We start from the raw sequence: 72089 nt of genomic DNA on the forward strand, positions 1-72089 counted from the left end.
CTTCTTAAAACGACTACACCACCGTATACTAACAAAATTCTACAGTAATGGCATTAATTCTGGACACTTTATTGAAATATTGTTCATTTTATCGTCAAGAGATGTACTGTACGTAAGTTGTGGTGTACTAAATCAGTAAACTATACTTTTATTTTTTGTTTATGATTTGTATACTAAATTATTATCATTATTATTATTATTATTATTATTATTATTATTATTATCATTATTATTATTATTATTATTATTTCTTTTACAATTTTCTTTACGTCACACCGACACAGATAAATCTTATGGTGACGATAGGATGGGAAAGGCCTAGGAGTGGGAAGGAAGCGGCCGTGGCCTTAATTAAGGTCCAGCCCCAGCATTTGCCTGGTGTGAAAGTGGGAAACCAAAGAAAACCATCTTCAGGGCTGCCGACAACGGGGTTCGAACCCATTATCTCTCGGATGCAAGCTCACAGCTGAACACCCCTAACCGCACGCCCAACTCGCCCTGTTCTATAATTTTTAGAAAATGGGACAAGTTATATTTTTATTAAAAATAAACAAATAGACTTAACTGATAAAGATTCAAAAGCTTCATTAGTTTACATGCTAGTGCAGCTGTAAAGCATGTTGGTCATTTGTTCTGTTCCGACAAATCAAACAATGAATGCGTATTATTGCTTTATCCAGTGAGAAAAAGAGTTCTCCTCATTGTCGTAACCATGACGAGTATGTCGTAACAGTAGTAGTCGGCAAAACATTGTTGTTGTTGTTGTTGTTGTTGTTGTTGTTGTTGTTGTTTAAAGTGAGCTGAGTTGAGAGGGAAGACGGTTAGCGCTATCAGCTACCGTCGTCGGAGGATCGGGTTCGATTCCCGGTACTGCGAGGAAAGAATAGCAGGAGGGCTAATATGTGGTTAAAAAGGTACATGCAGCTCACCTTCATACGAGGTGTGCTTGAAAGGAGCTGCACCACTTCGGGATGAGGACATGAATTTACGTAATAATAATAATAATAATAATAATAATAATAATAATAATAATAATAGCTACCTCTGTGGGTCAGTGGTAGCGTATCGGTCTCCGGGTCCCAAGATAGCGGGTTCAAATCCGGCAGAGGTGGACACTCCATGTTCTACGTCGGCATGCAATATATCTTTGCTAGCTAGTTGCTTTACGTCGCACCGACACAGATAGGTCTTATGGCGACGATGGGACAGGAAAGGGCTGGGAGTGGGAAGGAAGCGGCCGTGGCCTTAATTAAGGTACAGCCCCAGCATTTGCCTGGTGTGAAAATGGGAAACCACGGAAAACCATTTTCAGGGCTGCCGATAGTAGGATTCGAACCTACTATCTCCCGGATGCAAGCTCACAGCCGCGCGCCTCTACACGCACGGCCAACTCGCCCGGTATATATCTTTGGAGACACATTTGTTGTTTACCTGACAAAATTCATTAAAACTCACCCATAGACCCCCAAGAGAGATTAGGTTTACACTGTCGTTTAGTAGACCTACAATAAAATGGAACGTCGAAATTGATGAGCTGGCAGCCAGATGGCGTCAAATTAAATTTCCTGCACATGGTAGCTGAGATAACAGGACGTACGATTATTTATTTATTATGATTAATACTTATCCTTTATAATTTGTTCTCATGTTTCCAGCTTGATACGTGGTATACGCGTTTCCCTGAAAAAATATATGTGATATTTCTTTGGAAACCCGTTCATACAGGAAGTTGTTGACTTTGTCAATAAATTATTCTTTTAACACCCAAAGAGTCTTACTACATGCAAGACGAGGCAGTGATGGTCGACTATGTATATACTGTGGCATCATAAGTACTGGTTCCAGCACAGTATTATTCTAAAGTTTTCATTTAAATTGTCCACTATAAAGGAAGATGCTATGGAAATTAAAGAAGAACACGAATACTCTGAGAAGTATTAACTAATGAATTCTTTGCAATTATTAGAAAAGACTAGGTAAACAACAGATAGGGAATCTGCCACCTGGATGACTGCAGATCAGTGGTGATATGGTTGATTTATTTATTTATTTATTTTATTTATTTATTTATTTATTTATTTATTTATTTATTTATTTATTTATTTATTTATTTATTATGATTGATTGTGCCTGTACCAAGCGGACGCCTTCCCCGGCTACTTACATTGCGTGCCTTCCCTATGGCCATCCACGTCAGTGAATACGAACTTTAAAAACTTTAAAAAACTTTCTTCTTCGATAGTGAGACGGCTCTGCCGTCTAGTTTCTAATAATATCTGGTGGACTAAAACTAAATAATAGCTGAGGAAATTTTGTTTTTGTTATTGGTAAACTTATTTCGGAGAATTGTTTTTTTATGTAACGAAGTTGTCAATACTTCAGCTGGTTCCTCCTCTATTGTAACCTACATGTCTCATGCTTGTAACTATGTTCTCTAGCGAATCAAACCCGAGGGTATGTATGGAAATTCAGCCGATCAGCGTATTGTATTTTAATTTAGTCTAGAACTTTCCCGTACGGAAATATTTAATGAGAGCACTTTAGGGTCGTCTTGTCTGAACTGCTTCAGTTCTTGAGAGTGCGACTTGACGGAGCCCAGAGAGGGCTAGGGGGCAGGAACGCGGCCGGCTTGAAGAAGATCCAGCGCTACAAGGTAATGGCAGAATTTACCTAAACATGTGATCATGCCTGCGGATAGTTCGAGGGGAAGGTTCAGCCGTTTTCTTAATATCTAACATGTCATCTTGTCTTTTTGGTGATTGAAATGCAGTATTCTTCTGTGCAGTCTTCTGACTCTATTTCCTACTGGGAAAATATTTAATGTAAGGGAGGACGAGTGGTGACCCTCAGTTTTCTCCCCTTCAACTTTGAATTGGATGGCTTAAGTTTTCAACATCTAAATTTTGGAGATCTTATCTTGGCTTTTAAACGTTCCACCTTTAGTCATCCTTTTTAGTATGGGATTAGCCTCTGTGTTATTAGGCCTTAAGCCCCCGTAGACTCTCTTCTTTTCCAGAATGCTTATGCCCCCGTTTATTCTTTATATTCTTAGGGTAACTGTGTCTACGTTTTGGTTCCCTTTGGGAACAGTTTTTAAACAAATTGTGGAACCTTATGATATATCTCAACCAGCGTGTATGAACACTTTGAAGTGGGATCACCCTAGTGATTGCCGTGTGTATCTAATTGTGTCAAATGCAACTGACTGCCTGTTCGAGGCTAGACTCTTGTGTCTTGGAGCTGAGACTCCTATAAATTGTACCTGTTCGGAGCAACTATGCTCTTTCATAATATTGTACCTGTCAGGAGCCTTTTGCTGTTTTTCGTAAGTAATTTAACGATTGGGGAGTTTCTCCCAAGTTATTTTGTACCTGATTGAGGACTTCTAAGTCCAACGCATTGTTGGAGCTGGCGAGCTCGTTGTTAATATTTTTCAACTGTTCTTTGTTCTACCAATCCATTTCTATCTCTGAATTTTAAGAAAGGAAAGAAATAAAATTTCAAAATTTGTTAAAGTAAGAGTTGCTCTGGGTAATCCCCTGTCCAGACATTCAACCCAGGCGCTACCTATTCTTCTGTGAGCCACGGAATCTCCGTAACAGCACCAATTAAAATGCTTGAATACGGTAGCTGAGTTAAATAAGACCCTACTATTAATTGGTTATTATTAGTAATATAATTAATTTCGTGAGGCCATTTCTAGCTGGGTGCAGCCCTTGTAAGGCAGACCCTCCGATGAGGGTGGGCGGCAGACACCCAGTCCCCGAACCAAAGGACAGGGTTGGTTTTTCCTCGGACTCAGCGAAGGATCTCACCTCTACCGCCTCAAAGGCAGTGTCTTGGGGCAAGAGACTTTTGGTCGGCGGAGAAGGACTAGTACCTCGCCCAGGTGGCCTCACTTGCTATGCTGAACACGGGCCTTGTAGGGGGATGGGAATATTGGAAGGGACAGGCAAGGAAGAGGGAAGGAAGCATCCGTGGCCTTAAGTTAGGTACTACCCCGGCATTTGCGTTGAGGAGAAGTGGGAAACCACGGAAAGCAACTTCCAGGATGGCTGAGGTGGCAATCGAACCCACCTCTACTCAGCTGACCTCCCGAGGCTGAGTGGACCCTGTTCCTATCCTCGTACCACATTTCAAATTTGGAGGCAGAGTCGGGAATCGAGCCCGGGCCTCTGGGGGTGGCAGCTAATCACATTAAACACTACACCACAGAGGCGGACAAAAAAGACAGTTTTAATTATTTTAATCGTTTAAATGGTTTATAAATAACAGGTAAAATTATAAATCAAATACTTGCGTTTCACTTTACAGATGTACTTACAATTCTAAACGTTACTGTAAAAATGTGAAATGGTAGTGTATATCACATAACAAAAATACTGGTGTCTAGCATTTGAAATTATTTGATATTGAACTATATTCTGAAATATCAAAACATCAAATGCAAAATATTTCCTTCAAAAATAATAATTCTGGGCTTGAAATTCTATGATTGAATTAATTCATAAACTATTTGGAAACTAGACACCGCTAGCATGAAAATTCAGCATGACTTAAGACATAAAAACCTTTTACAAAATTTGCAATAGTCTTACACTCTATTCTGTACATGAATCGCATTATCTTTCTTTTCCTTGTCTGATCCGTCAGGGTTTGATTCTAAATTGCTTTAACAGTCTTCTTCTAGTAACATTCTTACACGCTCACTTTCTTGTTCACTGAACATGTTCACTAAATAACAATTCATTAATATAAAAGTTGACACTAAACCCACCAAGAAGTAAGTAATCAACATTTGAAACATTATTTTTATGACTCTAATGCGAGTAGACGTAATTTTATACAAATGTGCGTCCACTTAGATGTGTAACACAAATCCTGGCGCCAAGCCTGACAGACCCAAACGGCGATTATTTTCGGTTCTGTAATTGATCACGCAACCCGAGAGTCCGAAGTCAGACTAGATAAGCGGAGAGGAAGGTACACAGAGAAACAGGTTCGCAGCCCCCATCATTCGCCCATCACACGTGGTATTGTTCTGAGTGTAAGCGCCACTGATGAAGGGTTACAAGAGAATAAACCATAAAACACATACTTTCAAAGTTCTTATCAGTAACGACTTATACTCTGAATATGTGGTGCCTTAGGAGCCTAATGCAAACTCGGAGAGCTATTGTGACTATTTCGCATAGGCCCTTCATGGGTAGCATCTTACTGTGCTTTCTTAACTGAATGTACAGGTTACACAACAGTATTATTTAAATTTTATCATTAAAATTGTCCACTAGAAAAGAAGGAAATTCAAAAAGAACACGAATACTCTGAGATATAGTAACTGATGAGCGATCTCCGTGAGACAAGAATGGCGTGAAGAGCAGGTGGCAAGGAACGTATGTTCCCCGAGAGAATAGTAGCGTGTAGTGTGGGACACAGCACGTTAATTGCTGTGGGCATTGACCAACTCCAGGAGGCATTGGCCGCTAACATTTCTCCTAGAGCATCGCCAGTCCCATGATGCAAGCAGAGCTCACCTCAAGGAGCAACACATTGGTATATTTCTTTCTACACAATTATTTAAAACTGCCCGTCTTCGAAGTTGGTTCCCTGGTCCAGTGGTTGCAAGCCTGCACTTAACTGGCCGCTCTAGGCTCGATTCTCGACCAAGTTAGGGATTTTTACCTGGATCTAAGGGCTAGTTAGAGATCCACTTGACCTATATGAGAAGAATTGAGGTCAGAAGGCGATATAGCGGCCTTGCTCTACAAAGCCACGGATATCGGCCGACAGGATTCGTTCCGCTGACCACGCATTACCTCGTAATCTATAGGTCTTTGGATTGAGCAGCAGTCACTTTGTAGGCCAAAGACCGAAAGGGCTGGAGCGTCTGTGGAAGGGAGAAGGGGCTTCGAGACTATGTTGTTGTTATTATTATTAGTATTATTATTATTAGAGGGCTAGGAGTGGGGAGAAATCGACCGTGGCCTTGATTAAGATACAACCCCTACATTTGCTTGGTGTGAAAATGGGAAACCACGGAAAACCATCTTCAGAGCTGCCGAGAGTGGGATTCGAACCCACTACCTCCCGAATGCAAGCTGGTAGCTATGCGACCGACCGCGCAGCCACTTGCTCGGTCCAGACTATGTATTGACACTCGAGTACCAACGGTTCCGCGTTCGATACTTCGGCCCTGTCAAAAATGTAAAATCTGGTGTTTTCTCAGCCTCGTGGGGACGCTGATTAGTGATGTATTTTATTCCCAATCCTCAGCCATCTTCAGAGTGGTTTTCCCTGATTTCCTCACTTCACTTCTTCGTCGTGCGTAATAAGCTAACTCCCAGGGAACAGAGTTCAGCACTTGGTGTCACGATGGAAGAAATTATTATTATTATCGTTATTAGTATTAGTAGTAATAGTAGTAGTACCTATGCCTTTATTTACATGGCGTGACTCAGGCTATGGAGCCTGCTATTTTGCCAGACCATGTTTTATATTGTACATACAGATCAACAATATATAGGCTGTATTAAAAAAATTATGAAAACTAAAGTCAGTCAGCCTGGCCATTCTATCCGGTCGATTTCCTTCTTATTTTTAAACTGAAAGGTATTCATGCACAGATGTGTCATCAAGTACTATAAATCACTTAACTTCCGCCTTCCTCAAATTATTTGATTTTTTCAATTTCTTGTATCTTTGAAGCAATCATATCGTTCGTTCTAATTGAAGTACGGAGTTCGTTTTGGCCTAAGAACACTCAGTGGATCAATCTCTTTCATTTCAGCTCTTAACTATTCAAATTGGTTGATTTTGAGGAAAGTTATGAGTGCACATTCAATTTGACGTCTCATTTCTTCAACATTTTTTCTCATTGAAGCAATCATATCTTTCGTTCTAATTGAGGTACACAGTTCGTTTTGGTCTAAAACACTCAGTGGATCAAGCGCTTTCTTTTGAGGTAATAACTACTTAAATTGGCAGATTCTGAGAAAAGTTATGAGCACATTTGTTTCCATGACGAAGATCTTTTGAAGGACTTTTTAACAGTTCGGCGCGTAGTGTTGTTCCAAGGAACGTTTAATTCAGTTTCTTTGTGTGATGTGTTTTCAAGTGTTTTTTTGACATAATATTACATTCTATTACCGCAGCAGATCATGTGCTTTATTTCATTAACTCGAAACTTTGCAAATACATCCGTAAGGATAGTAACGAACAACACCATACTTTGTACATTGCGGGCGGAGCCAGCGGGAAACTGCTAGTAGGTATTACACATATTATACACACAAACACACAATAACACTAAACTGTACACGTAGTTATAAGAACATTAAAGTAAAGAAAAGGAACGTATTTAAAATAATCCAGAATAAAGAAAGTTATCCTAATGCATTGATAGAAACAAATTCAGTAAAACCTAATGACACACGGAAGGAAGTAACAAAACACGAAAGCATAATAAATTCATGTATTTACACTCAGCTTGATCCGTTCAAGTACCGCTGTCAACATTTATTTTTCAATACCGGTTCAGATACCGTGTTCGAATTATACTGACAACAAAACATTTACTGCAGAGGGTGGACCTGTGGTTTGGTATTTTGAGGGTTGCGTTAGCTGCAGCTCTGGTCGGGATGTTACGAATGGATGAGAGCAACTGGAAAGAATCTGTTAGATAAGAGGGTATCTGGTTGTATATTATTTCGTGGAGTAGAAGAAACGAATGATACCCACGACGCCGGTTTAGTTTAAGCCAATTTAACTTATGGAATGCAAGAGTTATTTCATGACATTTTCGAATATTCATCACAAAGCGGACAAAAGCATTATGAGCTCTCTGCTTCATACGTTGAAAATGGGATAAAACTCTTAGTCCTTTGTGCATTTTTTTTCTGCCTCATGTAATGAAAATGGAAGTCCACAGCCTGTTTTCAATTATCGACCGGGTCAGAAGTGAATGAAGACCCATCTAGTGGCGAAGATAGGAACTGTGCCGACTGCAGAAGCCTGGCGCACGCCCGTGGGGCAGTGATTAATGACTGACAGATGAAATAAGAAGAAGAAGAAGAAGAAGAAGAATGACGTGTGGCCTCCGAAGAGGCCTGATGAAGGTCTTTCGAGTTGACACCGTAGAGGCGACTTGCGCGGCTGTGAGGATGAGACCCTACCTATGATGAATTCTTGTGTTGAAGACTGCAAATACACCCAGCCCCCGAGCCATCGGAATTAACCAATGAAGGTTAAAATCCCCGACCCGTCCAGGAATTGAACCCGGGCCCACTTAACCAAATGCCAGCACGCTAACCATTTAGCCATAGAGCCGGACACAGATGGAATGAAATAATATTGGAGAGTGTTGCTGGAATGAATGATGACAGGGAAAACCGGAGTTCCAGGAGAAAAACCTGTCCCGCCTCCACTTTGTCCAGCCCTAATCTCACATGGAGTGACCGGGATTTGAACCTCGGATCCCAGCGGTGAGAGGTTGGCGGGCTGCCGCCTGAGCAACGGAGGCTCTGCTCATGTACATTTCGTCAAAAATATTGCGCGTTACTTTTTTATTTATCCTCGTATATGTATCAATGGTATAACTCATTCCGAAAATGTGGCTAAATTTTCCCCATGTCATTCCGTGTTCGTGCACACAGCAGAGTAGTACTGACACTACAGCAGGAGGTAAGTTGCAGGTGGTATAAGTTATTCAGACGACAGAGCACACATGGCACCAGGCTGTACGTGCTTCCTTTAACACAGTCGTTCAGGATTCAAGTAGCAGGCAGCAGCAACGCATGAAGAAGCACGCGTCCACATCTTACATGACGTTGCAATGTCTGATGCATTGTGTCCGCTCTATCAACTGAGCTATACCACCTGCTATCTAAACCTGTACACATCCGTTACTTTTTATTCTTTGAGGCACTTTAGTGGTCAGTATATCGTCTGACAAAATAGAATTTGACCAAAGAACATTCGAGTGGAATGTAATGCTTGTCAATCAAACAAATTGACTTTTGTATCTTTTTATAAATGTCTTTATTGTCATAGGTAAATTTCAGTATCTGGACATTACCTTTATATCCAACTACCTTTTCATATCACTGACTGAATACTTCTGCCTTCTGTAAGTCCTCGCATATACACTCCCCTTGTTCATTTATGATCCCAGGAATGTCCTTCCGGGACCCTGTTTCTGCCTTAAAGATTCTATACATGTCCTTCCATTGCTCCCTAAAATTTATGTGGCTCCCAATTATGCTTGCCATTATGTTATCCTTAACTGAGTTTTTCGCCAAATTCAGTTTCCTAGTGAGCTCCTTCAATCTATCCTTACTCCCGCAACCATTCCCAACTCTATTTCTTTCTAATCTGCACTTCCTTCTTAATCTCTTTATTTCCCTGTTATAATATAATAGGTCCTCACGTCCTCACTGTTACTTATGACTTTTAAAGGAGATATATAATTTCATACTCCTCAACAATTGCTTTAAACCCATCCCATGCACTGTTTAAATGTTTATATACCATTTTCCATTGATCATAATTGCTTTTATTTTTAAATGTCCCCATTCCCCTCTTTCCTACTTTTACAACATTCCTTTCTAACCCATTTATTTTTAACTTTGACAAAGACAGCTTCTTGATCACTTATACCATGTCCGGTTCCATGGCTAATTGGTTAGCGTGCTGGTCTTTGGTCACAGGGCTCCCGGGTTCGATTCCCGGCAGGGTCGGGAATTTTAACCATCATTGGTTAATTTCGTTGGCACGGGGCGGGGTGTATGTCGTCTTCATCATCATTTCATCCTTATCATGACGCGCAGGTCACCTACGGGAGTCAAATCAAAAGACCTGCACCTGGCGAGCCGAACATGTCCTCGGGCTCGGACCCTCCCGGCACTAAAAGCCATACGCCATTTCATTTTTTTACTTATACTATCCATCACTTCATTTTCCCTATAGAGCTCATCTGGTTTTATCAGCACCATGTCTAGAATATTTTTCCCTCTAGTTGGTTCCATCACTTTCTGATTCAGCTGTCCTTCCCATAATAACTTATTCACCGTTTGTTGGTCATGCTTTCTGTCATGCATACCCTTCCCAGTTAATATTTGGCAAGTTCATTTCATCTGGCTTCATTTTATAGAGTACCCTTCGAAGGGAGAGCAAGCTATTGTTGCTATTTGCTTTACGTCGCACCGACACAGCTAGGAAGTGGAAGGAAGCGGCCGTGGCCTTAATTAAGGTACAGCCCCGGCATTTGCCTGGTGTGAAAATGGAAAACCATCTTCAGAGCTGCCGACAGTGGGGCTCGAACCCACTATCTCCCGATTACTGGATAGTGGCCGCATTTAAGCGACTGTAGCTATCGAGCTCGGTGGGGAGAGCAAGCGAGGCAATATGAGCAGTCAAGATTACGTGGCAATACATTTAAGAAATGCATTATATCACATTATGTTTTCATGAATATGTACAGTATTTGAAAAGTTTTTGGACTGAATTGAAAAATAGGAATTAATTACAGTTTATGTACTTTTGTAGCATAATTATTGAACATATGTACTTGAAGCAGAAATCTTTAAACGTATTTATTCACATACAAATCCATTCCCTACTGATTGGAGTTCAAACGAAGCAGGCCTGAGTGGCTCGGACGGTTAAGGCGCTGGCCTTCTGACCCCAACATGGCAGGTTCGATCCTGGCTCAATGCAGTGGTATTTGAAGGTGCTCAAATACGTCAGCCTTGTGTCTGTAGATTTACTGGCACGTGAAAGGACCCCTCCGGGACAAAATTCCGGCACCTCGGCGTCTCCGAAGACCGTCAAAAAGTAGGTCGTGGGACATAGAAAACAATAACATTATTATACACCGCAAAATATGATGGTGCCGGTATATCAACGATGCACTGCAGTAATAAAGTTACAGATTGTTGTTTATTGTATCACAGAGACACACAATCTGGAAATACAAACTTTACAAACGCATGTGCATTTCTTCCAATATGTAACGCAAATACTGTAAACATTAACGATGGAAAGGTTGCAATTTGTGTTGGTTTTCACTTTTTTAAAGTAAAGTTTGTCCCTTCTTCACTCTGCTTTAGTACGATACCATGTGTGGCCTCCTATATTGAGGAAGAAGGCCCCACTCCATCTGGGCAATCTAGTGCGGCCTGGAAGTGTCTGTGGAGGTTGTGGACGATAAGAAAACATCCGTTTTCAACCAGTCCTCAATGCAATTCATGTCCGGTGAATTAGTTGGCCAAAGCATATGGTTGATACCCGCCTCTCTCATGAAGTTCCTCACTGATGCACCTAAATCAAGGTAAACATTGTCTTCGACGAAAATGAATTCAGTACAATTTTCATCCCTAAAGAGTTTAGTCTTTTTTGAATTGTTGCCGTAAGAAATAAGCTCTCCCCACAACATCTACGAATTAAGGTTAGGTAACAATAATATTCTTCGGAATATTTAGTTATTTGTTTAATTATTTAGGGCCAGGAGTGTCGGAGGACAAGTTCAGCTCGCCTTGTGCAAGTATTTCTATTTGACGCGCGTAGGCGACCTGCTCGCTTGGGTGTGAGATGATGATAATGATATAGGAAAAGGGTGAAACCCGATATCAGCACGTAGCCTACTCCTGACGAATAATACGACGGGTCTGGTTAAGGCTTAACGTCCCTACCCGACGGACGGATCACCTTCAACAGCGTCATGTGCCCTCAATCCATGCCATACTGCGGAGAGATTTGGAAGTGAATCAACGTTTTTGGCAAGCAATCTATTGGCTAGAAATTGTATGCCAACAACCCTCTACCTACCGGCCAGGGAACCAACGTGACTCGAACTTGCTAATCACAGTGTCAGACCATAGAGACTTAAAGCCTTAACGAATCATGGCTATCAGGTCGGCTCTACAGGGTGGTCGGAGGCAACGTGAACCGGGAATATGAGCGTTAGAGGGTTGATCATACTGATAATTTTTTTTTTAAAGTTCGATATCTTGAGCTACTTTCACTTTATCAGGTGATGAAGATGGCCAATCAGATCGCTTCGCGGGCGAATTTAAATGGGCTTTCCGAGGCGGTGTTGCTAAATCTGCAAGAGGCTTAAGACGGGCATGAGGGCACCAGTCGAAAAATAAAACTTAGCCAGGGGAGAGATTTGAATGCAGACCTCCAAGCTGACAGGATCGCGCCATTAAATACGCTACGGTAAAACTGGCTGAAAGAAACTGTGTGTTTGAGTTTGATGCTGATTTTTCGGCATGACTCTGAAGCTGGTCTGAAGTCACGTGCAGGTTTAGCAATACCGCCTCGCAGAGCCCATTTGAATTCACCCGCGAAATGATGTGACTGGCTAACATTAGCAGCTGATAAAATTACAACGGTGCGAGATATCGCAATATATTTTCAAATTATTTATCAGTATAACCAACCCTCTAGCTCTCATATACCCGGTTCACATTGCTTCCTACCACCCTATGTATTTGGTAAAGCTAGGAGATGTCGTGATGTAATAAAATAGGAAATATTCGTTGAACAGTGCCTCAGAGCCTGCTGCCAATCAGAATACGACATTGTCATGTACTTCAGCTTCTAATAAACAGACAATAAGGCATTCATTGCACAAGTTGAGGGTGGATCGAAAAGTAACGATTTTTATTTTTACGATGAACTATTGGAGACCGGATGTCCAAAGGTGGCGGATAAGTTTGTATATTGTTCTACATGCAGCAATTACTTGATGAGGTGCTGCTCTAATGGAGGGAGCGGTAACTAGCGAACAAAGATGGTGAATGTGCACATGTGAGGAGCGGCGAGGTATACTGCGCTTTTTGTGGGGGGGGGGCGGGGGGGGGGGAAGGAAAAAACATCAAGTGAAATTCATGGAGAAATGTTTCAATGACAATGCTAGCCCCACCATGGAATTTGGAATTGAATCCAGGTTTTTGGCACGCAATCTATTGGCTAGAAACTGTATACCACCACCCCTCCTACCTTGCTGGCCAGGGAACCAATGGAACCTGTAGAGCAGTTTGGATAACTTGTGGGGAAGGGGGATGTAGATCACGTAGGAGTTGGTTAAGGGAGGGGTGGTCTCGGTTGAGGGTTTGAAGGAAGGGACGTTCAAAGTGGATTAGGACATAGGAGTTGAGTTTGGGGAAAGGAAAGATATCATACAAGTCAGAGGTGTGAAAACGGAATGGGAGCCGGAGGGCATGGCGGACGGTACGGAGTTCAGTGTAGAGTGGTAGATGTTGGGGTTGGAGTGGCGTATGGCTGCCCAGATGGTGAGGCCATTGGTAATAGGAGGTCTGACGAAGGTCTTGTAGACGAGAAGGAAGAGGCAAGAGTTAAAATCCCATCACGTGCCGGCTACGCGACGAATCAGTCGGGCACAGGTTGCAGCCTTGATTTTCAGGTTAAGGTAGGTGTTGGTCGAAGAGGATGCCAAGGCATTTTAGGGTGGGTTGAGCGCGATCCGGGTGTTTCGGATCTGGAGTATGAGCTGGTCGGTATTGCGGATTTTCACTGATTTTTCGTCGTTTATAACCGAAGAGGACAGATTGGGCCTTGGAGGGGTTGAGTTTGAGGTACCAGCGGTCACACCAGGAGCGGATTGAATTGAGGTAAGGTTGGAAGCTACGGTTGATGGACTGAACGGAATAAAGGAGAGCTAGGCTGGCGGTGATATCAGCAGATTGAAAGAGTTGGATGGGTTTAAGGGTTGTGGGAGTTGTGGGATGTCAGCTTAAACGTTCCTACTGCCCGACTCTTTTCCCGTCTGATCATATAATGTGTATTATCGTTATTGTTGTTGTTGTTTTCAGTCCTCAGTCTGCGTGACCATAGTGGAGTAGTGTTGGCTACAGAGTGTATTAGAGGTGTGACAAACGGTTATTTTGTGTAAGTGCTACATCTGTCGCTGCTACAATAAAGTAACTGTGAAAAGTAACAGTTAAAAATAACGTACAAGGTTACTCACCTGTTATTGGTCACAGCCTGACCACGGCTTCAAACTTGTCTCGTTACAGCTGTGTTGCGAAGTCCCATTCAGTCACTCGCACATGCGCGCACGCATCACTACACTGTTGAAAGTCGGTGCAGCAAAACACACATTCCTATTTGCTCTAAAGTTAAGGAGATGGCAGACAACGGATGAAATGAAAAGACAACATGGCGTCTTTTCTGAAATCTAAAGGAGTGACTTTGACAATGCCCCGATTAAGGATAGAAGACAAGAAAACAGGATGATCTGTCTGGCAAACCTCGACACAAACCGGTACAAGAGGATCGATTAAGTAAAATGAAGTTATGTTATGTTATCTATAATATCAACATGGAAAGTTAGCTTACTAATTTATTTATGGTACAAGAAAAATTATACGGGTGAAACTTACAATAATATTATAATGTAGGTAGCCCTGCGCGATGTCTGAGTCAACGAATACCCCGGAGCAGTTGAATATGTCATAACAGTTTACACTTTCGTTACCAGATGGCAACAGCGACTTAAACAAATACACTATGGCTATAGTGTATTTGACATAAAGCAATCTCCTATGAAAGCGCTCTCCCTGAAGACATGCTTACTATCTGAACTCTGAAGGTCACATTCTGTGTCTGTAACCTGCTACTAGCGACAGTTACCACGTTTTCACTAGTACGTTATTCTGTTGTAGTTTTACTCAGTAATCTGTCATCTTGGTCCTCATTACATTTGTACCTGTGGCAAAGTTACTGCTACGTTATCTTTCAGCCATCTCAAGAGTGTATGGTTGAAGCAGTGTATCGATTCATTCAACTGTCCGAGTGAATCGAATCACAGCAACGACGAGCTCGAGGCACACGAGACAGCTGACTCGCAGTGGACAGTACTGAGTCCCACATTTGCGGATCAGTGAGACACGACACACATACGGTTCAGTATCGGAATACTGGACATTGGCGGGGAACCGAACTTCCGCTGCGAGCCAGACATACAGAACCATGGCTCACTTGCGGAAATCGTACGCAATGACGGACTCTCGCTCTCAGCTCATATACTGTAGTTGGATTCATTTGCAGCGTTATAAAAGCAGGTAAATAATTATAATTCCAAAGTAGATTGACTAATTACAGAACCTTCTCTCTATTAGTTTAATCTTCTTCTTCTTCTTCTTTTCCTACCGCTTTTCCCACACCTGTGGGGTCGCGGGTGCGATCTGTGTCGCACATGTGGATTTGGCCCTGTTTTACGGCCGGATGCCCTTCCTGACGCCAACCCTATATGGAGGGATGTAATCACTATTGCGTGTTTCTGTGGTGGTTGGTAGTGTAGTGTGTTGTGTGAATATGAGGAGGAGAGTGTTGGGACGGACACAAACACCCTGTCCCCAAGCCAGAAGAATTAATCAGAAGCGATTAAAATCCCCGACCCGGCCGGGAATCGAACCCGGGACCCTCTGAACCGAAGGTCAGTACGCTGACCATTCAGCCAACGAGTCGGACTCTCTCTATTAGTTTAATAAATCCTGATATTATAACTTAGTTGACATTCGACAATAGCCCACACTACGACTATGAGTCATGGTCATGACCACTCATAAATATCTATTTTATATTGGGAAAAACTGCTCAGCATTCTCTCAGTTCGTGTCGCATCATTGCACAAGACTTCAATCTTCGAATCACAAGATCACCGGTTGCACGTGGACAGATATTGTTACATCTGTTTCTGTATACTTATTTAACGGCGTCGTCACTGTGGGGGAAAGGCTTTTTAACATCAAAACTTGATGCGAAGAGGTGGCTACAGAAGAAACCCGAATGCATACGAAAGCAGTTCATATGATGAAGACCAGATGGGAGAAGTGAACATTGTATGTTGTTGCTGCTATCTACCAGTAAACACTAATCGTTGCCTACGTGATGTACAGGCCTGGAAATGCTGCACAGCTGATGGGATCGCGGAGAGTTTCAGAATACGCCGCTAGATGCCATCTTTATAGGCTGACCTACACAACCCTCTTAAATGGGGAAAAATCACAAATATGTTGATATTCACCTGGTAAACTCATAAAAATGCTATAAGGAAGGGAAAAGTTTACAAAAATTAATCAGTTTGAAGCACATAATACTTATTCTGTACCTGTCAGTCTATAATATTTTGTTGAATCGTTTACATTTTCAAGATGTTCCAGTCTCTCCATTAGTGTAGCTAAGGTCATTTTTAATGTAGGCTTGTTCTTGAGTGGAAGTTTTAGACAATCCACTGATATAATTAAATCGTAACCATTAGGCGCTTTTCTATGCCACAAAACAGATATTTTCAAAGTTGTCTCACAATTATTTTTTTTTCGTAGGAGTCTAGCTACTCTACAAGAAATAGTTAATTTAAATCACCCTTAATGGCATTTTTTACGATTTAATGTACTTTCTTCTGTAATTTTATTGTTTTCGCCTTCTTCTCAGATGTTATTTCTTTCAGTTCCTGTCGAAGGATATAAATTATTTTCTGATATCTAACAATTGACTTCCTCAACAAGAGAGATTTCATTCTTTTTCTATTGTATTTAGCTTTTTGGGTTGCTTTTGGAGTTGAGGTAGATTTTAGAATTGTTACTTTTGTCATAAGAGGTTGAGGAGTTTCTCCGTAGGGGAAGCTGAACATTTTCTGGTTTAGATAAATCTAATCTGGCGTAGAATCACTTCGGCGTTTGGCTCTTATTGGTTCATGAAAGAGGTAACCACTAAACACGGATGGTATTTTATTTGGAAGAAGCCTCGTCTTTGTGCGGCTGACAATTAGATTCAACGAAATGCTTACTACATCCTTTCGACGGTCTTGTGAGTAACCATAAAAAACCTAATTTTTTGCCTTACCTCGAAACGGTAATTCTCCACATATTTAGTAAGGTTGGATCATTAAGAAACGGATGGAAGGCCACATGTTCTTCTTTCTTTACACTATTTTAAGTACATGTTGGAACAAAGCAATGCACCATTTTTAACGCATTTCCATATTGTGTACGAAATGTACATTACATGACTTGGCCCTACAAGAATTATCACAGTATTGACAGTAACCCCGCAGTATTAGATAGATAGATATGTCAAAAATAAGATTCCTAGAAGGAAACCACAATTGAATTTCGTCGACTACAAACTGTAGTGCCGTCTCAACCGCGCACTAGCCACCAGCGTCTTGAAAGGTGTAGCAATCCAACTGATGAGCCCACTGTGCACCGGGGCGAAACGCCGGTAATTTCACGATTGAAAAAGCCTAAAGAGCTAAAATATTTTTAGATAGATATGGTTTATTGTAACTGGAAAAGTTAGGGACACGTGTCCCTGTTTTACACTTAACCAGTGAAATATATAAATAACATCAAATAAAAACATTAAAATATTGAATAAATGAAAAAACGAGACAAATAAATTACTATGGTACTATGTTATCATACTGTACATAAAATACCTATTATAATATAAATGAACATTTTGCTTCCTAAGTAAAATAATATAATATCTGCGAAGAAATTAAAATACAATGAATTACAACTATAACAACAACAACAATAATAATAACAATAATAATAACCTTCTAATATTTACAATTAATTTATCCAATTCCAAAACTTTCTTACACTGATGAATGTTACAGTCTTCATGTAATTACTGTGGGCGAAAAACATTACAAAATGGGGATCGGGATAAGGATAACTATGCAGGGAACCACAACTGAGTACTCTCTAACACTACTGGTGAATAATAATAATAAGAAGAAGAAAGAGCAGGAGGATAATAAAAAGAATAAAACTGTCGCATTATGAGCTCGTCTCATGGAGATATTTTGAGCACCTACTTTTAAATTTCCCATGGTTTGATATCCCTCTGACCTGCAAAAGGAAGTTCCATTCACGGCTGGCCACAACAGTAAAGGAATTCTTGTAGGTTGAGGATTTATATTTAGGAATAGCGAGCAATGTCGAGTTCAGCGCTCTGGCGTTTTTATCACGGTGTTGAGAGAGGCTATGAAATCGTTCATATATGCTATTAAAAAAACTATGGTAACGATAGTCTTGGTGTTTTGGTACAGAAGTAGACGAAGAAACGTTTTCATTCTGTACCCTCATGGAGTAAGGCGGGCCTCCCTGAGAGTTACGCACTCTCTCAGGCCAAGAAGATTTGAAACCGTGATTTGAGGTGTGGAGAAGATGAGGGGTTGGCGTCCGTGGCCTACGAAAAGGTATATCTCGGCATTTGCTTTAGTGAAGGAGAATGGAAAACCTCGGACAATCATTTTCAGGACACCGGCGGTGGGAACCACACCCTCCGCCCCCGAATACAGAGCTGCAAGGATACAATACCTAGCCGCTGTTGAGCCGAAGGACAATCTGCTCAGTCAGTATAAATTATATGCATAAAGTACAAAATAACCAAGCTTATCGAAACCAATTTATAGACGGAATAAGATGAAAAATATTTAAATTGTAATTAAAGAACGAAAAACTATATCAGGATGCATCTATAGCGTTCTATAATTCGTAGAGATGTAGCACGCCAAAAGATAGCACAAAATCCATTAATAAATTGCAAACATGTCACACATGTAGCGCGAATCTTATTCAAAGTTACGGCTCTAATACACTGATAACAACCCATAACCTTGGCATCTACCGGTGAGATTACAAACCTCAAGTGTTCTGGTCCTGCTATTCTGGCGGAAAATCGCCCGTTCTTCCAGGCCTTGTATCTCAGGTAGGCAACGCTCTAATGTGCCTTGTATCGGATTACTGTATCAGTTCAGCAACGTGAACGGAATCCAATGAATCGATTCAGTAAAAATGGATCGAATATCCCATCACTATAGTAGAGATCAATAGTTGACGAGTGTTTTGTGCGAACGCATCATGTCTTAACCGATTGATAATAATGAAATAGACATCTACATCTCCACGCAAGGTCCCCCTTTTTGTTCAGCCGGGTGATTCCACACCTCTACTATTTCACCTCGCCGATTCCAAAAACGCATATCGGCAGGACACCTCGTTGGAAGTCGACCTCCAACCATGTATACCTGTATCATTCGAAGAAGTCAACCTTGCGCTCTCCGAAGACGGCATCCAGACCGCCCTCCGGGGGACCGGCGCCCATAGTGCCATACGGCTCTATGACGGCCCCGATCCATCTACTGCTATCCTTCTGTATTTCGCCATTGAAGACGACCGCAATCGCCTCGCAGCAACCGGAGCGCTCATCCAACGCCGCCGACACCGAGTGACCTCTACTCCATCATATATATTAGACCAGCTGACAGAAGATGAACCTGCTACGCCTCTTACAACTGCTTCGCCCATCGTAACCACACCCTCTCCTCCGTCCCCACCGCCACCGTTGTTCCCTAGTCATACTAACCCTGTTACCACCACAACTACTACTACCACCACCTCTGCATCCACCTCCCCAACCATCCCTATTACCTTTACAACTCTATCCCATCCTTTACCCCTTATGATGTCTACACTCCCCATCCCTCCCACAATTGATCAACCAAGACCTCAGTGTACAACCCCCCAGCCACTTGCCGAGGGAACAAACACCGGCACTTCAACAAACATGGCCAATCCACCGTCGCCCACCCGCACCAATAACTACAGCTGTGTTGCTTGCGGTGTGGACCCAAGCATTCTCACTGACGTCATCGCTACCCACCTCCGCCAGACAGGACTACCCGTACAACGAGCGTTTCGGATGCACGACGCTGATGGTCCAACGTTTTTAGTTCGCCTCCACCTGCCGACGCCCGAAGACGTGAACCGACTCATCACTCATGGGTTCCAGCTATATGGCCGTCACCATCGTGTGGAACCTTCCCGTTCACCTCCCCAACCTACGGCCCGATTTACCTCTCCTTGTCGCCGAACCCGGCCGGACCCTCCTCCTGTTCACCCATCTCCACCAGTTTGTCCTCCCCTTCCTTCAACTGGTTTCATCCCCCCAACCCTCCCAACGTTTGATCTCCTTCGTCTTCTCATCGCTTCTCTCAATCATATGACAGCCACCCTCCATCTCCTTACCTTGCACCTTTACCCCGGCACTTCCTTCTAAACTTCATCTCTCCCCCTTGCACACCACCTTTTCCCTCACACCCTTCCGTAAATCATCTATGTAATTATTATGTACTTATAAATGAAATAAACCAATTGTGTAATAACTAGGCATAGACACAATTCCTCTCCCATCTCCTACTTCTTCACGTCCTTTACCCACCTCCTTCTTCCATCACATCTCCCCAACCCGTCCGCATCTCTTGGCCAGAGAGAGAGCGACACCCTTCAGGGTAGGGAATGAACGCATTTGATAGAGAGATAGAATGATGAAATAGATATTGGAAAGCAACCGAGAGTTTCGATGTCTGTGAGATACCAAAAGAGATACCTCATTCAATAGAAACATTCGAAATTAAGCCTACAGTTCCTTCTTCTCATCACTTGCGACAACTTGATCACTCAAGTTCGATGTTTTATTGTTTTAAAAGACGCGGAGGCATAATAAAGCACAAACGTCCCTAACCAGGATGAACAAAACTGGATGCAGTGAATTCGGAGTCTTGACTAACCCCATTTGGTCTGAAGGTGAGGAGCCTCTATCGTACCTCAGACGGTCTGTCAGTTTTGTCTGTTCTGGTATATGTCTTTTCACGAGAGTTAAATCCTGATATAAAACATGGTATGTCCACGCCTCCTCCAAAGAAAGAGTTGTGATTCGCTGAACGTGTAGTACCGACCCGACAACGTCTCGTGTTCGGACGTACAGGGCTGCGCATCACATACGACAATAGTGCGAACGTCTGAACTTCTGAATAAACGACTAAACCTGGTTTCTGTTCACTTAGTTTATTGAACACTTTCACGATTTAGTGCCTATGATCACTTCTGAGCGGTTTTCCTCTTTTGTGCTTCACAACACGTGATGGTCCTACCTCTTGCTCCATTGAACAATGGCACTGACTGCTGCTGCAAGATGCAACATCCTATCTCCACGCTGTACAGCTTGGGACTTCCCCTCACTACGAGAAGACTTCCTGTATTACACCACGCTTTGTGCCTACATTTCTCGTTATTTAATCACTACTTTATTAAAACAAAACCATACATATACCGGTATATATGACAACCACATTTTAATTTGATTACGTACTCTTCCAAACTCTCTAAATGTGATAAACTAAAATGAAATAAAATTAATGTGAAGTACTACTTTTCTTCTAGCTCGCATACAGTCGAGTGAGTGCGATGGTTGCTTCCCCAATCAACTACGTTTATGTCCACGTATAAAGGCAAGGTGCTCCGCCTATTTGTTTACATCAGGATTAAACTCTCGTGAAAAGCGGTATAGTTTGATTCGATAGTGTGTACCGTGGTTAAGAAATTACACTGGACTGAGCAAGTGGCTGTGCGGTTAGGGTCGCACAGCTGTTAGCTTGCATTCGGCAGATAGTGGGTTCGAACCTCACTGAAGATGGTTTTGCGTGGTTTCCCATTTTCACACCAGGCAAATGCTAGGTCTATCCCTTTCCAATCCCATTGCCGATATAAGACGTACCTGTGTCGGTGCGACGTGTAACAGATTGTAGGGAAATAATAATTGCACTGGGCAGACAGTCGGTCAGAAGTTGTGAAACACCGAGGGAGCGGATACACGGTTCGAGGCGTGTAGCTGTTAGCTTGCAGTAGGGATATAAAGGGTTCGGACCTCACTGTTGGCAGTCCTGGAGATGGTTTTTTTAAGTTTCATACCAGATCTTATATTTAAGACCTTGTTCGCCTCCGTAGCTTAACGGTTAGTATTATTACCTTCCGTCCTTGCGAGCCCGGGTTCGATTCCCGGTACTACCAGAAATTTAAGAATGGCAGGAGGGTTGGTACGTGGTTGAAATGGTACATGCAACTCACCTCCATTTGGGGGTGCGCCAGAAAAGAGCTGCACCACCTCGGGATGAGGACACGAGTTTATTATTACTAAGACCTTACCTAAAGCCACGGTTGCTTCCAACCCAGTCCTCTCTCATCTCCCTCATAAGACCACTCTGAGTCGGTGTGGGAAAAACAATACAATGCTCTTATTTTTGCGTCCAACTAACTACTTTTACGGTGTCGGAGTTTTGTCCCGCAGGAGTTCTTTAACGTGCCAGTACGTCTACCGACACGAGCATCTTCAAATACCACAGGACTGAGCCAGGATCGAGCATGCCAAGTTGGGGTCAGAAGGCCAGCGCCTCAAACGTCTGAGCCAGGATCAAACCTGCCAAGTTGGGGTCAGAAGGCCAGCGCCTCAACCGTCTGAGCCAGGATCAAACCTACCAAGTTGGGGTCAGAAGGCCAGCGCCTCAACCGTCTGAGCCAGGCTCAAACCTGCCAAGTTGGGGTCAGAAGGCCAGCGCCTCAACCGTCTGAGCCCGGATCAAACCTGCCAAGTTGGGGTCAGAAGGGCAGCGCCTCAACCGTCTGAGCCCGGATCAAACCTGCCAAGTTGGGGTCAGAAGGCCAGCGCCTCAACCGTCTGAGCCCGGCACGCGAGTGAAACAAGTGGAAGAAGAGAAGAAAATGAGTTGCGAGCCCGAAGAAATGAGCCCTTGGTCCCTACTAGCAACAGATAGTAGGTCAGGAGGTTAATCCTGCCGTGCCAGGAAGTCTTGGAAGGGAGAACACCGCTCACGACACTCAACGTTTTTAATCCCTTGGCAACAGGTACACAGCATTTAAAGAACAAGCAAAAGCTTCTTAGCAGGAGCCATTTGCCTCGGACAGGGAAGTCACTTCCCCTTCAGGATGTAAGATAATGAGATCAGACCAATAATCTTCAGATTACTACACATTAGATACGCAAGGCTGCGATCTCATTGCTTGTGCGCTGCAAATTGGATTACCGTTGGCTTCGTGTTGATACAAGGCTTCGGTAGTGCCTGGCATCTGTCTCGTATATTCAATATCTTCTTACTTACCTTCCGTTTAACACTAGACAGCGTCGCATTAAAAAAAAAATCCTTGTTTGCTTAAACGTCAACAGCAGAAGTGCTGAACTTTGCACAATGGAATATCAAACATTTTCACAAAAATATTGTCGATGATCACAACTCAGACTTGTTAACCGAAACTAGAACGGATTGTAGTCCAATGAGCAGCATATATGCTCAGCAAATTACCAAAATACAAGAACGATTGGTGAGATTTATAAAAAGAAAACCGAGCCCTATTACTCACTCATGATGTATTATAATGTTCCTTTACAAAATTTGCTGTAACTAGCTTAAAATAGGAGAAACTAAGACCGGAAATTCTCACATGAAGACCGAGTGAGTTGGCGGTGCGGTTAGGGTTGCACAGCTATGAGGTTACATTCGGGAGATAGTGGGTTCGAATCCCACCGTCGGCAGCTCTCAAAAGGGTTTTCCGTCGTGTCCTATTTTCACACCAGCCAAATGCTGTGGCTGTACGTTAAATAAGGCCACAACTACTACCTCCCTAATCCTAGCCCTTTCCCATCCTTCCGTCGCTAGAAACCTTCGATGTGTTAGTGCAGCAAGTAGAGAAAAACTTGCATAAAGTTATTTTGTATTAACTTCCACTTTTTTTTATTTTTCAGATTGACATGGAAGCAAGTATGCTTGTAGTTCTTCGTGTCTGTTGGTATCGTAGTTATAGCCATTTTTTCACTAACTGCACTTCCCTCTACATAATAATAATAATAATAATAATAATAATAATAATAATAATAATAATAATAATCCGTAGCTCAGATGAGGCAGCGTACCGGGCTCTCATCGCTGGGTCCGTGGTTCAAATTCCGGTCACTCCATGTAAAATTTATGCTGGACAAAGCGGAGGCGGGACAGGTTTTCCTCCGAGTACTCCAATTTTCACTGTCATCTTTCATTCCAGCGATACTGTTCAATATAATTTCATTTCATCAGTTATTAATAATTGCCCCAGAGGAGTGCGACAGGCTTTGGCAGCCGGCACAATTCCTATCCTCGACGCTAGATGGGGCTTTATTAATTTAATTCCTGGGCTGAGGATTTTAATTTTTCATTAATAATAATAGTAATAATAATAATAATAATAATAATAATAATAATAATAATAATAATAATAATAATAGCGTCTAATAATTATTGTTTACAATTGGCTTGGCTTTACGTCGCTCTTATACGGATAGGTCTTGTGGCGACGATGGAACGGGAAAGGGCTAGGAGGGGGAAATAAGCGGCCGTGGCCTTAATTAAGATAGCAGCCCCAGCATTTGCCTGGTGTGAAAATCTGAAACCACGGAAAAGCATCTTCAGGGCTACCGACAATGGGGTTCGAACCCACTATCTCCCGAATGCAAGCTCACAACTGCGTGCTTCTATTAAAATCAGTAATAATAAGAAGTCGAAGAAGAATAGGCGGGCTATGTAGCTCAGCCACCAGAGCGCTGAGTTGAAGCCACGTTGGCGGATTCATTCCCGGCTCAGTGCGGAACTGTTTTGAGGTGCACAAATATGTCAGCCTCGTGTCTGTACACTTAGCGGCACGTAAAGAACTCATGCCTCTGAATACCGCACAAGTAGTTAGTACGATGTAATTCCACAGGTTTCCAAGTAGCAGCAACATTATTCTAAATGTTGTATGAGAATGCGCGTTGTTTGCCGAATTATGTTGTATGTAAAGGTAATGGCGACCATTTTTCAGTCCAAGCGGAGGAGGTGAGAATACTGTTAACAGATCTTCGCAGGGTGGAACGATTCTGTTAATTAGGTGATGTTAGGATGCAGAAGAGAGACAAGTCTGCTGCCTTAATTGGACAGATGTAATCGGGGAGTTTCGCAACGGCCTGTTGAACGTTCCGCTCCCGACAGGACCTTGTACAGCGAGCGCATTGGCCGGGCATCGCGTGCGATGTTCCATTTACCAGGAAATTTATCATATAAAAGTATTCAAATAAAAGAATGAAGTTATGAGGAAATTCAGGACAGAAATAGCACTGCAGTCTCTAACATGCAACCTTTAAAATGCGTGCGAGTGATCAATGCTGCAGTTGGGGAATATTTTAGAAAGAATTCAGTTAATTACTTATGTAGTTTATTTAAGTACTAGTGGTTCCCTTGTAATTCGCTACACGTAGAAATCACATTGTAGTTATGTTACGATTAATAATGGACCGTGTTATATGATATGCCGGACCCGCGGTGTAGGAGTAGTGAGCCTGCGTCTTGCCCGGAGACAGCGGGTTCGATTCCCGGCCAAGTTATGGATTTTTACCTGGATTTGAGGGCTAGTTCGAAGTCCACTCAACCTATGTGATTACAATTGAGGACCTATATGACGGTGAGATGGTGGGCCCGGTCTAGAAAGCCAAGAATAACGCATAACGGCCGAGAGGATTCGTCGTGCTGACTACACGACACCTCATAATCTGCAGGCCTTCGGACTGAGCTGAGGTCACCTGGTAGGCCATGGCCTTTCCTGGCTGTTGTGTCATGGGCTTTGGTTTCTGGTTTTGGTATAATATGATAATATTGATATCAATAAACCGACGGTGTTCTGAGTGGTACAGCGTGGGCTGCGCTGACCGTAGGACTCTGAAACTTCGTAGATATGCTAAAAAAAAAGCAATGCGCTCGCGAATGATGCAAAATAAACTATTGGTTCCAATTTTTGCCCCCAGGTGAAAATATGGCTCTGTAAGTAGTTAGAACGTGCAATTGTCCGTAACTATGACGTCAGTTTGTTCTTCCGATGTTATTTCCCGGGCTGAGTTGCTCAAGCGGAAGAGCGCTGGTCTCCTGAGGTCAAGTTCGATCCCGGCTCAGTCTGGTGGTATTTGAAGGTGCCAAATATGTAAACCTAGTGTCGGGAGATTTACCGGCACGTAAAAGAACTGCTGAGGGAAAACTTCCAGCACCTTGGCGTCTCCAGAAACCGTAAAAGTAGTTATACCTCTAATAACTAAAGATGAAATCTGACAGCTAGGGCTGGAGGGTGGAGCACTGCACGTGCCATTTCACAATGTTGCCACATTCCAGCATTCCTTTCTCTTACCCCTCGCTTCCAGCTCACTTGTTCCCTCGTTCATTCGGACAGCTGTGATCTGTTGTAGACTACCTGGCCAGACTGTGACTGACTTGGTCTCATGTTCCGTTATCTGAACTGCTTGCGACAAGATCTAACTCAGAAGTGTGAGGTTTGGCATCTCCAAGCAAGACGAGCTGGCCAGAAGATTTATCTCCATGGCAACCGCAGTCGCCTCACCCTCGTTTCCATGGCAACCATGGCCCCAGCAGGCGGTAAATGAACCTCCCTTTAAAAACTGTCAGAACTCAACTTTAGATATTAGAGATATAGTGGTATGTTAAACCAATAGCACTATTATTTCGGATGTCATTGAGTTTCCTGGTTGTTGTTTGGCGACCTTTCCTATGTGAAACCCAACGGCTGCTGATAAGAGAGACTGTACTATTAGTGAAGTTCTTTGACGAGAATGGCAGCAACAGCAACTGTACTATTAGTGAAGTTCTTTGACGAGAATGGCAGCAACAGCAACTGTACTATTAGTGAAGTTCTTTGACGAGAATGGCAGCAACAGCAACTGTACTATTAGTGAAGTTCTTTGACGAGAATGGCAGCAACAGCAACTGTACTATTAGTGAAGTTCTTTGACGAGAATGGTAGCAACAGCAACGTTGCATTGCAGGAATATCGACGATAGTAAAAACTGCGAATAGGTCCCTTGTAATTAATGGGCTAGAGAACATGATGAACAATTTTAGTAAACACAGCTCCCCCTCTGGATGTGAGCGTTAGAATAGCATCCACGGTATCTCCTGCCTGCCGTAAAAGGCGACTAAAAAGGGCTCCAAGGGTTCTTAACTTGGGAGCGTGTGTTGGCGTCCACGGGGCAATTAGCTGAGTCCTGGCTTTGGTTCCACTTACTAACCGACCTCCCCCGGTCAGTTCTTCTCCGATCCCGACGGTATTAGAGCATTCCAGGTAAGGAAGTCTCATTTTCACGCCCTTCGTGGCCCGTTTTTCGGCCGATACCTTTATTTTTCGAAGTGTCGGACCCCTTCCATTTCTTGTCTTTGATTAGTGTTAATTGAGGATGGTAGCCTAGTTGCATTTACTGTTAAAACAATAACCATCACCAATCACCACCTGAAACTATAGCTCCTAAGAAACGTAGCACACCGAGCCTGTTGGCCTCGCGGTTAGGGTCGCGCAGTTGTGAGATTGTATTCGGGAGATAGTGGGTTCGAATCTCACCGTCGGCAGCTCTGAAAATGGACTTCCGTGGTTTCCCGTTTTCACACCAGGCAAATGCTGTACCTTAATTAACACCGCGACCACTACCTTTCCAATCACAGCCCTTTCCAATCCTTTCGTCCCCGAAATCTATCGATGTGTTAGTGAGTTAGTACGACAATAAACAAGTAAGAAAGCAAGTGAAGCAAGTTCTTGGCCTTCTTCTCAAAAGCTTGGCGACCATCGTCGAGTAATTCTTCATATCTTGTGTTTCCCGTATCGTGTATGTTGAACCAGTGTCGGAGGTTCCGAGACTGGGATAATCGTCCACGTATCCCTTCTGTCGTGCCTTCTATGTTCAGTTGTACCAGAATCCATTTGCCATTTGAGATGACGTGGCTGGATTAGGCTAATTCCCAGCGTTTTACGAATACAGTGAAACCTCGGAATGCGAGTAACTTGGTCTACGAGCGTTTTGCAAGACGAGCATACATTTTAAATAAATTGTAACTTGATAAGCGAGTGGGGTTCCACAATACGAGCGTCACGTGTGCCTACGTTTCCCACTCCCCTGTGCCTTTGATGAATGGATGAACGTGGTCTTTGAACCTGTAGTGAAAAGGTACCTTTCAGAAAATAATCTGCCGCTCAAAGTCTTGCTGGTTATTGACAATAATGCTCCTGCTCATCCTCCAGGCCTTGATGCCTTGAGGCCTTGAGGACGACTTAGTGGAGGAATTCAAGTTCGTTAAGAATAAGTTCCTTTCTCCCAACACTACTCCAGCCTATAGATCAGCAAGTCATTTCGAACTTCAAGAAGCTATAACCCAAAGCACTATTTCACCGATGCTTCGAAGTGACCGAAGGAAGAAACCTTACCCTCCGTAAGTTTGGGAGGAATCATTTCTCCATCGCGAACTACCTGAAGATCATCGATAAAGCCTGGGATGGAGACACCAAGAGAACTCTCACTTCCTCTTGGGGAAAGCTGTGGCCTGACTGTGCTCTTGGACGTGAGTTTGAGGGGATTGTTGGTAACAATGAGCCGCCGATTGTTGATGAAATTGTGTCCTTAGAGAAGACTATGGGGCTGGAGGTGAATGACGTAGACATTCAATAGCTGATGGAAGAACATAACCAGGAACCAGGAACATCGCGAACAACAGAAGGAGGTTATGGAGGAGATCTCATCCGGGGAAGAGGAGGAGGAAAAGTCAATGGAATCTCTCACTTCAACTGAGATTCAGGATAAGTGCAAAATGTGAGAAACGGTGCAAAATTTTGTAGAGAAACACCACCCGAATAAGGCTGTAGCAGTGCGAGCGATGAATCAGTTCAGTGTCAATGCAATGCCACATTTTTGTGAAATCCTCAAAAAGAGGCAAGAGCAACAGTCATTGGACAGGTTCCTCCTTAAAGCTGCACGAAAAGAAAACAATTCCAGTGAGCCAACGTATAGCAGTGATTCCGTTCATGAAATTCGTGCTACACAGTAACTCTCCTCATGTCATCTCTCGTCTCCCTCACACCAACAATGATTCTATGGTAATGTAAAGTGCACTTTAATTCGTTTTACGTTATATTTTGTTTTAGAAATGGTATGCGAATAAATATTTTTGTGTTGTGGACGAATCATCCGCGTTTCAATTGTTTCTTATGAGAAAACTTGCTTTGATATACGAACGCTTTGGATTACAAGCATGTTGCCGGAACGAATTATGCTCGCAATCCAAGGTTCCACTGTATTAAGAATTCACGTGATTTCTCACTGCGATGGAATAATATCTCGTTGGTGATGTGGCTTTCTATTTGACACCCATCCCATGGGTGACCTGCACATCAAGGCATGGGATGTAGTGATGGGATAATGAATACTTTTAATAATTGAATAACCTCCATCCCATTATTTAAATACATAATCGTATAAAATAATCGAATGAGTTTCAAATTTCATTCAGTTATATCGCATAGAATATTCGGATGCGTCATGAACCAATTTTTCGATTTAAGTGTGTCGGATGGATAATCGAAAAGCGAGTAGATGAACTCTTATGAAAAATAACAATACGCCTATTTCCAAACGTATCCCCCAATTGTTGAAGCTAAATGAGTGAATTAACTGTCTTAATAGCATCACTTTTTATTCGACTATTTCGAAAACATTCACTACTGTATTCAGTTGCCTCATTCATTCGAATGCAGTTCCGAATGAATAATAGAAAAAAGAATCAAATGAAAAATTCACTATTCAATTGCCTCATTCATTCGAATGAATGATCAAAAATAATCGAATAATCGAAAAAATAGAATAATAATCGAACAAGCGATTATTTTGTATTCGATTATCCCATCACTAGGGGGATGGTGATGAGGTATAGAAAGGGTGAAACCTGGTGTCGGCACAGAACCTGCTCACGTTGAATGACACCAAGGAGTCTGCTAAAGGTTTAACGTCCACATTCGAAGAACGAGTCACCATCAACATCGTCTATGTCCTCACTCTATATGAATACCTGGAGAGAACGGTTGTAGTAAGTATGTAAAAGAGAGGGCGTATACGTCTCTGGTAAGACCGAAGTTAAAATATGGTTCCAGTGTATGGGACCCACACCAGGATTACTTAATACGAGAACTGGAAACAAGTCAAAGGAAAGCAGAACAATTTGCTCTGGGCAATTTCCGACATGAGTAGTGTTAAGAAAACTCTGTTAGCCCTCTGCACCGAACAGGACTGCGCTGACCATTCAGCCAAGGGGCCGGCCACTCACCGCAACGAGAGTGGTTTCCAAACTGGGTTGGAAGGAGAGGAACGCTAGGAATTTCCGCCAGCCCATTAAAGGAATTAACTGTAGAAGACCCATCTCGACATTGACACCAGACATTTTCCATAATTGCTGCGGCCGGTTTCTCCTGCCATACAACGTCTGAAAGAGTTTTAATAAGAGGTGCATTAACAGCTCCTATAAAGCTTCAGTTAAATCTCAACTTTCTTGCAACTGGAAACAGCTACAAGTTTCTCAAACACATGTTTTGAATGCTGGCAAGCTTGGTTGTAACCAGTTGTCCTACCCGTTGTCTTCCACACTCTTCTAGTCATTCTCTCCAGTCCATCCTGATCATATGTACCGCAAATCTTGCTCTTTTGAGTCTTTTTAGCAGTATTTTCTCGAGTACTTTGCTGAGGGCGTCCAGGAGGCTGATGGGCCTGTAATTATTAGGGTTAGATTTGTCCTTGCCTGGTTTGCCAAATACAAGGATTCTCGCCTGTTCCGGGTAATACTGCAATTGAAACATTGCATTGTATATTTTAGTGAGTAGTGCGAGGGCTTTCGGAGTTAGCTGTTTGAGTATTATGTTCTGCATCTCATCTGGGCCCGGTGCATTCTTCGGGTTAAGGCGATCTGTTATCCACTTGATTTCGCGGATATTAGTCTTCTCGGACTTAGGTGCGTTTGCTAGGAATTCCGCTACCTTGGCCTCTGTTTGTCTAATGAAGGCGGGATCTGACGGTTCGTCATTGGGCGTAAAGGCCGCTTCCACCTCGACTTTATCTTGGTTTTCGTATACTGGTCCATTAGGCCCCTGGAGTGAACCCATTTTCTACACCATTGTTTAGTTCGCCCTTTCATGTACATAGCTCCCAGGATTAAAGCAAAAGATGTCTGAAGTAATATGAATTCCGTTACCAAGTTGTTTGATTCCATCGAGATATTAAAATATAAAACTGCGAGATAGCATGAAACCCGACTTCCGTGTTAAATAACATGGCAGTGTTTTGATTGGCTGCTGTGTACAATTTACGTTCCTCCATTGTGAATACCACAAATTTTACGTTAATTTTACAGTTACGTTACGTCGTTAAGTTTAGGGTCACGTTTGCATTGTGAATTGGACCTAAGTTCCAACGTCAACGGAACGTGATTCAGACAGGAAAGAGGACGGGACAAAGAGAAAGGGCAGTAAGTAATTAGATTTCCCTTCACCCAATTTGTTTCTCTTTTCCTTTCTGATAGTTTAACCATTCGTATTATGTCTTTCCAGACTTCTCTATTTAACCGAATGTACTGAGCCACACCCCCTACCATCGCGGAAACAATCCCAGCACAAATAAATACCATGAGATATTTGAGGCGTAGATCGCGACTAGGGAAGGCCAAAAAAGCCTTGAACTGGAAAGGAGCCTCTCTACAAATTAATAAAAAATAGTAAGAGACTAATTCTATGAGTAATACAATTCAAGTACATGTAATAAGTGTTGATTAAAATCATAAAATAGAAGGAAAAGAATGAAAAAATCAATTAAAGGATGAAATGAAATGTCGTATGGCTTTTAGTGCCGGGATATCCCAGGACGGGTTCGGCTCACCAGGTACAGGCCTTTCTATTTAACTCCCGTAGGCGACCTGCGCGTCGTGATGAGGATGAAATGATGATGAAGACAACACATATACCCAGTCCCCGTGCCATTGAAATTAACCAATTTAGGTTAAAATCCCCGACCCGGCCGGGAATCGAACCGGGACCCTCTGAACCGAAGGCCAGTACGCTGACCGTTCAGCCAACGAGTCGGACAAAATTAAAGGATAAGAACAGGTACATACATAAGCAGGTCAAAACAGATCGTAAATTCAGCTGATTGATACGTCATTCATTCACTCCCCTTTTATACTAATATTCGCGCACATATTTAGCCAAAGCCGGGATCGGCAAGCAATATGAGCACTAGCGTCAGTTAAACGACGAACTCAATTTCATATAGCATGACTCCAAGGTCATAAACGAGGTCTCATTTATATTAGAAATTGCGTGCACAGAACAAACGAATTCAGCTGTAGGATTAGAGAAATCCCGCAGTCATGAACAAACCCATCAGGGTTCGCACTTCGTATGACACGAGTGGAAGCTCGCGCCGACACAAAGGTCAAACAGTCATTAGATGGCGAATTACATAAAAATGCAGCGCACATGAACAGAAGTAATATGAGACCCGAGCATCAACATATCATAATCACAATAACCACAAGAAAAACATGCAGTCCATTCATACTGCGGAGCGAACGACGCATATCAATCAACTATAATTAATAGAACAAATATTACGAAAGAATCATCATCATCATCATCATCATCATCTGTTTACCCTCCAGGGTCGGCTTTTCCCTCGGACACAGCGAGGGATCCCACCTCTACCGCCTCAAGGGCAGTGTCCTGGAGCTTCAGACTCTTGGTCGGGGGTACAACTGGGGAGAATGACCAGTACCTCGCCCAGGCGGCCTCACCTGCTATGCTGAACAGGGGCCTTGTGGAGGGATGGGAAGATTGGAAGGGATAGGCAAGGAAGAGGGAAGGAAGCGGCCGTGGCCTTATGTTAGGTACCATCACGGCATTCGCCTGGAGGAGAAGTGGGAAACCACGGAAAACCACTTCCAGGATGGCTGAGGTGGGAATCGAACCCACCTCTACTCAGTTGACCTCCCGAGGCTGAGTGGACCCCGTTCCAGCCCTCATACCACTTTTCAAATTTCGTGGCAGAGCCGGGAATCGAACCCGGGCCTCCGGGGGTGGCAGCTAATCACGCTAACCACTACACCACAGAGGCGGACTACGAAAGAATACCGAACAAATATTACGAAAGAATACCCATACCTGGAGTATATTAACCAGCAAAGAAAGGAGAAAGATGGTAGTATAGGCTAAGTTTGAATCGTTTAAAGACTTTTCTGTAAGTCAAAAACGCTACTCCGATCTGCATGGGGTCCATTTTTTCCTCTCTCAAAACCAAAACAAAGATTCGAGTCAAAGAGATAAAATTAACACCTCGTCGGAAAGATACGACCATCGGTGTCCAACATCGAGGGAGCTGCCCTCTCTAGTATAATCATGGAAGTTGTTAAGTCCTTCAAGGTGAAGCCGGAAGAGGCCATTAGCAATAACAGAACAGTAATATTTATGATGTTGCCATGCAGATATGGCTCAGAATTTGCAACCACTATTTCACACCAATATTTCCGCATTGACATTTAATAATCAGAAGCTGTCCGCACGTATTCAAGGTCTATTTCAAGAAGTACGCGAAGTTCCCAGAACAACACATCATGTTTTTTTAATAACTAAGAATAGCTTCACAAATGCGTACATTGCAAATTTTAATAAAGACAGGAAAAGAAATTTCTGTGACATACTCTTCACTGAGTGTTATAATGTTTCACTCATCGTTTATTTTTCCATTCATTCATCTATATATATAAAATAGCTTGTCCTGACTGACTGACTGACTGACTGACTGACTGATTCATCATCGCCGAGCCAAAACTACTGGACATAAAGAAATTAAATTTTGGGGATATATTCATATTATGATGTAGGTGCTCGCTAAGAGGGGATTTTTGGATATTCCTTCGGTAAGGGGGTGCAAATGGGGGTGAAATTTTAAAATGAGTGTGTCTATATCTCAAAACTTTAAAAGTTTACAGATGTAAAAATTGGTATTTAGAATCTTCTTTAAAAATAAGGAAACACGTATTTTTTTGTTTTCAGAAAATCCCAATATGAGGGATTAAAAAGGGTGAAAATGGGGGGAAATGGGTTGAATGCCTTTAATCAGGATACCGGTAATTATATCTCAGAAACTGAAGATATTACAGACCTGAAAATTGGTACTTTTGATCTCTTTTAAAAATAAAGAAGCACGTATTTTTTTGTTTTTGTAAAATCCAATTAATGGGAGGGTGAAAAGGGGTGAATTTTTAAAATGAGTGAATCTATATCTCTAAACTTTTAAAGTATGCAGATGTAAAAATTGGTATTTAGCATCTTCATTAAAAATAAAGAAACACGTATTTCTTCGTTTTCGGAAAATCGCAATAGGAGGAGTGAAAAGGGGTGAAAATGGGTTGAATGCCTTTAATGAGGCTACTTATATCTCAGAAACTGAAGATATTATAGACCTGATAATTGGTGTTTGGGATCTCTTTTAAAATAAAGAAACACGTATTTTTTATTTTTCTGGAAAACCCAATTAAGGGGGGTGAAAAGGGGGTAATATTTTAAAATGACTGTATCTATATCTCAAAACTTTTAAAGGTTATAGATGTAAAAAATGGTATTTAGAATCTCCATTAAAAATAAAGAAACAAGTATATTTTGTTTTCGGAAAATCGTAATAGGAAGGGTGGTAAAGGTTGAAAAAGGGGTCGAATGCATTTCATGAGTCTACTTATATTTCAGAACCTGAAGATTTTACAGACCTGAAAATTGGTGTTTGGGATCTCCTTTAAAAATAAAGAAACACGTATTTTTCTTTTTGTGGAAAATCCATTTAATGGGGGGGTGAAAAGGGGTGATTTTTTTAAAATGAGTGTATCTATATCTCAAAACTTTTAAAGTTTATAGATGTAAAAATTGGTATTTGGAATCTCCTTTAAAAATAAAGAAATACATATTCTTTTGTTTTCGGAAAATCCCAATAGGAAGGGTGTAAAAGGGTGAATAATGGGGTGAATACCTTTCATGAGGTTACTTATATTTCAGAACCTGAAGATATTACAGACCTGAAAATTGGTATTTTGGATCTACTTTCAAAGTAAAGAAACACGTATTTTTTCGTTTTTGAAAAATTAAAATATTGGGGGGGTGAAAGAGGCGTGAATTTTTTAAAATGAGTGTCTCTACATCTTAAAACTTTAAAATTTACAGATGTAAAAATTGGTAGTTAGAATCTCCTCTAAAAATAAAGGAACACGTTCTTTGTTTCCTGTAAATCCTAATAGGAGGGGTGTAAAAGGGTGAAAAATGGGTTGAATGCCTTAATTGAGGATACACATATCTCAGAAACGAAAGATATTACGGAACTGATAATTTGCATATGGGATCTCCTTTAAAAATTAAGAAACACGTATTTTTTAGTTTTTGGAAAAGCCAATTAATGGCGGTTAAACAGGAGTGACAAATTGGGGTGAATTTTTTGAAAGAATGTATCTACAGAATATCTTGGAAACGTAAAATGTTACAGACGTAAATAGTGGGTGTAAATCTCCTGTAAATGTAAAGAAATATAGGTGATTTGTTTTTGGAAACTCCACTTAAGGGGAACATAAAAGGGGTGAAATTTTAAAATGAGAATTTTTACAGTATATCTAAAAAAACTTAACATGTTACAGAAGTGAAAAATGGTATTTTTTATCTCTAGTAAACATAAAGAAACGTGTACTTTTAGTTTTTGAAAATACCACTTGGGTGGAAGGGGGCCTAAAAGTGACTGAAAATGGTGATGAATTCTTTTAATTAGGCTACTGATATCTCAAAAATGAAGATGTTACAGACATGAAATTTGATATTTGCAATCTGCTTTAAAAGTAAAGAAACACGTATTCTCAGAAAATCCAATGAATGGGGGGGGGGGGGGGTGAAAGAATTGAAAAATAAATTGACTGAATTGTATGAGAATACATACATCTAATAAAAACTAAAGTTGTTACAGACGTGAAAATTCTTATTTGGACCTCCTTTAAAAACAAAGAAGAACGCGTTTTGGTGGGGAAACCATCTTGGAGGGCGGGAGTGTAAAGGAGTTGAATTCCTTTCATGAGGACACATAAATCGAAAACTGAAGAAGTTAGAGTCGTGATAATTGGTATTTAGAAGATCCTTTACTATTAAAGAAACAAGTATTATTTGCGGGAAAATTCACTTAAGGGGGGGGGGGATTATTGTGAAATCAAGTGAAATCAAGTGAAAAAAGTGAATTATTTTTATGGGGATACTTACCTCTCAAAACTTAAGGTAATAGACGTGAACATTGGTGTTTGGAAGCACCCTTAAACATAAAGAAACAAGCATTCTTTTAATTTTTATGGTGGGGGGGGGGGGGGGTTGGCGGTAAATAAACTTAACTTCGGTGGGGTGTAGAAGGAGGTGAGACCAATTGATTTTACTGTTATTAATGTACTTATAAGGATCCTCCGTTGCTCAGGCGGCAGCGCACCGGCCTATCACAGCTGGGTTCCGTGGTTCAAATCCCGGTCACTCCATGTGGCATTCATGCTGGACAAAACGGAGGCGGGACAGGTTTTTCTCCGGATACTCCGGTTTTCCCTGTCATCAGCCATTCCAGCAACACATAATAATAATAATAATAATAATAATAATAATAATATTCCGGACCGTCGTCAAATGTGCGGACCGCGCTGGAAACGGCTCCTGGACGGGTAATGACTAAGAATGCAGTCCGGCCGCGAGTTCAGTGCCGCCAAGGCACCCAATATGACACCACGCCGGATCTCCTGAAGGATTTTATCCATATTAAAAATATTATAGGAAAAGATGGCAAAGATTTACGGACCCAACTGACCGGGAGGAATACCTGAGCCTAGCCCGGGAAGTACGAAATCGATTGCTGGAAAGGAAGATTTAAAAGTTGGAGGAAACGTGCCGTAAATTCATAGAAAACCGGTCAGATCGGGAATTTTGGTGGAATCTCGCAGAAAACGAGTCAGATCGCGAATTTCGGCGGATTATATATCTAATACAATAAGCATTCAATTATACATTTCAGTATAATACCGTAGCGAAGCACGGGTATCTTGCTAGTAGATTATAAGATGTTTTGCAAGGTTTTATTGACCATATATGGCTGATAATGACCACAGATGTTCGAAACATGTACCTAAAACACAGCACGACTGAAGTTAGCCTATTTCTTAAATTGTTTGAGTGTTAATGTACAGTGAGTTTCTCTCATCGGTTGGCCGGCAGGTGGGCCCGGCTTATCTGCCTCCCGTTGACTCATCACTGCCCGCTCCGCGGCATAACAACAAGAACAGCACTTCGCTCACTTTATCCTTACATGACATGACATAACAATTAAAATTAAGAAAATAAGAATTAAGAAAATTAGTAATTAAGAATTAAGAAAATAAGCTCGTACCTCACGATAGGAGATGTTGGAAAATGTTCTCCTGTATCCACAAATATCTGGCATCGTCTTAGGAAACTGCGATCACACGCACAAGTTTTGTTTCAATTTTATCATTTTCATAGCTCATCAAAACCCCAGCTTCTTGCCCTAGTCTCTTAGGGATTTTGTAGGCGTTTCTAATCTTTCTGCGATTTCATTCACTTTTTTCTCGTTAAGTACACGTTTCTTATAACACTTCACTTCTTATCGAGTAAAGAACCAGGTCCTCTCAATTCGTTTGCGAGTTTCCGTACGGTCTCTCTATATGGAGGGTGTACACCTGGAAATTGTGTTACAAATCGTCTAACGACTTCCCTGGCAAGACTCTGTTTTCACATAATTACCGTACATAAAAACCCCTTCCTCTACCGTATACACATGTATGAGAATTATACCCCGAAGTAACACTTCAGAACTCGACAACAGTTAGAGTGACAGATCAACACTTAACACACGTTCTAAGAACGGGCCTGAACTGCGAAATGCGGGCATTCCCGTGCTGTCACTGCGCTGGGTAACGGGAAGTGATGAGTCAACGGGAGGCAGATAAGCTGCGTGCACCTGCCGGCCAACCGATGAGAGAAATTCACTGTATAAATTATTGAAAAGTGGATCAAACAATCAAGTTTTGTAAAATTCCTGGGTTCCAATCCCGGCCAAGTCAAGGATTTTTACCTTGAGCTGAGGGCTGGTTCTAGGTCTGAGGAGCTAGTGACGGTGACATCCCGGTCTAGACAGCCAAGAATACCGGCCGAGAGGATTCGTCGCACTGGCCATGCTTCACCTCGTATGAGCAGCGGTCCCTTGGTAGAACAAGCCCCATCTGGGTTGTAGCGCCATGGGATTTGGTTTGGTTGGTAAAACTGTTATTGCTTTTTCGTTTTAATGTTGAAAACATTTTAGCAGACAAAGTAGCGGTCCCCATACTACTAAAAACGTGCCGAAAGTTGAAGGGATAAAGGGCCCGGAAAGGTTTAAATTATGAGTTTTGGATAGCTCTAGCAAACTAAAAAAATTAAGAAAATCACTTCTGGCCTAAATGCAATATCGGAAAAGCAGACTAAAATCGCTTCTTTCTTTACTCGTTTTCTTTTTATTCAAATCCTAGCCAAATTAACGTATTTACATAATTCTGTAGTGTGTTCATTGGTTCAATACCCTCAGGCGTGTTTATATTTTTGAAAATGTCCACACCGAAAGTACTTTTTTTTTTTTTTTTTTTTTTTTTTGCTAGTTGCTTAACGTCGCGCCGACACAAATAGCTCTTATGGCGACGATGGGACAGGGAAGGGCTAGGAGTGGGAAGGAAGCGGCCGTGGCCTTATTTAAGGTACAGCCCCAGCATTTGCCTGGTGTAAAAATGGGAAACCACGGAAAACCATTTTCAGGGCTGCCGACAGTGGGGTTCGAACATACTATCTCCCGAATTCCGGATACTGGCCGCACTTAAGCGACTGCAGCTATCGAGCTCGGTCCGAAAGTAGTTATGGGCTTAAGTGAAACTCTACATTGACTCACATTAGCGCTCGTGGTGGTAGAAAAAGACATACTGCTAATCTAATCAACCAGATAACGATGATTAAGAAAAGGTTTGTGCCTTCGTAGTGTAGTGGTTAGTGTGATTAGCTGCCACCCCCGGAGGTCCGGGTTCGATTCCCGGCTCTGCCACGAAATTTGAAAAGTGGTACGAGGGCTGGAACGGGGTCCACTCAGCCTCGGGAGGTCAACTGAGTAGAGGTGGGTTCGATTCCCACCTCAGCCATCCTGGAAGTGGTTTTCCGTGCTTTCCCACTTCTCCTCCAGGCAAATGCCGGGATGGTACCTAACTTAAGGCCACGGCCGCTTCCTTCCCTCTTCCTTGTCTATCCCTTCCAATCTTCCCATCCCCCCGCAAGGCCCCTGTTCAGCATAGCAGGTGAGGCCGCCTGGGTGAGGTACTGGTCATCCTCCCCAGTTGTATCCCCCGACCCAGAGTCTGAAGCTCCAGGACACTGCCCTTGAGGCGGTAGAGGTGGGATCCCTCGCTGCGTCCGAGGGTAAAGCCAACCCTGGAGGGTAAGCAGATTAAGATTAAGAAGAATAATAAGAAGAAGAAAAGGATTGTAATTTTCAGGAATAAACAAAGACTATTTTATCATATTTTAATCACCTAAAATTTGTGGCTTATATCCCCAGGATGTTTTCAACATTGAGTTGCTTGCCTGAAAGGATTTTTCTTATAGTAGAAAAAATTCGGGTGTGAAGGAGTTGAACAGAGACCGTGTCGAGTAATGCACGACCGTACTCGTGAGGTCACTGGGAACAGCCCGTTATGACACTCGTAACGAGCGCGTTCCCCGTTAGAACAAGCGGGATGTCATGTAGCATTACTTGCAAAGTTTCTTTACTAGACTGCTTTGTCCGACCTGTCGTCAACCGCTGCTGGGTCAAAGCTTGTTCAATGTTATGAGCTCGTTGTATAATTTGTAATAGCTTGTGCCATTTAGCGATCCGTGACAGTGTATTAAATTGGTATGCGTTTCGTATGGGAGGGAGGTGTGGGTGGAGGCTGATATAAGAGGACACTAACACTACCCTACCCCTAAGAACTTCCCCACAAGGAAGAGGAGGAGTAATTAGTTCTTTTGGAGAAAGCAGTACGAAATTCTCAAATATGCTGGTTTTCATGTCTAGTCGAATTAAGACGCATATTCATTTTATTATTATTATTATTATTAGTTAATCAATTTACTGCCCAGGGTTGGTATTTCCCAGCTCTACCGCCTCAAGGGCAGTGTCCTGGAGTGTGAGACATTGGTCGGAGATACAACTGGGAAGGAGGACCATTGCGTCGCTCAAGTGGCCTGACCTGCTATGCTGAACAAGGGCCTTATGAGGGATGGAAAGATCGGAAGGTATAGACAAGAAAGTGAGAAGGAAGCGGCCGTGGCCTTAAGTTAGGTACGATCCTGGCATTTGCCTGGAGGAGAAGTGGATTCAATCTCGTTCCATTGCACAAAACACCTTTATTACTTCACAAACATCATCGCCCATTGCCCTTCTCCATGGCTAAATGGTTAGCGTGCTGGCCTTTAGTCACGGGGGTCCCGGGTTCAATTCCCGGCAGGGTCGGGGAGTTTGAACCATAATTGGTTAATTTCGCTGGCACGGGGGCTGGGTGTATGTGTCGTCTTCATCATCATTTCATCCTCATCATGATGCGCAGGTTGCCTACGTGAGTCAAATCAAAAGAACTGCATCTGGTGAGCCGAACTTGTCCTCGGACACTCCCGGCACTAAAAGCCATACGACCGGGCGAGTTGGCCGTGCGCGTAGAGGCGCGCGGCTGTGAGCTTGCATCCGGGAGATAGTAGGTTCGAATCCCACTATCGGCAGCCCTGAAGATGGTTTTCCGTTGTTTCCCATTTTCACACCAGGCAAATGCTGGGGCTGTACCTTAATTAAGGCCACGGCCGCTTCCTCCCAACTCCTAGGACTTTCCTATCCCATCGTCGCCATAAGACCTATCTGTGTCGGTGCGACGTAAAGCCCATAGCAAAAAAAAGCCATACGCCATTTCTTATTTTTTCATCGCACATTATGGAGGCAATGCTAATGAACGTTATTTGGTCACCTTTCAAACTATTTAGAACCTATTGGTTGATGATGTTAACTTGTTCGTTTCTTGGGCAAAAAAATAATGCTACTTTGGAAATTATTGTACTCTGACTTGGATGAAAAGAAGAACCAATTGAATAATGTAAAATATTTCTTTGAAATAATGTGTTGTTGAATATCAATATGCCATTTGGCCTAGCTCACCGTTTCCGAAGTTTAGCAGCCGTTCAGTGGAGTTGAATGATTTTGGGCCATAAAGTAAAATGTTTAAAACTTGACTGGATAACACCTGTTCTCTGACAGTGAGCAAATACTGTCAGGCACTGTCTGAAGTCTGCATTAAGCAAGATCACTTCTCTGGCGAAAGGTGATTTGTTGTTCATTATAAGCAGCTGGCCAAATACTGAATGAGCGTAAAAGGGAGCCATGGTTGCCTCGTCCTAGGTAATTAACTTAACCTGTCTCATTTACTCTTCTTCTGATATTCTTATGTTAGACGTAGAGCTCTGCGAATTACTCTGTATTTCCTGTGACCTAACTTTTCTCAATTCATTTTTCTCGAAACGTATCGTTTTAGCTTCAGTTGTTTGTCTCTGTGACTGCGCATTTTATCTTTGCCACTTCTGCCTTTGTTTACTCTTTTCGTCTTCCTCGAGGAGTTTTATTATTATACGTTGGATAGTCGGCTCATTTGAACATTTGTTGATTTAACACAAGAAATTCATATAGCCTTTGGTGATCGAAAATTCTTTCAAGTGGGACCTTATACCTTCATGGACGTCATGTTCTCCCGAAGGATTTATGATGAAGTGGCGGATGCAGCAAAAGCGATAGCATTAACTCCACCATCGATTACATTTCGCAAATGATTTACTCGCTGATAAACAATGGGACAAGTGTCAGGAGCACTCTTAATATAAAATCCTTTTATCGTGACAATGAAATATTAGTGTTTAAACTATGGTTAATATTCACGGTAAGCCATAATTAAAAACATTGTGGACCCATACAATCCGTGACATACCGTAATCAATGCTTTGACATTTCCTCTGATTATTATCTGCACCCTCTGTGTGTCAAGATTTACTAGATCAAGACTGGTTTATGAACTTGCAAAGGAGCCTTTTTTAATTGAAGATTTGAGATTCCAGCTCGCTCTGCCTTATACAGACCATTGGAAGAAACTCTTGGATGAAAGATTGGCCAAAAGGAATGATATTTGTCCTGAATTCTATTCGACTGAAGCAATGACGAATAGAACTTGGACCAATACAAACCAGGATCTCCGACATTTTATCAATTCTATGGCAATTCATGGATACCACTGCAAACTCTGCAAAACTAGGATCTTTCATGAACCGGACGATAATTGTGTGTGTTGAGACATTTAATACTAAAAACTAACAGGGTGTGGGGTAATAAGCTTACTTTTGACAACATACCATATAAGTTCTGGGAAAAGGAGATTGGCGTTCGGTTTTCCCATTAAATTTGAGGTTATCTAATTCTGTCATTGAAATAATACTATGAATTCATTTGATAGAACAAAATATATTCTTTAAATAATATATAAAAAATAGTGAGTTTTGTTGCGATAAAACAGATGAGAATATGAAATTATGGCATTGCAACTGAAAGAAACTAGGCATGAATTTGAATTCTTCTCGACCGGACATTTAACAATTTATACAAAATATATCCCTCACTGTTTCACTTGACTGTACCTTCAACACTTTGAGTGTAATTACGACGTATTCCTTAAATCTGGTGTTTACTGTAGATGTGTCACTCCTAATTTGGTGATGTATCCATGTGACTGCTTCTTCTTCATATCATATGATTTCTTGGTAAATCTGTATGGTATTCAACTAAGTGACCGACCAACTTTGGCCTCACTCTCTCAATGACCAAACACTAATGCCTCACTGAGTCTTCTCCATCTCGTTCCCTTAATGACCAACTGTGGCCTCTGCTTCCAGTAGAATAATGACTGTCCACTTATCCATTTGACTTCTTCACTGTTCAGCGTCCGTTTAACTAATGACAATGACTAATGACTGACGCTACAATATGCAGCCACCTTATATAGACGTTGCATGGAACACCTACGTAATCTCCAGAAATAACCATGACCTACTCCCACATACGCGACAAGTATTACACGTAATGGTGAAATTATTATTTTTTTTCTCAGTCCTTCTAAACGAGTACAAGGATTTGATCTTCTAAGACGACAGTGGAGAATCATCAATCGGATAAGAACTGGACAAGGCAGATGTGGTTATCTGTTGTGAAAATGGGGTTGGACTAGGTCTGCAGATTGTGATTGTGGTGCCTTTTCTCAGTCAATCCACCACATTGTTGCTGACTGCCCAATTCAAGGTTTCAAAGGAACGCTAATGGACATTCACCGCACATCGGATGAAGCAGTTGATTGGGTCAAAATGCTAGACCTAGAGTTATAGTATTGTACGGACTTGTGACTACGCACATTTACCCTGAACTATATACATGTGTGTACAGTGATTCATCATACGATAAATAAATAAATAAATGGTGAAATCCCCTGGGGCTCCCTAAGAAACTCAAAGGAACTGAGCTCAGTGGTGAGTACGATGACGTAGCCATGACGTGGCGATGACTTGACAGAAATGTCAGCAGTACTGCACAATATAGCAATGTCATATCCAACATCTGATATATAACAATTCTCACTGTACATGTCTTGAGTGTTATTCTACACATACGTATATATGCATACATTTAACTACAATTAAGCAAGCGACAAGCGTTGCAGAATTGAATTGAATAAGAATGATAATTACAATGATAGTAATAATATCACAGGTAAAATAATAATAATACTGATATTATTATTATTATTGTTACGGACTTTTCCGTGGTAGGTAGAGGTGAAAGAAGGTGCGGGTGTGAATGGGTTTCAAGCTACGAAATTATAGTGCAATGTAAAATTAATTTAAAAATTAACAAGGTTATATTTTCTTTTCGAAAACAAAGAAATAACAAGCATGGGAGGTACAAAGTAGCAATTCAAAAGGGGTTAGTTACAATATTTACAGAATTTGGGCTTCGCGCCCTGACTTCACAATGCTTGGGCAATCAGCTCAGTTTTACCTCAAACACAAGTTTTAACAGAGGGGGAGAAAACCCCATTTATACCTAGGAGCCCTTGCTCCAAATTACACTGAAAAACCTCCATGAGGCATATAACCCAGAATTTTCAAAAGAGCCACTCGCTCTCAAAATTTAAGCCTCTCCCAGGCCACACCAAACTCCACCTTCAAGTTGTCCTCAACGGACATAAACACAGGGGTAAAATACCCAATCTACTGAGGTCTATTAAAAGAAAAGCAGGTTAATTAAATGACCTCTAAAATAACAATTTGAGAGGAGGCGAACTTGCACTCCTAATACACTTTGATTAAGACCTACTTGGCACTAGGCCGTTAATACAAGGGCTAATCCCATGCTAAAGAGGTGACTTAAGAAAAGAACAATTTGTTTTACATTAACGAAGAATAGGTTGAGAAAATAAGTTCACCTCAAGACAATGTGAGTGGGAGCTCGAGAGGGTTAGCACTCTCTATCCCAATATGTCGTTTTAAAAGAGAATATATGAAAGGAGTAGTTACATTTTAGGAAAAGGTTACATGGCTGAACGCTTAGAACCCGCCCCGAAAGTTAAACTGCTGAGCTAGCAAAGAAAGAAGTTATTAATCGGCCATTACCTTGTGTTGAACGGCTGGAGAAGAAAGAGGCGCTTCCCGCCCCCTGCTATGTACTTAACACACTGAAAGATGGAACAGAAGTGGCCGAGAGACCCAAAAATCAGCAGTTTAAATACTCTCGCGGAAGTTTCTAGGCGTTAGGGGAAAGAAAACACCCTCCCACAAACTCTTTATTGGATAGGACCCCGCAACAGATTAAAGTTGGGGGAAGATACATCTGATTGGATAGAAATTAATTTAAGAAATTCGGGATTGGTTAGGTTCGACACAAGGGGAAGAAAGGGGTAAATAATGCCAACTTAAACAATGATAGAAAGAAATTTAACAAAGAACAAACTCTTGAAATTAAATTTTCTCCAAAAAAATAGTTCTTTGACTCCGCACTAGATTGCACTATTGTAGATCTTCAGTAGTGTCCTCTAGAAGAGAAAGTTCACACTTCTTACTTCAAGCGAAACAAAAACACATCAAAAATGACACAGTTCAAAAACTCAAAATTTTCCACGTGGTGACATCTTCTGAGACGGTAGAAAATTAATACTGTCAATAAAGTTCAGACTTCCTCCAGCAGAGGAGTTTCAACAGGCGCACATTTTAAATTAGCGGAGTGGAGGTGTACCGCCCGGTACAGACCTCCCCCCCCCAAAAGTTCCTCCAGGGATGACACATGAAATCAGTTTGAAACAAGGTCCAAGTTATGCTGTGGGTATGAAGATTGATTGCCAAAAAATTTATAAGATTTTCTTAATTTGGGGTTGATTTGATTTCAAAATTTGTTGTTGCAGATGAAGTAAAGTCTTTATATTTGTAGAAGTTGAATTTCTGAAGATAACTTTTTATACTTGAAAGTGAAGGAAAAAAAATTTCAAAGTCCACCAAATATTGCAGTTGAATTCCCAAGTGTAGTCATTACTTATGGTATCTGTTCATGTAGTAGATGGTGATGAAGTGGGATTGCCAGACCGGCCGTTGCTGCTTGCGTCCAAAGGAGGTCGCTCGGACCCCTTAAGTACCCTGAGATACCGCTCGCCCGCACTATGAGGGGAGCAGAGGTGTTGAAGCACGCCGCGCCCACGGTGAACATATACAGGCTGCGGGCAAGTAGCAGGTCGTGCGCCGCACATCAGCCTTGGCCGGGAGGAGAGCTCCGGCTCGCCGTGCACACGTCTTCCTCGCTGGGGCCGAGGGGGCCCGTCCTCAGCTCCAGTTGCTGCACGGCGCCGCGCGGCTGCGGGGGCAATGAAACATTAAAGCTTGGCGGCAGAATTGTGTTGGACCATCATCTTTTTTGAGGGTACAGGCTTGTGGAGAGGTTGAGGGGCCAGCGGCGTGCAAATATCCATGGCATAAGTCAAGCCACTGTGTGTATTGACGCAGGAGACGGGAGCGTGGTAATGGCCGAGGTAAGGACAGGAAGGCAGTTTAACAATCGGGGAGGTTTACAAGAAATGCTTACATATAAAATAAAATAGCAGGAGCAGAATGCCTTAAGAGTGGAACTCAAAAATATATATATATATATATAACCTTCATATTCCTATCAAATTATATGAAGCAAGTTGACACCAAATTTACACCGGTTTCACCTGGGACAGGTGAACCCTAAATATCCTCTCGGTGGCTGGATTGCTTACTAACAAGGTAACCGGCGTAAGAAAATCGAGAATGATGCATGGCCCATGAAATCTGGGGGCAAGCTTGCCCGCGGGAACAAAATTTTTGACCATAACCTGGTCACCTACCTTCAAAGGGGTGGGTCTCCGTCCACGATCATACCTTTCCCTACCCTTTTCATGAGACACTTTAAGATTGGCTTTAGCCTTCTTCCAAAGATCTTTAATGTTATCCGGATCTATTGTCTCGGGTAGAATGTCATTCAGAGACCAGAGGTTAGAGAGCGGCGAGTTGGGAACAAACTTGAACATCAAAGAAGCTGGAGTAAACTTGTGAGATTCATGAACCGCCGAATTCAAAGCAAAAGCTATCCAATGCAGGGACGTGTCCCACCTGGAATGATCTTCATGATGATAGGCAATAAGTGCAGACCTGAGATTACGGTTAACCCGTTCAGCCAGAGATGGTTGAGGGTAATAAGCAGAAGTAGTTACATGAGAGATGGACAAGTCAAAACAGAATTTACGAAATAAATTAGATGTAAAAGCCTTAGCATTATCAGATACAATATATTGACACGGACCAAAAGAAGCAAAAATAGAATTTAAGCAGGTAATGGTAGACTGAGCGGTAGCCAGCTTAGTCGGAAATAACCAAGAAAATCTGGTAAAACCATCTACGCACACAAAGATGAACTTGTTAGCATTACCCTTTGACTGGGGGAAGGGTCCTACATAATCGATATACAGACGTTCCATGGGGCGCGACGCTTGATGCGAAGACAAAAGGCCTACCTTGGTGGACATGGTGGGTTTACTGAGCAAACAAGATTTACAAGCTTTTACAAGTTCCCGGATTTCACCGTCCATACCTTTCCAGATGAACATTTCACGAATCTTTTCACGAGTTTTAAAGATACCCAGATGCCCTCCTAATGGGGTCTCATGATAATACTTGAAGATCATAGGTACAAGAACAGCTGGAACGACAACTTTCATCATCCTATCATGCCTCGAGGGGCAACATAGAACACCATTCCTCAGAACATAAGGGACAACATGTTCCCCAGAAGAAAGGGTTTCCATTATCGGAGCCAGCGTCGGATCTTCACGTTGGTATTTCTCAATATCCCTAAAAAGCATGGGAGCATCTGTTAAGATGGCATTAACACCAGATAGTATGGACTCGGGAGGTGATGAACTGTCGACCGGTTCGTGGGTCTCGACGTCGTTATGAAACATACGGCTGAGTCCATCAGCAACAACATTTTCGGTACCTCTGATATGTCTAACATCAAACTGGAAGGCGGAAATACGAATAGCCCAGCGGGCTATACGACCAGTACGACGCGGCCTACCTAAGACCCAGCTTAATGCTTGATTATCTGTCTCCAGGTCGAATTTGACGTGTTCCAAATAGAGACGGAACTTTTCTAAGGCGAATAAGACTGCCAAACCTTCGAGCTCATAGATGGAATACTTGGCTTCTTGAGCCGACAAGGTCCTAGAGGCATAGGCGATAGGTCGCCTCCCTAGTTCAGTCTCTTGAAGAAGGACTGCAGCTACTGCTGACGACGACGCGTCGGTTTGGACTATGAATTTCTTCGAGAAATCAGGCATAGCAAGGACAGCGGCATTACAAAGTGCTAATTTAAGGTCTTCAAAAGCGGCTTGTTGAGAAGGTCCCCACTCGAATTTGATGCCTTTCCTACGAAGAAGGTTTAAGGGCGCCGCTCTATTAGCAAAGTTAGGAATGAACTTCCTGAAGAAATTCACCATACCAATGAACCTGGCGATACCTTTAATGTCCTTGGGAGGTTTAAAATCACGGATGGCCTGTGTTCTAGAATGATCGACTGCTACACCATCGGGTGACACAATATGCCCTAGGAATGACATAGAGGGCTTAGCAAAGGCAACCTTGGACAACTTAACCGTTAACCCAGCCTTACGAAGGCGATCGAGAACTTCTCGCAAATGATCTAGATGTTCTTCAAAGGTCTCTGAAAATACGACGACATCATCTAAGTAGTGATATAAGTACTCGAATTTGATGTCGGAGAAGACCCTATCTAGTAGCCTAGTGAGCACAGCTGCCCCCGTGGGGAGCCCGAAAGGCACGCGGTTGTATTCATATAAATTCCAGTCCGTGGCAAACGCTGTAAGGTGTTTAGACTCTTCGGCAAGGGGAATTTGATTATAGGCCTGATTCAAGTCCAAGATAGTGAAGAACTTGGCCTTACGAAACCATGAAAAGCAAGAATGAAGGTCAGGAAGGGGCACAGATTGCAACACCACCTTCCGATTGAGAGCCCTGTAATCAATGACAGGCCTGAAGCCTCCTTGGGGTTTCGGGACTAGAAAAATAGGCGATGAATACGCCGACTTAGAGGGCCTAATAATACCATCCTTCAACATCTGATCGATAATTTCTTTCAGAGCCTTCATTTTAGGTGGAGATAGCCTATAAGGTGGAAAACGGACAGGAATCGAATCCGTGACCTCAATTTTGGATTCAATAAGGTCAGTAACACCAAGAGTATCAGAGAACACCTCTGGAAATGACTGACATAATTTACGAATACTATCAGCCTGCTCCTCAGGTAGATGTCTAAGGTCTAACAACATCTCATCCTGGGTAGGCGAAATAGATGAACACGACACAGAATTACACTTTAACAAGGGAATTTTACAATTGGACACAAATTTGAATGTGCACGACTTACTCTGAAGATCGAGCACAAGACCAGTGTGAGAAATAAAGTCCGCTCCCAGTATGATGGGGCAAGACAGGTGCTTAGCCACAAACAATTTAATTTTCCAAGTAAACTTAAAAATACGAATTTTGACCAGTACGGAACCTAGAATTTCTAATGGAGATGAATTAGCCGAAACATATTGAATAGAAGATGAGACGTAGTCAAGTAGTTTACAAACAGCTTTCAATTTAGAATACCATTCAGCCGAAATAATCGAACAAACACTGCCTGAATCTAAGAGAGCTGTTATAGGCTCGTTATTTAACTCAATCTTAAGAAAAGGAACAGGTGCGGGGGTATCCGCCGCGATCCTAAGGCACTCTTTGGGGCATTCAAAAGATGTATTCGAAGACTTATCGTTCCCTGAATTCTCGACCTTTTTGCCAGGGGCTGAGCCTTGGGAAGCAGAATTAGTTGACTCAGCCGCAGCCGCTAGTCACTTTTGATTGTTGTTGGAAGTTACACCAGAAGTTGAGCAGGAGGGGGTGCTATTCGAATTTGGACAATTCTTTGCGATATGTGAGAAAGCCCCACATTTAAAACAGCCTTGTGATGAACCAGCTCCATTATTTGCCCTACTAGTTTTGATCAGAGGACACTTATTGCGCAGATGGTCTGGCGACCCGCAAGCATAACATTTACGGGGGGTGACTGATCGGCGAGGTGGAGGCCGAGTATTACTAATGGAAGGCGGGGGTTCTTTCGCGACACGCAAAGAATCGGCGTATCTAACTCCTTCCGCTGAGACGGCCAATGCTTCAAGTTCCGAGAAAGTTTGCGGGCACGCCGCGAAACACAAATATGACCTATAGGGAGGTGAAATTCCCTCTACAATAGCCTGTACAATCTGATCTTCAGGAAAATGAAGGGCAAACACCCTAGTATAAAACTTAATGTCCTGTATGAAATCAGCCAAGTTTTCATCCAAGCGCTGTACACGATAATAGTACTTCTGAATAAGGGAGGACCTGGCCCTAGCAGGGATGAAGTTAGCTAGCAAATGGGCATGGAAATCCTCAATAGATGATTGCTCGGCAATGGCTCTTACGATTTTATCAGAGAGAATACCAATAGCATACGGATAGATAATTTGCAAGATTTGACATGGAGAAAGAGAAAAAACAAGGGCATGATCCTGAAATTCCACTAGAAATCTTAAAAATGAAATTACGTCACTGGTGGTATTAACGGAAAACTTAGATATACCTCTGAGCAACATTGCCAATGGATGAGGCAAGCTACTAAACCCGGGTGACATAGTAGGTAAAGGTTTCAATGGCAAGGAAGTTAATTCAGAACGGATGTTACTCAGCGATGCACGACGTTCGGATTCGTTGTCCAATGGGGCAGGGATAGTTTGAGCAGCAACGGTTATTCTATTAACTTCTCCCTTGGGAGGCGCTTCCTCACTACCAGTATTCACTATGGTGGGTTGATCAGATTTGGGAGGAACTTCCCCAGTTAACAATTGAGTGACCTTACTAGATAATTCGGAAATATTTTCCAGGAGCGTACTAGCTTCCTTCCTCTGAACATCATTCAGTTTTAGAGACAACAGATCGTTAACCCTATTCGAAAAATGATATAGCCTGCCTTGCACACGCTTAATTTGATTAGGAGACGGATCATTTTCATCAAAAAAACTAACTACAGAAGCTAGCCCAGTAATATTCTCCGTGATCGTGGAAAGAGAGTCGTCAATTTCTTTCTCTCCCAAATTGGGGATAGAAATGGGCAAATCAAGGGACTCTCTAAGCTTGTTAGTGTCTATTGCAACCGTGCCTCCAGATTGCACATTTCTGATAGTTAATTCATAGATCAACTCCTCCTTACGCAAATAGTTAAGAAGGAGAACATCGCGAGGGCCGGGCATGATGACAGACCAATTTTGAAAAACTCAAAAAATTCCAGCAACTGGGAAAATAGTTAGAGTTCGGAACAAACAATATTTAGCCGTCAAAAGGGGCTAAATTGAGACCCATTCAACCACGCTCTGCTACCACTTGTTACGGACTTTTCCGTGGTAGGTAGAGGTGAAAGAAGGTGCGGGTGTGAATGGGTTTCAAGCTACGAAATTATAGTGCAATGTAAAATTAATTTAAAAATTAACAAGGTTATATTTTCTTTTCGAAAACAAAGAAATAACAAGCATGGGAGGTACAAAGTAGCAATTCAAAAGGGGTTAGTTACAATATTTACAGAATTTGGGCTTCGCGCCCTGACTTCACAATGCTTGGGCAATCAGCTCAGTTTTACCTCAAACACAAGTTTTAACAGAGGGGGAGAAAACCCCATTTATACCTAGGAGCCCTTGCTCCAAATTACACTGAAAAACCTCCATGAGGCATATAACCCAGAATTTTCAAAAGAGCCACTCGCTCTCAAAATTTAAGCCTCTCCCAGGCCACACCAAACTCCACCTTCAAGTTGTCCTCAACGGACATAAACACAGGGGTAAAATACCCAATCTACTGAGGTCTATTAAAAGAAAAGCAGGTTAATTAAATGACCTCTAAAATAACAATTTGAGAGGAGGCGAACTTGCACTCCTAATACACTTTGATTAAGACCTACTTGGCACTAGGCCGTTAATACAAGGGCTAATCCCATGCTAAAGAGGTGACTTAAGAAAAGAACAATTTGTTTTACATTAACGAAGAATAGGTTGAGAAAATAAGTTCACCTCAAGACAATGTGAGTGGGAGCTCGAGAGGGTTAGCACTCTCTATCCCAATATGTCGTTTTAAAAGAGAATATATGAAAGGAGTAGTTACATTTTAGGAAAAGGTTACATGGCTGAACGCTTAGAACCCGCCCCGAAAGTTAAACTGCTGAGCTAGCAAAGAAAGAAGTTATTAATCGGCCATTACCTTGTGTTGAACGGCTGGAGAAGAAAGAGGCGCTTCCCGCCCCCTGCTATGTACTTAACACACTGAAAGATGGAACAGAAGTGGCCGAGAGACCCAAAAATCAGCAGTTTAAATACTCTCGCGGAAGTTTCTAGGCGTTAGGGGAAAGAAAACACCCTCCCACAAACTCTTTATTGGATAGGACCCCGCAACAGATTAAAGTTGGGGGAAGATACATCTGATTGGATAGAAATTAATTTAAGAAATTCGGGATTGGTTAGGTTCGACACAAGGGGAAGAAAGGGGTAAATAATGCCAACTTAAACAATGATAGAAAGAAATTTAACAAAGAACAAACTCTTGAAATTAAATTTTCTCCAAAAAAATAGTTCTTTGACTCCGCACTAGATTGCACTATTGTAGATCTTCAGTAGTGTCCTCTAGAAGAGAAAGTTCACACTTCTTACTTCAAGCGAAACAAAAACACATCAAAAATGACACAGTTCAAAAACTCAAAATTTTCCACGTGGTGACATCTTCTGAGACGGTAGAAAATTAATACTGTCAATAAAGTTCAGACTTCCTCCAGCAGAGGAGTTTCAACAGGCGCACATTTTAAATTAGCGGAGTGGAGGTGTACCGCCCGGTACAATTATTATTATTATTATTATTATTATTATTATTATTATTATTATTATTATTATTATTATTATTATTATTATTATTATTATTATTATACAGATAATAATAATAATAAAATAATAAAAATACAGCTATCATCTTGTAACGGGATTTGAACCGTTACAGTGTGCACTGTGTGATTTGACTTGTCCTCGTTACCATGTTGTGGAATGCTCTAAGAGAAATAGGCCTATAATAGACTTATGCTTAAATAATATGTTATCGCTTTCTATACAGAAATTGTGTGCTCTATTAAATTAATTAATTATCTGCACGTATAGCCGGTAAATTGTCACCAGATTATAATTCACTTATTAAATGATGTCATTATATTGCGAGCAAACAGAGACGATGTCTACTACCCAAACACTTAAATGCACAGAATACAAATATATTGAATATTTGCTATTTGCTAATATGTCTATCCGTAATGCGAAGACATGAAAGCGGGCAGCAGGACGTGGAGCAGTCAGATACCATCGTTAGATTGCCTTAAAATGAGTACCTCACTGCACTGAATGAGAAGCATCGACGATTGTTGTCTGTTATCGCATTCAATACGCGAAAACTTCAAAGCAATGAGTAGAATTTGGTTGTCTTATGCCAAGAAATGGCGTTAATGTTATGTTCAACAAAATGAAAATCTCACCGCGTTGAATGAAAGACATTTTGTTGAGAAAGAACCAAGCAACGAAATGCCATCTCAACCGAATCATATCTCTACCACAGAAAAACCTACAACGAAGCATCCAAAATTAATGTTATTTTGCTTTACGTCCCACTAACTAATTTTACGGTTTTCGGAGACGCCGAGGTGCCGGAATTTAGTCCCACAGGAGTTATTTTAGGTGCCAGTAAATGTACCGACACGAGTCTGACGTATTCGAGCACCTTCAAATACCACCGTACTGAGCCAGGAACGAACCTGCCAAGTTGGGGTCAGAAGACCAGCGCCTGAACCGTCTGAGCCACTCGGCCCGGTGCATCCAAGATTACCATTTGTTAAGATGTCATTCCTCAACCTCAGCGGAAGACTTTTTATCTCATTTTTGACCAACACTTGCCCCGTTTCTCTACGGGGTCAGGTGTGATCTGAGATGAATCTTTGTAGAGAGTTTTTACGACCGGTTGCTCTTCCTGACGTCAACCCCATCAGAGGATTTTATGAGACGAAATGAATGACGTGTTACTTATAAGATAGTAGGAAAGGAGAGGGTGAAGCCCGCTGCCGGGCACATAGCCTACTCCTGTCGAATAGCTCCAAGGGGTCTGTTCAGAGCGTTACATCTCCATCTTGAGGTGAGAGAAGAAGTTTGCTATCATACTGAGGTGAGATTGCTCTGTTATCTTACTGTAGCGGTAGTGAGGGTGTTCAGGAATAATACAGATACCCTCAACTATCGTCGTAGGTAAATACGAAGCAGAGATAAAATAGTATACAATATTAGTTGATAGCTCAAACATATACGTGGTAGAAGAAGCAGCACGATATAATAATCATAATAATAAGAATAATAATTTACAGCAGAATTTGCGCAGTGAGAAGGAATAGGACCAAGAGAAGGTGACAGGGACAAGAAAATCTCGAATTTAACAAAGCAAACAGGATATGTATTTAACAGATAATAAAAATAGTAAACATTTTTCAACAAGTTTAGTAAATCGCAGACAAGAGTTTGCTAGACTGAAATATATAGAGGAAACCTTGAAAGACAAGGAAAATGTGCCACATTTACAATATAAAACATCAAAACTGTATGAATAAGTATAAAGGGTACAATGAAGAATAATATAAGTCGATATAGAGCAAGCAACCTGAAAGAGAAAGTGAAAAGAAGGAAAAAGGATAAAAATGAAGTAGGGATTGAACGGGGAAAGGGATTCTCTTCGCCGGGTGAAGTTACGCTGCAGAATGTGTTAAATAAACATTATACCAAAAGGTAACGATGGTCCAAGGAAATAGATATTGTGATTTCAAAATTCCATTGTCCGTAGTACAGTTCGTGTTTGAAAGGTTTTAGTCGAAATAATGTCTTGCATATATATTTGATGCCGTAATAAGCTGGCCAAAGTAAAGTTCAAGTGGGGCAGATGGCCCAATGAAGAATTTAATGTCCAAATAACATTATGATAAAACTTGCTCACCGGATAACCTGAAGAAAATAACAGTCCAGATGGTAAATGAAAATATCGAACGTATCAGTAGTATGGCTGCTTCCACCACTCCGTAACGAAGCCAGATTCAATATTTTGAGCGGTGGAGCGAGATTATATAATCGTACAGAAACATCGAGAAGAATAGAGTTGAAAACCAGCATATTCCAGAAACGTCATAATCACGTGTCCAATAGAGGTTAGCGCAAGCACACACACAGGTAGAGGAGGCGGTGAGTGGAGAAGAAGATGACGTCAGGATCACGTGATGAACAGAGTAGGCAGGCGACAGGTGAGCATAGCAGAAGAGTGAATGAAGCAGTGGCGGCGTGATCGGCGAAAACCAGCATGCGAAGGTAGGATGTATACGTAGCGGTAGCGGAGATCGTAACAATCTGAAGGACGAATCACCATCAACAGCATTATATGCCTTCACTCCACAGGAGCACAACGGAGAGGTTTGAAATTTAAACGAGGCTTTCGGCACGTATTCCAGTGATTAGAAATTATACAACACCACCTCTCCTACCCTACCGGCCAACATTCTGAGGGTAAAAATGTTTTCTACGAGCTGCACTCGATCCGTTTAACAACGGTTTCCTACCATACACATCTGACGTCTTATCGACCAGTACCACCAGGCAGGCTGGTCAACTGCGTGCCTACTGACAGAGATAAATACCAGAATGGGGGGGGGGGGAATCATTCATTTCGCTGGGAGACAGTATTTCTTCACTGAAGAGTTCAACAATAATAATAATAATTGTACCGGGCGGTACACCTCCACGCCGCTAATTTAAAAATTGCGCCAGGTGAAACTCCTCTGCTGGAGGAAGTCTGAACCTTATATACGCTATTAATTCGCTACCTTCTCAGAAGATGTCACCACGTGGAAAATTTTGAGTTTTTGAACTGTGTCATTTTTTATGTGTTTTTGTTTCGCCTGAAGTAAGAAGTGTGAACTTTCTCTCCTAGAGGACACTACGGAAGATCAACAATAGTGCACCCTAGCGTGGAGTCAAAGAACTATTTTGTTGGAGAAATTTTTATTTCAAATGTTTGTTTCTTGTTAAATTTCTTTCTGTTATTGTTTAAGTTGGCTGTATACCCCTCTTTTTCCCCTTGTTTTAGATTTATCCAATCCCGAATTTCTTTTAGTAATTTCCGACCAATCCGATGTATTTCCCCCCAACTTGGATATGTTTCTGTAACCTAGCCAATAAAATAATTGTGGGCGGGTGTTTTCATTCCCCTAACGCCTAGAACCTTCCACGAGAGGATATAAACTGCTGATTTTTGGGTCTCCGGGCCACTTCTGTTCCATCTTTCAGTGTGTTAAGTACATAGCAGGGGGCGGGAAGCGCCTCTTTCTTCGGCAGCGGTCAACAACAAGGTAATGGCCGATTTATAACTTCTTTCTTTGCTAGCTCAGCAGTTTAACTTTCGGGGCGGGTTCTAAGCGTTCAACCATGTAACCTTTTCCTAAAATGTAACTACTCTTTTCATATATTCTCTTTTAAAGCTTCATACTGGGATAGAGAGTGCTAACCCTCTCGAGCTCCCACTCATATTGTTGTGAGGTGAACTTAGTTTTCTCAACCTATTCTTCGTTAACGTAAAACAAATTGTTCTCTTCTTAAGTCACCTCTTTAGTATGGGATTAGCCCTTGTATTAACGGCCTAGGGCCAAGTAGGTCTTAAGCAAAGTGTATTAGGAGTGCAAGTTCGCCTCCTCTCAAATTGTATTTTAGAGGTCATGCATTAACCTTCTTGTCATTTAACAGACCTCAGTAGGTTGGGTATTTTACCCCTGTGTATATGTCCTTGGAGGACAGCTTAAAGGTGGAGTTCGGAGTGGCCTATGATAGGCTTGTATTTTAGGGGGAAGTTGCCCTTTCTTGAAAATTGTGTTTCTGCCTCAAGGAGGCTTTTGGGTGTAATTGGAAGCAAATGTTTCTGGCATGTTTGGGGGTTTTCGGCCCCTTTGTTGTATGGTGTTCATTGTAAGGTTGGGCTCATTGCTCAAGAATTATGTTTCTGACTTTTGAAGCCCCAAATGGGGTACCTATGTAAATGTATTTTTCAATCGTGTTTCGACTACTAAGTACCTGTTCTATTTGTTGTTTTGAAAAGAAAATATAACCTTGTTAAATTTTAAAATTAATTTCACTTTAGTAGCTTGAGACCTATTCACCACCCAGCACCTTCTTTCATGCATAACTACCACAAAAACACGGTAACAATAATAATAATAATAATAATAATAATAATAATAATAATAATAATAATAATAATAATTGGAAAATAGCTTTGATCCATCCATTACGAAAAAAAGGCAGCATGAAGAACATCAACAACTACAGAGGAATATCTTTGCTACCCGTGACTTACAAAATTCTATCACTTGCCATCCTGGAGCGTTTGGAAGCACAAGTCGAACATCAAATAGGTGAATACCAAGGAGGGTTCAGAAAAGGTCGCTCAACAGCTGAACAGATCCAAAACTTCAAAACGATCATCAGATATTGTACATTAAGGTCCAAGCAGTATGTGTCTGTCTTTGTGGACTTTAAGAAAGCGTACGACTCCATTGACCGGGAAGTCCTGCTAAACATCTTAAATGAATTTGGAGTTGATTTGAAACTGCTGGTATTAATTAAAGCCGCCCTGACCGATACAAAATCCAAGGTGAAGTTCCACGGATGTCTCTCGCATTCCTTTGACATCAAAACAGGAGTCCGACAAGGTGATGGGCTATCCCCGATACTCTTCAACTGTGTTCTTGAAAAGATCATCAGAACCTGGCGGGTGAGATTACAGGAAACCAACTACGGTCCATTGAGAATAGGAACCAAATTCAAGGGGATCGCAACAGACTGCTTAGCATTTGCCGATGATATTGCTGTTCTCTCAAACGACATAGAAACCGCTAGAGCTCAAGTTGAAATTTTAAAGAAAATTGCCGAACAAACTGGTTTGCAGATATCGTTTGAGAAAACAGAAGTAATGACTAACATCAAAGAGGCTCCACCAAAACTCCATACAAAATACGGGGACATCACCCGAGTAGACAAATTCAAATACCTGGGTGAGATCATCATGAAAAATGGACTGGGCAAAGAAGCACTTCAGGAGCGAGTACGCAAACTGGAAATAGCCTACCAAACATCCCGCACAATCTACAACAAAAAATGCCTTTCCCAAAACACCAAGATACGTCACTATGAAACAGTTCTGAAGCCAGTAGTTCTACATGCAGCCGAAACCCTGTCTCTAAATGCCAACAAAGGACTCCTTGAAGAACTGGAGAAAAGAGAACGCAAAATTGTGAGAGGAATCTTGGGATCAAAGTACAGAAATAGAATCCATCAAAAGAGATCCAACAATGAAGTCTACAGCAAAATAGAGAAAATTACCGACACAATCAGAAAAAGACGGGCACGATTATACGGTCATTTGAAAAGAATGGACGGAAGAAAGTTAACTAAAGAAACCTTTCACCTTTTTGATTCAAACCCCAAAACCACAATTCCCTGGTTTAGAAATACCAAAGAAGACCTGCAAATGCTACATATCTCAGCTGAAGACGCCCTTAACAGAGATCTCTTCCGCAAGAAAATATTGACGAACGGGCTAAACCGAGACGAGCAACCGAAGAGAAGACACGGTGCCCCTTGGACAGAGGAGCTTAAGCAGGCCCACTCACAAAGAATGAGGGAAATTTGGGCTCTAAAGAAGGCCAAGTTCAGTGTCAAATGCAACAAGACTTAACGTGGTCCTTGATGGCCCCAGCGAATTATATAATAATAATAATAATAATAATAATAATAATAATAATAATAATAATAATAATAATAATAATAATAATAATAATAATGTTATTTGATTATGTCCCACTAACTATTTTTACGGTTGTCGGGGTTCAAACCCCACTGTCGGCAGCCCTGAAATGCTTTTCCGTGGTTTCCCATTTTCACAAATGTTGGGGCTGTACCTTAATTAAGGCCACGGCTGCTTCCTTCCCACTCCCAGCCCTTTTCTGTCCCATCGTCGTCATTAAGACCTATCTGTGTCGGTGCGGCGTAAAGCAAGTTGTAAATAAAAAAAATACGGTTGTCGGAGACGCCGAAGTGCTGGAATTAAGTCTTGCAGGAGTTCTTTTACTTCTTCATCTGTTTACCCTCCAGGTTCGGTTTTTCCCTCGGACTCAGCGAGGGATCCCACCTCTAGCTCCTGGAGCTTCAGACTCTGGGTCGGGGGATACAACTGGTGAGGATGACCAGTACCTCGCCCAGGTGGGCCTCACCTGCCATGCTGAACAAGGGCCTTGTGGGGAATAGGAAGTTTGGAACGGATAGACAAGGAAGAGGGAAGGAAGCGACTGTGCCCTTAAGTTAGGCACCATCCTGGCATTTGCCTGGAGGGGAAGTGGGAAACCACGGAAAAACCACTTCCAGGATGGCTGAGGAGGTAATCGAACCCACCTCTACTCAGATGACCTCCCGAGGCTGAGTGGACCGCGTTCCAGCCCTCGTACCACTTTACAAATTTCGTGGCACAGCCGGGAATCGAACCCGGGCCTCCAGGGGCAGCTAATCACACTAACCACTACACCACAGAGGCAGACGGAGTTCTTATACGTGCCAGTAAATCTACCGACACGAGACTGTCGTATTTGAGCACCGTCAAATACCACCGGACGGAGCCAGGATCGATTCTGGCAGGTTGGGGTCAAAAGACCAGCACCTTTACCGTCTGAGCCACTCAGCCCGGCACTGAACAGTTCAAGTATGCTGGTCATCATTATTGTTCTTGTAACCCATACCTGATACCAATGAATATATCTGTGGAAGGTAACAGAAGCCAGGATGTATGCAGTTCGGCATCATGGCGAATATGCGAAGACTTCCCAGATAGAAATGTATTTTTCTTCAAAAAAGTTGTGGTCGTGAAAGGTTCATTGTATTTCTGCCGCGAAGAAGACACATAAATACATAACTGGTACCAATTTTAGCTTGTGTCTCAATATCCCATTGAATGACAGACGAATTAAAAACATCCTTACATTTATATAGAGACATGAGATTTACTTTGAGACATCTGGATATATAAGTCATCTCAAATCATCGGTATGGCCGAGAGGTAGGTAAATAACCTTTAAAACAATTGAAATATTGTTTTTAACTAAGGAAAGCCGTATTAGCAGCATCCGCCTCATTTTCAGAAAAAAATAAAAAATGAGAGTCAAAGGAAGAAGATTCAGGAATGCCAAGGTAGGGCAGAAATAAATACTTCTATGACAATATGTTACACGGGCGCCATCTTTTATACATTGGGTCAAGTCAGAACTACACTGCACTACTAGTCCAGTCAAGATGTACATCCGTGCTTGCAAAAGGTCCAGTCGTTCTGAATTTTTTATATGTTGTTAGGACCTAAACCAATAATAAAAAACCAGATTTGCAATTTCCAAAGTGCTGTGCGAGCGGCGGTGTACCCAAAAAACCATGAAATTTTCGGACTTTTTTCAGGTTTTTCTCAATACCTTAGTGAAGGAAGGGTCTGACTGGAATAGTCACTCTATGTGCTATTAAAGTAAACTACATTTTCTACAATTTGAGACCAGGGCGAGCTCTATGCAGCCATTGGTTCCCAAGATACAGTTCTTTGAAGATAGGTCATTTTTTCAAAAAAGTGCAATTTGTTTGAATTGGTCATTTATTTTGTGAAATATCTTCTAAAATATGTATCCCACCCCAAATATTACATAGAATGAAGTTGTAGTAAATTTAATTAGCTTTCATTTGAGACCAGATTGATACCTATAGGCCCAGCGGTTCTCTCAAAAACGGCAGATAACAAAAGACAGTCATAAGTGGGTTTTGGGGGAAATGCAAATAAACTGTTCTCACGTCTTTTTATGGTTTTATTTATCAAACAGTTAAAATTTATTTATTTTTGTTACTGTTAGGAAAAAATGATGAAAAAAGATAATATACTTATCGGGAATTACATCATCATCAAACATTGTTTTATATACATACATACTAAAATGCTTGTACAAACATCATGGTACCTACTATAAGGACAAGTTGCATGTACACAAAAAAGAAAACTAATATAAATCATGTAGGTATAGTGTTTTGGTTGCCAAATCATGCCTTTCTTTTTTGTCTTAGATGGCCCTGGCATGTGCTCGCACGAAGACGGTGTCTCGATGGCTGTGATGGACGCTGTGACAAGCGCCCAGTCTGTAGTCGGATCATCTTCATCGTCAGAACATTTCAGCTCCACATCCGGGACGTTAATGCACAATTTGCCACCGCATGTCTGGCAGAGAACTGAACAGTGGAGCCCAGCCTTTCTGCACGAGCAGCTCCCAGAGCACCCTTTCTTGCATTTACATGAAATTTTTCGCAGAAGGGCAGGAGGTGCGGGATCCATGGTGGTGGGAATGGGGGTGAGTCCCTGAGAAGACAGCTTCCACCCCCAATCAGTGGGATTCAAATTGACTCCCCGCCACTTCTGCACTTGGAGGTAGCACCTTGCTGCATGGTGGCCTGCGGCATCTTCCGTCGGTGGCAAACGGGCGAGGTTTATTCTCGTTGAAGTGACAAACGCCTTATACCTCAGGAAATCCAAAGTATCCCTCGTGATGTCACCCCCATATAGAGCCACAAAGCACTTGATGCCTGCTTCTCTCACGGCTTGTGGGGTGGAGTCTGGCCGAAGAAAGGCCTCCACTTGCTCAGCAAGGTGTTCACTCTTGCTCAGGAGTGTGGTCATTTTGGTCTTTCCTTGGCCAAACGGTGCTGAGGTGGTATTGCACCCGGTAAACGCGTGGATGAATAGTACTGTCCCTGGCGATCTCTGGGAGCCCTGGTGGTTGTAGGAGGTCGTAAAGTAGTGACAGCAACCAGCTTCGCCCTTCGTGCTCTTCTGAAGGTAGACGTTTGTCTCTTCAGCGCCTAAACCATTGAGAAGAACGAGCAGGTCGACGTCTTCTCCAACCATGACGACCCGATCGGCAGCTGCTTTTCTTGAAAGCGCTGTCATGACGATCTCTCGATCCGCATCTTCTTCCGCAACAGCCACTTCTACTCCCTCCTTCTGAAAGGCGTCACAAAGAAGAGTTATTAGGCGTCTCTTGTTGTTCTCATTGCCCAATATATGCTCTTGAGCAATTTGAATTACTGTGGATTCATCGAACGTCAATTCGTAGCTGGAATTAGCTGCGTAGCGCCGGAGTCGTTCCGCTGTTTTGGTGTTTTTTCTGGTAGCATCTTCGGGGTAGCCGTCAAAAACGATGGAGACGTTCTTCCCAAAGTGGTTACGGACATAGGTGGTATAACGCGCCAAAAGTGCTTGAACTGTGCTCTTCCGCTGCCACACGACCTTGTGCAAGAGGTAGCCACCATCCAAAACGACGTGAGTGCTGGCATCTATCGGCGTGTGGCTGGTAAGAGGAGTGAAGGCAGAGTACAGAGTTGATTTCGTGCCCTTGCGCATCCCCTGTTCATTGAACAGAGACATCGGGAACGGGGCCAACTCATACTTGAAGTCATCCTGTAAATCCTGTTCAGATTGCTTTGCAATACACACTCGTTGGAAAATTGTGAGCGGATCCACAGCTACTCTTCTGTTCTTGTCGGGCAATTTAATGGATGAGGTGATCGATGCCAGCGTGGTAACTTTGTTTTTCCGTTTTATTACTACCTTGTCGTACATTTGTCCCACAATTTTCATCACTCCCTCCGTCCCAACACTCTGGGCCGTGTGGCAGTTAATCTCAGGACCTGCCAGTAAACCACTACTGATCGAAAGCAAACTGTCAGTTTTGGGAAATGGAGGGTGGAGAGCAAACCAGTTTTTGAGTTTTTCCAAATCACTGTTATCTCGGATGATTCGAGAAGGTCTCATGTCTACATGCTGCTCTCCAGTGGGACATGGGATGCTGCAAAAACTTTCAAGTTCTTCACATATATTCACCATAAACACCATTCCTGTTGTCCACCTTGCCAACACACTGTCCGATATTCCCCTTCCTTGGGTCAACCCACCGTAGGTCTTCATGGATCGCATCAGCTTCTGTTCAATTGTTAGGTCTGACCACAACCCAGGCCAAAACTTGTCAGAAAGGCTAATGGTGAAGGATCCTTTGGTGAACATGTCGTATTCACTTTTATCCACCCGATCTTTTAGAGCCATCATATCATATGAATAGTTTGATCAAAGTGGTCATACGAAAGTACTGGACCCACAACTCTGATGTTGGACCATTTGCTTCAATTTTCTCCAAGGCACTTTTAAATTTCGCCTTTAGTATTTGGTAGGTATCAATTTTTTCTGCTGACATAGTGAGATACCTCTCAGTGTCTCTCAGCAATTTTTCAGTCTCGTCTCGCTCCTCAGTAGTCATGTCAACCTCATCAAAAACAATGCCGGCCAGTGTGAGGTTTGTTAAAATGTGGGCTCGAACAGCTCGTGAATATGCGTGACCATTCAAAATTTTGTCAACACTGTGGCCTGCATAGATGGTGGCTAGTAGCTCTTTCAGACCACTCCCACCCATTATTGTGCCAATGCATCTCATAAAGGAGAGTAAGAGGTGAAATCCACCAAGCCGTACAACTACATTTTTCAACTGCGGGTGAAGTCCACTCTCGACAATATCTCTTGCTTTCATGAATAATGGCTGGTCGAAAGTGACGAACGTGATTTTCTGGCCATGAGATTTGCTCCGGTTGCTGGCTTCCATGAGTGAAGTGAACACCGTATTGTAGGCAGTGGGAGGGGCACGGATAAATGGAAGGAAAAGGATTTTTGAGCGTAAAAACTGAAGCCCGTCTGTGGCTTGCTCCATAAATCCATTCCACCCTGGCATCGACTGTTTGTTGAGTGACTTCCCATACAACCATATTAGGTCAGGAGCCGAGGGCAAAATTTCACCATCAATTTCATACGTTCCTTGCAAATTCTCAACCACGATTTTTGCCAATCCATTGTTTTCCTTAACAATGCACTCTTTGATTTGTACTTCACCGCTAGAGGTCACATTTTTAGCAGAAACATAGTTCTGTATACGTGGGATGTTTTTGTCTCGCGTTACTGCTCTCGAGGGGGTCACGCACATAATGCCTCCCATCTCATGAAATGTGTTATCACCATCCAGCGTGTTAATGTTTACGTCCGCATTGTCATAGACAAATTGGATAAAAGCTCCTTTTCCTATTGGTGGTCAGGATTCATCTCGTAAGATCGCCGAAGTTTCAAGTTGCACAGCTGCTGAATAAGAACAGGAGAACCCCATTGCAGCGCACATATTTACCAGATGTTTGGATCCATATTTTCTGTAGGTACCAATTCCAATCAGAAGGGAGGAAACAAAAGATCGAGGTCGTACAGCAGCTATCAGAGCATGAGAAAATGACACACACTTCTTCTTCCATGCTTCAAGGAGGCCACGCTTGTTTTTGAGAACAACAGTATCAAAAAATAGCTGTACTGACTCAGGGATGACAGAATCAACATTGTTGAATAAATCGTCCGAGGGGGGATACTGACTGGTGTCATGCACTTGCGTGCGGATATCTTCCACGATGATTTCTGCTGCTGTCTTCACAACTCTCAACCGCTCTTGCTGCGCATCGCCTTTTTGTTCCTTGTACCAATGATCATACAAAATTTTATGGCCGGTGTTTTTGAAGCAGACGAATGTCCGTTTGTTGGAACCCATCTCCACTATGACTATGTCATCGCCAAAACGTTCTTGGAGGTGAGTTTTCGCTGTTATGACATCAGGGATACAATCACCCTTAATTTGCTGCAGAAGGTGTGATAAAGAAAACTGGCATTCATCACTGTTTTCCAATAGGTAATCGTACACACACTCCTTCGCTTCTTCAGTATTACTGGCTGGACGATACCCTCTCTTATTCCCAGTAGAAGGTAGTATTATAAACAGTCTCCTATAGCACAATCTGTGGTACGTCCCGTCTGCAGCAACCAGGTCGTCAATGGCGAGGAGGCGCTCCTCAATGGACCTTCCCCAGTCGTCACCTCGGCGTTTAGCAGCATCTAAAATAGTTTGCCTCGTGCCCAACTTCTGAACTGTATGGACCACATTCCTTCTTGCCAAGGGCAGTTTGCTTTGTTGCTGGAGAAATGCTTCAGTGATTGCATCACCACACAAAAAGCAAATCCCTCTCAAGGTAGGAGCCAGTTTACTTGATAATCTTGTCGATGGAGTCTTCGGTTGGGAAGCAGAATCCCCTCCTCGACGAACTGAGGCTTCAACGTTACACACAGCTGTATATTTCTTCCCGCATGCATCATGAACGCTGACTTGGTTGCAATTTTGGAGGTAATTTTTATTTTCCGTGAGACCACGTTTTTTACTCATTTCAATTAGTGTTCGAATTCCTCGTTCTTTGATTATCACAACAGGACCTGTGTCGAGGTCCTCACGACACAAGAAACACACGCCCGGACGGATAGACATGTCGCAATACACTGAGAGCTGCCCTGGAAGGGCCGGGTGCGGGTAAGGAAGTCAAGGGAGGGGACAACGAAAACACTTGGGGAATTCCCCTTGAGGCGGGAACACCTGCGAGGGCTATTTCCTCTCTCTGTCGCCTGTCTGTCTTTCTCACACCAGTACGAAAGATTAGGACTGGTTCTACTACGCGTCCTAAAATAGCCTTCCTTGCAAGATTACCAGATCTTCACGATCCAAAAAGAATGTTATCGCCACGGGGTCCTTCATTTGTCTGGAACTGTTCCCAATTGGTTCTGTAAAAAAAAACCTCCTAAAATTATGAAGTTATTAGTCACATGGATTGTACAGTCTACCCGACAGGTCTCAAATGCATTTTTAACAATAACAAAAATAAATTTTAACTGTTTGATAAAAAACATAAAAAGACGTGAGGACAGTTTATTTGCATTTTCCCCCCAAACCCACTTATGACTGTTTTTGATGTTTTTGAGAGAACCACTGGGCCTACAGGTACCAGTCTGATCTCAAATGAAAGCTAATTAAATTTACTACAGCTTTATTGCACATAATATTTGATGTGAAATGCGTATTTTAGAAGATATTTGACAAAATAAGTGACCATTTCGAAAAAAATTCACTTTTTGGAAAAAATGGCCTATTTCCGAAGAACTGTATCTTGGGAATCAATGGCTGTATAGAGCTCGACCTGGCCTCAAATTGTAGCAAATTTAGTCTACTTTAAAAGCATATAGAGTGACTATTCCAGTCAGATCCTTCCTTCACTAAGATATTGAGCAAAACCTGAAAAAAGTCCGAAAATTTCATGGTTTTTTGGGTACACCGCCGCTCGCACAGCACTTTGGAAATTGCAAATCTGGTTTTTTAATATTGGTTTAGGTCCTAACAACATATAAAAAATTCAGAACGACTGGACCTTTTGCAAGCACGACCCCTTTTTCATGTTTAACTTGACTGGACTATACCTGAATCGAATGGAGCAATGATTGTACAACCAGCTGCTGATCGCATTGAGGACAGTCGCCCAGGTGGCAGATGCCCTATCTGTTGTTTTCCAAGTCCTTCTTTAAATAATTTCAAAGAATTTGGAAATTTATTGAACATTTCCCTTGATAAATTATTCCAATCCCCAACTCCCCCACCCGTAAACGAATATTTGCCCCAATTTCTTCTCTTGAATTCCAAATTTATCTTCATATTGTGATCTTTCTTACTTTTAAAAACACCACTCAGAATTATTCGTCCACTAATGTAATTCCACGCCATCTCTCCACTGACAGCTCGGAGCATAGCCTACCATTTAGTCGAGCAAATCGTCCCTTTTCTCCCAAGTCTTCTTCTTTTTCTTTATCTGTTTACCCTCCAGGGTCGGTTTTTCCCTCGAACTCAGCGAAGGACCCCACCTCTACCTCCTCAAGGGCAGTGTCCTGGAGTTTCAGACTCTGCGTCGAGGGATACAACTGGGAAGAATGACCAGTGCCTCGCCCAGGCTGCCTCACCTGCTATGCTGAACAGGGGCCTTGCGGGGGGGGGGAATTGGAAGGGATAGACAAGGAAAAGGGAAGGAAGCGGCCGTGGCCTTAAGTTAGGTACCATCCCGGCATTTGCCTAGAGGAAAGTGGGAAACCACGGAAAACCACTTTCAGGTTGGCTGAGGTGGGAATCGAACCCACCTCTACTCAGTTGACCTCCCGAGGCTGAGTGGACCCCGTTCCAGCCCTCGTACCACTTTTCAAATTTCGCGTCAGAACTGGGAATCGAACCCGGACCTCCGGGGGTAGCAGCTAATCACACTAACCACTACACCACAGAGGCGGACACTCCTAAGTCTTCCCAGCCTAAACTTTGCAACACTCTCTTAACGCTATTGTCGAAAATCACCCAGAACAAATCGAGGTGATTTTCTTTGGATTTCTTCCAGTTCTCGAATTAAGCAATCATGGTGAGGGTCCCATACACTGGAACCATACTCTACTTGGGTCTTACCCGGGACTTTCATGCCCTCTCCTTTACATCCTTACTAAAACCCGTAATACCCTCATAATCATGTGCAGAGATCTGTACTCTTTATTTACAATCCCATTCATGTGATTACCCCAATGAAGATCTTTCCTTAAATTAACACCTACGTCCTTACGATGATCCCCATAAGGATTTTTCCTATTTATGATTATTATTATTTATTGGAATTGGTATCTGTATTTTAATTTTTAAGTTTAATGTTTAAATTAATATTTTAATATTATAAAATGTAGTTAGTATATTCATAAACTTGTATTGTGTTATAAGTAGACGCTACATAAAGGGGCTTTTGAGCCTCAGTGGCATGTATATCATCATTATCAATAAATTCAATTATCAATTAAATTCAATAACTCACAACCTGACTTTTAAATCCGTTTATCACCGTACTATTGCCTACCGTCTATCTCACAACATTCTCGAGGTCATTTTGCAGTTACTCACAATCTTGTAACTTATTTGTTACTCTATAGAGAATAACATCATCCGCAAAAAGCCTTATCTCTGATTCTGATTCAACTTCTTTACTTATATAAATGAAATGGCGTATGGCTTTTAGTGCCGGGAGTGTCCGCGGACATGTTCGGCTCGCCAGGTGCAGGTCTTTTGATCTGAGGTCCGTAGGCGACCTGCGCGTCGTGTTGAGGATGAAATGATGAAGACGACGCATACACCCAGCCCCGTGCCAGAGAAATTAGCCAATAATGGTTAAAATTCCCGACCCTGCCGGGAATCGAACCCGGGACTCCTGTGAGCAAAGGCCAGCACGTTAACCATTTAGCCATGGAGCCGGACTTTACTCATATCAGTTATATATACAAGAAACCATAAAGTTCCGATAATAATACCTTGAGGAATTCCCCTCTTAATTATTACAGGGCCAGAAAAAGCTTCGCTTACTCTAATTCTCTGAGTTCTATTTTAGTCAGCAGAACATCGAACGTTGCTTTAGTCATTTGTAAATATTCATAAAACGTGTCCGGATGATTTCGTAATTCTTTGCAGAGAAGATTAAACGACCATTCCCAGACCTAGGCGCATTTACTTCGTGTACCTAACAAGAAGAAGAATGCAAGTAGACATGGGCGCTCGCAGGATCTTTTCCAGGGGGAGGGGGGGGGGGACATTAACAATTTTCTTGAATAGAAAACCAATATAACGTCAGCAACGTTAAATTGTTTACAGAAATGTCCGATTATAACAGATGCTAGATGCCTGTCAGTAAATTCAGTTTATGAAATAATCTGGTATGATAGCAAGCGCCCCCCTTGTGGGCGCCCATGCAAGTAGAATAGTTCGTACTTCAAACTAGAATTCTCAACAAGAAGTAATTTTCTTCCTAACCTCGACAGAGACATTTTTAAGCCGTTCTCGTCTTAAGAGCAACTAACACAGCTCTTAGCAGGGCGGTCACCACATGTTCTACCTAAGCTCCTATCTACACACCTATCTAGGCACTTTACCCATGCAACGCACCTCCGGTGCGGACGTAGCCTTATTTCAGCTCTCCTTGATCTGGCTTTGAGGCATGATTGTGTCCTGCTAAAAGCAGCGGTCATCTTCTCTCGCTTGATGTAGTTGACTTCACTCTTTCTCCCGCTAGTTTTCAGGTGTACGATTTCTCCTAGTCCGCCTCCGTGGTGTAGCGGTTAGTGTGATTAGCTGCCACCCCCGGAGGTCCGCGTTCGATTCTCGGCTCTGCCACGAAATTTGAAAAGTGGTACGAGGGCTGGAACGGGTCCACTCAGCCTCGGGACGTCAAATGAGTAGAGGTGGGTTCGATTCCCACCTCAGCCATCCTGGATGTGGTTTTCCGTGGTTTCCCACTTCTCGTCCAGGCAAATGCCGGGATGGTACCTAACTTCAGGCCACGGCCGCTTCCTTCCCTCTTCCTTGTCTATCCCTTCCAATCTTCCTATACCCCCCTACCAAGGCCCCTGTTCAGCATAGCAGGTGAGGCCGCCTGGGCGAGGTACTGGTCATCCTCGCCAGTTGTATCCCCCGACCCAGAGTCTAAACCTCCAGGACACTGCCCTTGAGGCGGTGGAGGTCGGATCCCTCGCTGAGTCCGCGGGAAAGGCCAACCATGGAGGATAAGCAGATTAAGAAGAAGAAGGAGAAGAAGAATACGATTTCTCCGAGGTACTTGAAGCTTTCAACTCTTCCTATCATATTATTAGTAATAAAAGTAGTAGTACTAGCTTTTAGGGTTGCATATACAGATTTGGCTAATAACCGAAAAAATGGATCTTACTTTTAAAATAAGTTCATATCCTGACTTATCAACTACCCAAGTTGTCTTTCATATAGTCACACCTTCAGTGTATGCCATTTAATGCGGAATAGAAGTAATGACTCAGTATCTGAAAAATAAATTCCACAACGTCATCTCAGATAGTATGTGCCCTGCCGTAGCGAATGTTAGACAGCGTTTCCCATTACGTAATAAGTGTAATGAAACAATGAGAGGCGCCGAAGGTGTTGCAGGGACTGAGTCACCGAGAAGGTTGGCGCTGAGTCAGAACACTGTATAGAACCGCGCGATCAATAACATACCAGAGTAATATGAAGCTACTAACAACGTTGAAACATCCACGGTGTGAATTAAAGGAGTTTATATCATCTTCTGGAGTCGTTTGTCATTTTCTTTCTTCTTTCTTAATCTGTTTACCCTCCAGAGTCGGTTTATCCCTCGGACTCAGCGAAGGATCCCACCTCTACCGCCTCAAGGGCAGTGTCCTGGAGGGTGAGACATTGGGTCGGGGGATACAACTGGGGAGAATGACCAGTACCTCACCCAGGCGGCCTCACCTGCTTATGCTGAACGGGAGCCTTGGTGGGGGATGGGAAGAATGGAAGGGATAGACAAGGAAGAGGGAAGGAAGCGGCCGTGGCATTAAATTAGGTACCATCCCGGCATTTGCCTGGAGGAGAAGTGGGAAATCACGGAAAACCACTTCCAGTTGACCTCCCGAGGCTGAGTGGACCCTGTTCCAGCCCTCGTACCACTTTTCAAATTTCGTGGCAGAGCCGGGAATCGAACTCGGGCCTCCGGGGATGGCAGCTAATTACACTAACCACTACACCACAGAGGCGGACTATTTGTCATTTTCAGGGGCAAAATTGCCGGATTACTAGCCCACCATCAGTAGTGCTGAAGATCAATCAATCAATCAATCAATCAATCAATCAATCAATGATCTGCATTTAGGGCAGTCGCCCAGGTGGCAGATTCCCTATCAATTGTTTACCTATCTTTTTTCTTAAACGTTTACAAAGAACTTGGAAATTTGTCGAACATTTCCCTCGATAATGTATTCCAATCGCTTACTCCTCGCCCTATAAATGAATATTTTCTCCAATCTGTCCTCTTGAATTCCAACTTTTATCTTCATGTTATGATCTTTCCTACTTTTAAAAGCTTCGCTCAAACTTATTCGTCTACTGATGACATTCCCCGCCATCTCTCCACTGACAGCTCGGAACATACCACTTGGTCGAGTATCTCGACTCCTTACTCTCATATCTTCCCAGCCCGAAGTTTTCAATCTTTTAGTAACACTACTACTTTGTTGGAAGCCTCCGTGGCTCAGACGGCAGATCGCCGGCCTCTCATCGCTGGGTTCCGCGGTTCAAATCCCGGTCAGTCCATGTAAGATTTGTGCTGGACAAAGTGGAGGCGGGACAGGTTTTTCTCCGGGTACTCCGGTTTTCCCTGTCATCTTTCATTCCAGCAACACTCTCCAACAGTAGCGGCGATTGGGAATTAAAAGTGCGGAGGCAAAAAAATATACAGACAACAAACAGTACCTGGGTTTGTGCTTATGAGGGGGGGATGGAGGTGTATACATTAAAACCGAAGCCGGGCCAAGTGGCTCAGACGGTTGAGGCGCTGGCGTTCTGACCCCAACTTGGCAGGTTCCATCCTGGCTCAGTCCGGTGGTATTAGAAGGTGCTCAAATACGTCAGCCTCGTGTCGACAGATTTACTGCCACGTAAAAGAATTCCTGACGGACTAAATTCCGGCACCTCGGCGTCTCCGAAAATGGTAAAAGTAGTTAGTGAGACGTAAAGCCAACAACATTATTATTATTTAAAACTGAAGAAGAATCTACAAAATGGTAAGTGTTTTATGCTCTCTGAGCGAATTTTGACAGAGAGAAAAAAGCTGGCAGTTTACGAATTTAAGTGTGGTAATAACATTTTTTGAGATGATTCAAAACTATACAATAAATCTTTCGCCAAAGGAACAATATTACACATGTATTACCATTAAAAAGACGTACGGCGTAACTATACAATTAAGATCATTTACTGTAGTATTTGACTACACACTAAGAAAGAGACTGCCAGACTGACGGAACCGCGCGGCAAGCGGGTGAATCAGAACTCAGTGTGCACGACCTCGGCAAAAAAAAATGGATACCCCTGCTACCCTTCCTCACATCACATGCAAAGTCTCCACTACTTGCTGTGGTGCTATACTAATCGCTTAGACGGGACGAACAAATTTTTATTTGTATTTCCGCGAATATAATTATGTTAATAATTAAAGAAAATTAAGGAAAAATAGCTGGTAAGACACCAGGGCTCGTACAAATTGCTTTGTTTAATCATTTCTAGTTTCAGCCGGCTAAAATGGAATAAAAATTTAATATTTTCTCCTCAAAGTGGAAGGGGGGTGGGGGGAGACTCTCCCTCCTCGTCTTCCCTAATAGCCGCTACTGCTTTCCAATATCACTTCCTTTCATCTGTCAGTCATTAATCATTGCCGCAGAGGAGTGCGACAGGCTTCGGCAACCGGCACAATTCCTATCCTCGCTGCTAGATGAGGGCTTCATTCATCCCATTCCTGACCCGGTCAGATGACTGGAAACAGGCTGTGGATTTTAATTTTTCACTTCTTTGTTGGAAATCACCCA

This window comes from Anabrus simplex, chromosome 3 (genome assembly GCF_040414725.1).
Source record: "Anabrus simplex isolate iqAnaSimp1 chromosome 3, ASM4041472v1, whole genome shotgun sequence".
In the NCBI taxonomy this organism is placed as follows: Eukaryota; Metazoa; Arthropoda; class Insecta; order Orthoptera; family Tettigoniidae; genus Anabrus; species Anabrus simplex.